This window comes from Olea europaea, chromosome 9 (genome assembly GCF_002742605.1).
Source record: "Olea europaea var. sylvestris chromosome 9, O_europaea_v1, whole genome shotgun sequence".
In the NCBI taxonomy this organism is placed as follows: domain Eukaryota; kingdom Viridiplantae; phylum Streptophyta; class Magnoliopsida; order Lamiales; family Oleaceae; genus Olea; species Olea europaea.
Genome location: NC_036245.1, coordinates 1,467,500 through 1,539,588, shown reverse-complemented (window position 1 = coordinate 1,539,588; position 72,089 = coordinate 1,467,500). Strand labels below are relative to the sequence as shown.

The 72,089-nt window shown below is 33.0% G+C and overlaps 2 protein-coding genes across 2 annotated transcripts; both read left to right on the top strand.

The window, feature by feature from the left end:
• Positions 1-34,824: 34,824 nt before the first annotated feature.
• Positions 34,825-43,464, top strand: LOC111399373 (probable sucrose-phosphate synthase 1). The gene is made up of 13 exons (XM_023026643.1): positions 34,825-35,197; positions 35,288-35,377; positions 35,959-36,200; positions 36,526-36,589; positions 36,782-37,480; positions 38,011-38,124; positions 38,267-38,398; positions 38,510-38,686; positions 41,106-41,159; positions 41,245-41,307; positions 41,413-42,345; positions 42,518-42,645; positions 42,983-43,464. Exons 1-13 carry the CDS (start codon positions 35,015-35,017, stop codon positions 43,260-43,262), a joined length of 3,159 nt encoding a protein of 1,052 aa, XP_022882411.1. The 5' UTR covers positions 34,825-35,014; the 3' UTR covers positions 43,263-43,464.
• Positions 43,465-59,295: 15,831 nt separating this feature from the next.
• On the top strand, positions 59,296-61,382 carry LOC111399372 (leucine-rich repeat receptor-like serine/threonine/tyrosine-protein kinase SOBIR1). The gene has a single exon (XM_023026642.1). It carries the CDS (start codon positions 59,398-59,400, stop codon positions 61,300-61,302), a length of 1,905 nt encoding a protein of 634 aa, XP_022882410.1. The 5' UTR covers positions 59,296-59,397; the 3' UTR covers positions 61,303-61,382.
• The last annotated feature ends 10,707 nt before the right edge of the window (positions 61,383-72,089 follow it).

Below are 72,089 nucleotides of genomic sequence, written 5' to 3'. Positions count from 1 at the left end.
TTTATTATATATATCAAGGTTACAATTTTACTGCTATTTGGTCACAAATTATCAAATTAACTAAACACAATTTATTTTTCAGTCTAGAATAAAAAATTTTATAGGCTACAAATTATTCTACGATTTCAAATCAAAAATTTTATAGGACACAGGTTATTCATCGGTCACAAATTAAAAAATTTATAAGTCATAATTTTTTTATCGATCAACAAATTATAAATTTTATAGGTCACGACTCAAAATTTTAAATCACATATTATTTAGGGAAAATTGTAGCAGTGATTCCTAACCTTTTCAATTTTTGCAAACATTACCATAACTTTCAATTTATGTCAACGAAGATCCCTAGCCTTTCAGAAATATACGACTGGGGTTCAAATGGACGAAAACCGTCTACTTGACTGCTAGTTCACCGAGAAAGTCAAAATTTGATCAATTTTAACCAAATTAAAAAGGACAAAATGGTACTTTGCATATTTTTATTAAAATAAGTTATTTAATTAAATTTAAAAACCAAAAACAAATATATAACTAAATAATATATAAACCCCCAATGCCAGCCCACTCCCGAATCAAAACCTTTTTCCTTCTTTTTCTCCGATGAGACACTACTACCCAGTCACCTTCGACCACAATGTCGCCATCGCCACCACAACTCACCTCACCACCAATGGCGGCACCTTGCACAGGAAAAACCAAGAAATGCCCTCAGCAAACCAAGTAAACCCCAAATTCTAATCAATCTGTATCCTCTCACATCTCAAAACCAGAACACAGAACGCCACCATCACCGCCACCATAACTGAAGTTTTCAATTGCAAGAACCAGAACACAGAAGTTCATTGTAACAAAAAAATTGTCGAAATCAACAAATCCCACAAATATATCCATTCAATTGCCTTTGATTCAAAACACAATCCCAATAATGTCACATAAATATCAAACCCAGCAATGTCGACACCACCGCCTGTCGGACAGCCACAACAACCCGTCTCACACAAACTGTACAGTAAATCGCCGCCACCACCATCAAACCAAAACTAATCGCCACCAGCACCGTAAAACCTACACCCAAAATCGAAAAACCCCTCTACCATTTCTGTAAACTGATTTGGGAACGAAAAAGTGTCGGATGGGCAAAAGATTTGTATTTCCAAGCGGACGCCATTACTATCTTCTAAGCTTGAAAATGGAGCTTTTCGCAGGGTAAAAGCACGAGAAGTCACTCGCTACTTGTCTGTACCGATTTCATCTTCTTCATCAAGTTTTAGCAATAATACGACATTGTCATCAAATGTGGAGAAGATGCTGGTGGCGTCGTTGGGAGGCTCCGCCGGCGATGGTGTAGGCAATGGTCAACGTGCTGTGGCTGATTTTATAGGGGTGGAGTGGAGGTGAGAGAAATAGATAACCCTTTTTTATTTCTTTTCTTGTTTTTCAGTTTTTAAAATTTTTTAATATGTTAATTATAAAGTTACTAATTTGTACTTTTTAATTTGGTCAAAATTGATAAAATTTTGACTTTCTTGATCAATTTTGACTTTCTTGGTCAATTAACAATCAAGTGGATGGTTTCCGTTCATTTGGACCCCGTCGCATATTTTTCAAAGATTAGGGATCTTCGCTGATACAAATAAAGGTTGAGATAAAATTTACAAAGATTGAAAATGTTAGGAATCGCTACTACAATTTACCATATTATTTATTGGTCACGAGTTATCAATTACATTGGTCACAATCTCAAATAATTGGATGAAGGTTTACACAAATTAGGCTTTCTGCTTTACCAAAGCCTCGGTAGATTTGCAGGCTACAATTCTGTCCATTTATTTTATATGCTATCCATGGTTTAACTTTTCGAAGCTTACAGTAGCAACAATCAATGTTCATTCATACATCACATTGCGTGGAAACATAAATAATCATAGTGATAAGAAAGATTTTAAACTTTACATTCGAGATTTTTCACCATTGAATTGCCATGCTTCCCATTTATATTTTGAAGAGAATATTCTAGTAATTTTATGGAGTATTACTAAATCTATTGTAATGTGATTTGGTACAATGTAGATGTTTTGTAAAGAACCAACATAGTAGCTATCACTATATGATAGTGATCAAATAGAACCAATTATTTTGATTATAAAGAAATATTTATAACATTTTCCAAAGACTAAGGGTCCAACACAACTTGAAACATGAGGATTCACAATCATCACCATTGGATACTTGGTATCCATCTATTACTTCCAGGTTTAATGAGGGAATAGTGCCAACTGACACACTTCTTATTGGGGACTACTGCAAGAACTTTAAGATATGATCTTACCCTTTTCCTTATGCTAGCAAATGACCCATGTATATGACTTATTGTGTTTTTCTTTTCAGCAAAAGTTTGCCTTGAGCCTCTTAAAGATCCAAGGTTATGTACACCTATAGATATCGAATTGTTTGAGTTCCACTACACATCATATCTCATTTCAACAAATCAATTCCAAAGTTGAATGTTGCATTGGTCGTCGTTGGAACTAGGGGAGATGCTAAGCCTTTTCTAGCCGTCGCAAAGAGACTTCAGTTCACTATATCATTTTAGTACCAACGTGTTCCACCTTTTTTCTTGTATGCTATTTTCATTCTAAACTTTTTCCTTACTATTATTTTGCAAATCTAATTATAAACTCTTCACAATGAAGTACATATAATATTTGCAAGCTCAATTTGATATAGATTTGGTTCGTCCAAAATATATATCAGCATGGAGGAAGAAATTAGCTATGAAGATATTTACATGAAATTTTGATCTATAGATTTAGTTTATTTATAGAAGCTACTTTTTTTCCTTAACTTTCCATGAGATTGATTTTTCAGTTGTACTTATTTGCTTTAAGTTAAATGTTGATGCTTATTTTAACAATGTTGATGCCTTAAAGTTATGTCAATCTTTATACCTTTTTTTAGTTGTATTATTGTTGTTGTCTCGGAGAAGGCACATGTGTTGTTAAGTACCGTTACAAGACTTATAGGGTCCATGATAACAGCAAAAGTGACGTTACTAGATTTATAAGCGTCTATGAAAATAACGCAAGTGCCGTTACTGGATTAAGTGTCCATGATAATGGCAAAAGTTTCTTTATTAACTTATACGGTCCCTGATAATGGCACAAGTATCGTTACTAAAATGAAAATGGCCCTTATTTCATTCTGTCTATAAACTTGAATATAAGTATTTACAACACATTCATACTTAGAGAATCAATAAGTTGAACTTATTTAAGTTGAAGGTAGACATGTCATTTACAAAATTTGAAAGATATGCTAATTAATTTATTTGTTAATAAATTGATATAATAACTTGTGATTTCATAAACTTGAACTAATCTTTGCCAATTCAATCGTTCTTTGTCATTGATCAACATTTTTGACTTTATTAAGTTGGGGGTCCAATGTTTGAGATTGTTATGCTGGAAAAAAGAGAGAGCAAAATGTAGGAGAAATCAATAGAGTGGCACAAGAGTTGTTACTGAAATGAGAACGATCCCATCTAACTTTTCTATATATAAATACGAGTTGAGAAATATGTTCATTAATTATGTTTTCTAACGAATCAATACAATGACATGTGATTTCGCCAACAGAATGACAAAAGTGTCGTTATGTTTGTAAATATAAGTGTCCATACGGCACGTGTTATTGACATATTAGTATCCATGAGAACAGCAAAAGTGTCCTTATTGAGAAGAAAATAGCATTTGTGTCGTTCTAACTATAAATATGATTATAAGTAGTCCCCCTGCCTCATCCGTGCTCGGAGAACCAATATTTTGAACTCATTTAAGTTGTAGGATGGATACTACATTTACAAAATGTGAGAGATATGCTCATTATTTGAGGGTCCAATACTGAGATCATTGCGTTGGAAATAAATCAAAATATAGGAGAAATCAATAAATGACACTTGTCGTTACTAAGAAGAAAAGGGCCTTGTGTCTTTCTATTTGTAAACTTGAAAATAAGTAGCCATCCCATTCGTGCCTCAAAATCAATAATTTGAACTCATTTAAGTTGTAAGATTAACATGGTATTTACAAAAGTTAAGATATGTGCTCATACTTATATTCTAATGAACCAATAGAATAACTTATGCTTTTATCAATTCGATATTATATAATCCATACTATTTCAATCGTTCTTTTTCACGTAATCAACTCTTATATCTTACCACATTAGAGGGTCTAATGCTTGAGGTCATTACATTGGAAATAAATTAAAATACAAGAGAAATCAACAAAATGGCAAAAGTTCCATTACTGGAAAAAAAACGATCCTTGTGTCATTTTGTTTCTAAACACGATTATAAATAGCCACCCCCATTCATATCTCGAGAACCAATAAAGTGAGCTTAATTAGGTTGTAAAATGGACATGATATTTATAAAAATTGAGAGATATGCTCATTAATTATATTCTAATTAACCAGTAGAATAACTTATTCTTTCATCAACTAAATATCATATGATTTATGTCATTTCAATCGTTCTTAATCATATGATCAACCCTTCTATCTTATGCACAATGGGGGTCCAAGGCTATAGATCATTATGTTGAAAATAAATCAAATCAAAAAAATGGTACAAATGCCATTACTGAGAAGAAAATAGCCCTTATGTCGTTTAGTTTATAAACATGATTATAAGCAGTCACGTCCCATTTGTGTTTCAAGAACCAATAAGTTGAATTCATATAGGCTGTAAGATGGACATGATATTTACAAAAGTTGAGAGATATGCCCATTACTTAAATTCGAATGAACCAGTTGAATGACTTATGCTTTCATCAACTCGATATAATATGATTTAAGTTATTTCAATTTTTTTTTGTCACATAATCAACATTTCTATCTTACACACATTAGTAGATCAAAATATAGGAACAATCAACAAAACGACACAAGTACTTGTTATTAAGAAGGAAACGATCATTATATCGTTCTGTTTATAAACATGATTATAACAGCCACATTCCATCCGTGCACTGAAAACTAATAAGTTGAATTCATTTACGTTGTAAAATGAACATAACATCTACAAAAGTTGAGAGATATGCAGATATGCTTATTACTTATATTCTATTGAATCAGTAACTTATGCTTTCATCAACTCGATATCGTATTATCTATATTATTTTAATCATTCTTTGTCATGTGATTAACCTTTCTATCTTACACAGGTTAGGGGGTCCAATGCTTAAGATCGTTGCGTTGGAAATAAATCAAAATATAGGAGAAATTAACAGGACAATATAAGTGCTGTTACTAAAAAGGAAAAAACCCTTGTGTCGTTCTGCTCATAAATACGATTATAAACCATCAAGCCTTATTCGTGACTTGATAACCAATAAATTGAACTCATTTAAGTTGCATGATGGACATAACATTTACAAAAGTTGAGAGATATGCTCATTATTTATATTCTAATGAACCAATAAAATAACTCATGCTTTCATTAACTCATATCATATAATCTACATCATTTCAATCGTTCTTTACTATGTGATCAACCTTTTTATTTTACGTACGTTACGATGTCCAATTCTTGAAAATAAATCAAGATATTGGAGAATTCAACAAAATGGCACAACTGCCTTTATTGAGAAGAAAACAATTCTCGTGTCAGTTCAGTTTGTAAACACGAATATAAGCAGTCAGCCTCATTCGTTTCTCGAGAAATAATAGGTAAAACTTGTTTACATTGTAATATGCACATGAAATGTACAAAGGTTAAGAGATATGTTCATTAAATTAATAAAACATATGAGTATGATGACTTATGCTTTCGTCATCTTGATAACATAAAAGCCATGTCATTCAACAATTCTTTATGATATGGTCAACTTTTCTATATTAAATACATTATGGTGTCCTTTATTAGAGATTGTTTTATTGAAAACCAAAATCAAATGTAGGTAAAAACCTCGGAAGGGCACAAGTGTTGTTACTAGACATAAAAATGACACAGTGCTCTTACATGTGTAAATACAACAATTATAAGCAGCCACGACTCATTCATACCCTGAAAAATATATTGAAATTATTTGCTTTGTAATACACACATGACATGTACAAAAGTTTAAAGATATGCTCATTAACTTAATCAACTTATGAGTAAGACGACTTGTAATTTCACCATCTCGATAATATAAAATCTATGTCATTTCAACATTTCTTTGTGACATGGTCAATTTTTTCATATTATTTACAAGGAGTCCATTATTAGAAATTTTTTGTTGAAAAAAATCAAATCATAGTAGATAACAACTGTAATGCCGTTTTATATGGTGGATAATGATCGAATTGGAGTTCTACATTTCCAATAATAGTTGGAGTGCCATTACCATACAATAGTAGCAGACAACACAAAAAAACACACTAAGTATGAAAATAACACTAACTTAAATAATATTCGATAATGTATTCAATAATAATAGTACAATTTACATAAGATGATAAATGTTCAAAAGATACCCAAATAGTTAAAGAATATTATGCAGAATGGGATTTTAGAGTAGCAAAAATAGTTGAAGAGAAGAAAGTTGGTTATTGTGATTTTGGGGGGTCAAAAATTGAATTGGGGAATTTAATTGGATTGATAAGGGTGTTATGATCTTTTTCAATTGTGAGAGTATTTATGACACTTGACATTTTTTTTTTGTTTATTGTGGTTGATAATTGAATGCTATTTGACCAATAAACAATGAAAGGAGGTTATTTAACCAATTGATTAATTTGATGGGGCTCCTTAACAAATTCTCCTATTTTATATTCATTATTAATATTAATAGTTGAATTATTATCTAATTTATGAATAAGTAAATTTTATATCTCATTTTTGAATTACAATCTTTAAAAATCTGTGTTGGTATAATTTCCACATAATTATTTTGGAACATTCTACATTTGAATTGCAACAACATGAAGTGATTTGTATTATTCATAGTGGTGATCGGTCCTGAATGTCAAATTACTCAAGAAATTATGATTTTAGGATCTGAAAATGTTGAGAGAAAATTGAAATCAAACAAATGACGACCTTAATTTCTTTCCATGCATGCATTTTGTTTACTCTAGTTGATTGGTTATTAAAAAAAAAAAAAATTGTTACTGAGTTTTTGTTTCTAGGAAGTGAACGGATCCTAACAAGTAATAAAATGGACCTAAGAGTCCGAATATCGTTCTCACAAGGATTACTATTTAACAATTGGTTCAATTATTCTTAACTTTAATTTGATCTAAAACAAACAAAGAATTAAATGTTGTGATTTTTAATATAACTATTTGAAAATATGTGAATGCACACAAAGATTGATTTAAAATTTAAATAATGTACGAATATTAGAGCAGAACAAATTCATTTATTGATCACATTTAAGTCGCAATTCAAGATTCAAAAGTCTAATGTAGTATTTGGTCGAATTTTTCTATTGTATTGAATTTACCCATCTCGAGTTCTCATTGAACCTATTTAACTAATTCAATCTCATATCTCTATGTGAATAAATTTTAGTTAAACGAAATATTAGTTCTAAGAATTCATACAACGACCGCAATAAATCAGTATTGGTATTTCTACACGTTATACTAATTTATCGAATTTTAATATGTGGTCTAAGTCTAAAACTCAGCTTTCGATTCGTAATATATTCACGAAGTCATTGAATAGCCAAAGAATTCAAAGCATTAAGTACATAATTAAAATCAACACATATGCATTTAAAGAACTTGAATATTGAATAAAAGAAATAGAGGGTCTCAAAAGATTACATTGTTTGTCATAATATGAATTTAACTAGAAAACTAAAGAATTGCATTGAGTACATCTCTGGGTTTTGAACTGAGATGTAGAAAAGATAATGAATCTCGCACCAAGTCTTCTCGTTCCAAATCTTGATATCAAACCCTTAAATTGTTGTTTTTATCCTTTTGAATGTGCTTTCTAATTCTCAAGTTGAGTTCTCTATCTCTCAATGTGTGGAATCCCCTTCAAAAGTGTTAAAAACTTGCATTTATAGTTGCTCCTATTTGTGTTGGAAGTAGGGCATTTATGGATTTCAAAATAGGCCAAAGACGTGCCTTAGATGTACCTAGGTAGCACTTCACGCTATAAGAGTGGTGTTGTGGTACCGTAGCTCTATTTCGATGGCGCTGCAAATGGCGCCAACGCACTACTTTACTGGTGAAAATTAGACTACACTTCGTTCAGTATTTTTATCATAACATTCTCTTCCGATATTCAATTGAGTCGCTTAAGTTGAGTTGTAAAGATAACTCAAAGGGCTATAACTAGAAATAGCTCTTTTTAAATTCGAATGTTTACTAGGCCAAAAATCGATCTCAATTTAGGGGTTATATTATTATGCTACAATTTTAATTTTTATAACATATTCTGATGATTTTTGCTATGTTATGTTTATGGTTATAATTTTTTCTTACAGGCATTTGATTAGTTTGCTTTTAAAGCATCGAAACAAGCTTAATAATTCATCTAATTGCCTCGTTCACTTTGTCGGCAACGAACTATATAAGCACTAAGCAGGTATTTCACTTGACCTTGAGTACCTTGAATTATATTTTATGCTAAAGTATGAATTTATTAGGATTCTTGGATTTGGTGTCGAATTTTTAACTAGTTATAATATTTTTGAAAGGTTAGATAAGTAGTATGAATGTTGCTAGTGGATTGTTTTTAGATTGTTAGGATACTGAAGTGTTTTGGTTTTTTATGCTTTTAAATTTTAATATGGAACAAAATCGATCTCATCCCAAGAAATGAAGAACTTTGTTATCTTTTGTTACAAAGAGTGACAAATCCGAGGGTTCTCCCAACTCCTACTGTACCCATTCCTTCAATTGCATCTCCTGAAATTGAGCGGTCTTCATCTTTCAATTTTGAGTTAGAACCATCTGATTCAATAGAACCAGACCCAGGAAAAAGAAAGCAAATATATGAATATCCGTTTAATGAACGTGATCAAATTAGGTGTGCCTATTTAAAAGCTAAACTTTATAAACCAAAACTTTTGTAGTATCAGAGCAAAGAATGTGGAAAACAGAAACATCGATTTCAGAAACATTGGTACAACTAGTATTCTTAGTTAGAGTATTCACCTTCAACACATAATGCATATTATTTTTTCTACTTCCTTTTTCTAAATGAAAGTGTTCCATCTAATATTTTATTATTGGTTACTGTTGGATTTGATAGTTGGAAGAAGGTTGGCCAGGGAAGTAAATGTGCATTTCTTGTTCATATTGGTACCACATCTTCATCGTATCATAATGGTTGTAAGAAAAGAGTTGAAGATCTAATGACACCAACTCAATATATTGAAAAGGTAATGCATGTTGTATCAAGTGGGAAAAAATAGAAAAAATCATTTGCATCTAATGACCACAATTATGAGTGTTCGATTGCTAGTACTTCAAGATTGTTCATTTAGAGACAATGATGAATCCCTATCTTCACTGAATCGTAGGAATTTTCTTAAAATGGTAGATGCATTTGGAAAAATGAATACAAAAATAAGAGAAGTTGTATTGGGTAATGCTCCAAAAAATGATACATACATATCTCCAGACATTTAAAAAGAGATTTTGAGCATCATGGCTAATAGAGTAAGACAGAGAATCCGTGAAAAGTTGGGGATGCAAAATTTAGTATTCTTGTTGATGAAGCACGATATGCATATTTACAAGAACAAAAGGCCATTATCTTGAGGTATGTGAGCAGTAATGGAATTTTGACAGTACGTTTTTTTGCAATCAAAAGTGTTATTGACGCTACATCGTTGAATCTTAAGAATCAAATTTCTAATATTCTTGTTCGTTTCAACATTCAAGTGCAAAATATGAGAGATCAAGGGTATGATGGCCCTAATAATATGTGTGGTGCTTCGCATGGATTATAAGCATTATTTCTTGAAGATTGTCCATATGCCTATTTTGCCCATCGTAGGGATGGCAAAATGGCTTGTGGGCTCAAGCCGTAAAAACCTCGAGCCAACTCAAAATTAAAAAAATAAATAAATAAAATTCTAAAAGTAGCAGCCAGCTGCCTCCACTACCTTTAAAAAGTAGCTGATTGCTGTCTTTGTAAAAAGCAACAGAGCTGCCATGAAAGAAGGAAAAATCAAAAAAAACAAAGAATCGAGCTGGCTCGGCTCAGTGAGGCCCAAGCCAAAAGCTCGGATTGAGCCTCAATTTTTTGGTCGAGTTATTGCTCGGCTCGGCTCAATCTAAAAAAGCTCGAGCCGAACCCGAGTCTCGATTTTCGACTCGTTGACACCCCTAACCCATCGTTTACAACTCAAGTTGGTTTCAACAGCTAGGGATGTCATAGATATTAATTCATTCTTTTCTGATTTAGACAATGTTATTAATATGATTACGTCATCTCCTAAGCACATTAATGAGTTGAAAAGTGCCAAAAAAAAAAGAAATTGAATATTTGTTGGAAATTGGAGAACGAGAGTCCGGAAGTGGGGCTAATCAAATTGGTAATTTGCAACAAGCTGGAGGTACTCATTGCTCTTCTCATTGCAACTCTGTAAAGAGTTTGATTGATATGTATGTTGCAACTTGTAAGGTGTTTGGGTATCTTAGTGATCATTCTCTAAATATAAGAACTCGGTCTAAAGTGAGTGGTGTATACAAAAAAAATTATAACATTTGAATTTGTATTTATTTTGCATTTAATGCGCAGAATGTTGGTAATTACAGATGTGCTTTGTCAGGCCCTTTAGAAAAAAACTCAAGACATCTTAACTACTATAAGATTTCTCCATACTACAAAAACCATCCTTCAAGAATTGAGAGAAGATGGTTTGGAAAAATTTCTTGAAAATGTGAAATCTTTTTGCTCAAAAGATGTTATACATATACTTCATACTTGACTTTCATGGTTCATACATGGTTGGCCGTACTCATGGTCACGAGTATCCAACTATCGAACATCATTACTGCTTTTATATTTTGAATGCAACCATAGATTTTCTAATGACGGAGTTAGATACAAGATTAGACATCATTAGAACTCCTTTCTCTCGGTGTGGCGCTGGATTTGAAAAGTTCTTTTGAATCATTTAACATGGATAATATTTGCAAGCTTGTAGATAAATTATATCCTTAATATTTTACACAACAGATATTTATAGTTTGATAGTTGAGTTGCAACATTATTAGCATGATGTGATTTCTAAACATCGATTTCAAGTATCTACATTTTTTTATTTATGTTAGGAATTGGTTGCAAGTAGAAGGTCGAAGAGTTATGTCATTTTGACTAGATTGATTCGTCTAGTATTGACACTGACTGTTTCAACAGCTACTGTGGAGCGAGCATTTTCAGCAATGAAACATGTGAAGACGATAATTCGTAACAAAATGGATGATGGATTTCTTGCTGATTGTTTGATACGTTACATTGAACAAGAATTTTCTTTGAATTTAGATTTAGATTCTATTATCGATGAATTTTATACTGTTAGGCATCGTCAGGTACAACTGTAATTGGTAATATTATATTATGACTTTTTTTTACATATTAATTTTATTCGTACATTGAATTTCTAAATTTTTGTCTTCCGTAACATTAATTCCTGGCTCCGTCCCTGTCTATATTTCACGCATTATGATATTGCCACTTTATGTACTATAAAAATTAATTTTAAAATATATTTGAATAATCCAACCTGAGCAAGAAGGGACAACATTACAATGTGATTTTAGTGCTCATATCTTATCAATCCATTGAAGAAAAAATAAATAAAAATAAGAACATTTAAGTCGCAAAAAGAAGCATGAAAAATTGGTAAGATTGTTCATATGATATGTAAAATGTCAAAGTTCTTTTTGTATCACTTTGTGTATATCGATTTCAATTTATTGAAAAGAAGCAAAAATTGTTAAAGTTTTGAAGATTCAAAAAATGAAAGACGAATTGGTTAGTTTTATCTCATGTCAATTAAAAAGTTCATGCTTTCCCCCTTTTCATAATCACTTTGCCAAAGCGTCAATTCAAAGCCAAATTGGAAGAAAATGAAATTCTCAAATAAATTAACTTTGCATCACCGAAATGAACAAAATAATGTGTTTTCAAGTGTCAACTTCAATCCACCATCAAAGTGAAAAACAAAAACAATAATCGTAAAATTTAAAATTTCAAAGCCCCATCAAATACCATACAAAAATATCATCACATCATGGTTCGAAAGATCGATATATCATTATTTCTTTCACATCAATTCATCTACTTTTTTATTATCCGAGGGATCAACAAAAAGCTTGTTGCATGCAATACATAAGGACGGATCGAACTATGTACTAAATATTTAGGCGTGAATTAAAGTTATCCAAATTTAAGATTGATCTCATACAATGATATTTTCAATTATGCTTTTACATTTAAGATATGTTTAATATGCTATAATGAAATAAATAGCACTAAAGTGAGAAAACTTGAATTACATTTTTTTATTTTTTTTATTGTTGTTGTTCCATGAGAATATTATTTTGAGCCGCAAAGACACCTCACAAATAGGGATGACAATGGGGTGGGTATAGGACGGATTAGCTATTCCCACCCCATCTCGTCGGATATTTTTGTTATCTTATCCCATACTCATACCCGATTAAAGCGGGATGGGGCAGGTCCTCTACCCCATTTATCGTCCCATTTATTTTTTCTTTATTTTATTTTTGCTTTTATTTTTTTATGTCCTTAGTTAGTAAATAGTATTACTTTTTACCAATTTGTTAAAAACAACTTATATTCTCTTTAAAAATAATTATAAATCTATTATTTCTGTTTGATAAAAACTTAAATTTGAAATTAACTTTATATGGGGAGAGTAGCGAGGCGTGGACTATGTTTCCTGTATCCGTTTCGAGGAATTGACCCTCAACTCGTACCCATCCCATTTACCCCGTTAGGCGGGTAATCCTCACCTATCCCCGCCTCATTCGGGACGGCCCCCACAAGTATTGGGTTAAATGGATTTTTTTTTGCCATCCCTACACACAAATTAACATTGGACATCAACTAGACAATAATTTGTAAACATAAATTGACGAGAATCTCAAAAGAACATAGAAAATTAAGTTAAATTAATAAAAAAAATTTGTGATGACCCTACTCATTAGTCATTATAGACATGACATGTGGTGTTTAACTTCTAGAGAAAATTGCGTAAACCTTTTCTAAAATTATTGGTTATTAAAAAGAGCCCTACATTTCATTAATTAATTTAGCTTAGAAATATAAACATCACTTTTTATTTTAAGGAAGTTATGTTTTTCTTCTTTTTCACGTAGTTATTTCATTTCAATAATATTTTAGTCAAAAGTGAATTAGAGTTTTTTCAGAATGAAAAAAATATTTTACCATTCGTCTTACTTAACAAGCTATTGGAACATGCATAAGTGAAAATGAATATTTTAAAGATATTATAATAGGAGCGATTTAGATTTGTTTTCTATGAATTGATTATAGACTAAAAATGAGGAAAAACAAATCTGTCTTTAATAAAACTAGGTCAAATTATTCGAATAAGGCGATTTCTCCATTATTTTCTCCGCTAGAATTTCCATCGACCTGATTGGAACTTTAGTTTATTCCATGGGAATATTACTTTTAGCTGCAAATACACCTAGCATATTAACGTTGGACGTGACCTTCAAGCAATAACCTTGGACTCATAAATTGACAAGAGAATCTCTCGAAGAATCAAGAATATTAACTTTAAACATAAATAGAAAAATTAATTAGTGATGACCCTATTCAATTATAAGACATGTCTTGTAACGTGTTAACGTTTAATGACCACTCGATTTTCAGGAAAGACTCTTTCTTATATTCTATAGAGTCACTTTCATACCATGGGGCTGGAAAATGGACTTGCATGAATTGAGGTGTATGGAGAGAATTGAAAGGAGGACATTGGCTAATATCACAATTTATTCAAAACGTCCTATTTCATTTGTTAGGCTCATGTTCACCAACAGTTGTTGACATGTAATACTGTCGAGCTTGACTAGATAGCCAGTAGATTACACGCATCCCATTTTAGTCAGTAGATACGACAATTGACCTTTGCTAGCCTAGCTAGGGGTCCATCTCCCCCCTTTTCTTATGGTTGGCATCCACTCTAATGAAATGGAAATCGTGCCTCAATCATGTTTTCCTCATATTTTTCTTACACATATTTCAATATCCTCACTAAGGCTGTGTTTGATCAACACTCTTTCAAAAAAAAAAATATTCTTAAACAATGAGTTGATATCATTTTAATTATACATTCTTCAATCAAATAATTTTACACGCAAATTCAAAATTTTTCTTTATTTTTTAACAATACATTTTTCATCAATACGCTATTTGAAAAAACATTTTTATGAAAATAATGTGAGTTAAACAAAGGCTAAATAGAAAACTTTCTTGTTTGTATTGGGAAAGTGAGGATAAGAAAGTCATTGAATACAATGCCATGATTACAAAAATATATTACTCTCAAGCAATTTCTTCTATCACAATTCAAACAAGTTAATTTTGAGCTTATTCGTGAATGACCAATGTTCTTGGCCCGACTTATGTTTAACATACAATTAAGCTTAAGGATCATTTTTTTGTTTTAACCTTTTTGTAAATTAAGTAACTCGAATCTTCAAAAAGATTTCATCTGAATCTTTATTAATTTTTTATGTAACACTTATCAAAATATATAAATCACTTTAGATGTCTATACGCCAATCCAAACTATGAAGTAACACCCAACATCATAATGTTGAACGTGCGAGAATAATGTGATGATTTAAAAAATTCGATGATTTATTAAGCAACTAAAAGATAAGATGTAATCACTGAATTGGGAAAGAATAATGTTGTTTCATAACATTATTTATAGAAGTAGAAAAATCTACATGTTGCCTTCTATATGAAAACTGCTAAAATAAGGTTCCCGTATTGTATGATGAGCCACGCTACGTGTACAAGCGGGTGGTTTAGAGGGTCGATACAGGTGAGACTCAAAGGTGGGGTGGCTGGTTCATTTTAGGAAAAAAAAAAGCCCCATGTGAAGGTCGGTACAGACCGTGTGAAGGAATTCCCTATGTAGTACAGCTCTTGTTTGATATGCCAAAATAAGTTAATAAATTAATTAGTTATTAATTTTTTGTGTTCTGGTTTTCATTCCTTCCAATTTCCAAATACCAGGCACAACCTCACCCATTCTATTCATTCTTGACCGTTCACCAATATAATGTAACATTATACATAAAAATAAATTGCTAAAAAAAAGGTTACCATATTGTTTGATATGCCAAAATAAGTTAATAAATTTAAATTGATTAGTTAGTAATTTGTTTTGGGTTGTATTAACCGTAAATTACATTATTTTAATTTTTATATATTTATGATTTGGTAATCTTTAATTTGCTGAAATATACTTCTGATTTTACATGAATTGAATTTTCTAATTTAGATTTCGACTTGTGTAATTCACTTCCCTTCACTAAAAATAAATAAATTATAATTTCACTTGTTGAATCCAAGGTGAAATAATTATGGATAAATATATTGAACGAAAATATGTATTGAATAAAAAAATGATGTAAAGAAATTAAGTTCAGATTCCTAAAGATCTTAGACTAACTAATTGATGATCTTGTGAATTGACCGGAATATTATGACAATAATGAAGTAAACAAGAACAAAATAAAGAACACAAAGATTTATGTGAAAACCCAAGACCAAAAAAATCATGGACAGAAGAGAAGAAATCCCCTATAATCAATAACAATTGTGTTTATAAGATATCAATACTCTCAACTAAGATTTAACACTTTGAAGATGTTGTATATTTTGTTATGTGTACAATACACACCGTTATATATATAACCCTAGAAATCAAGTTATAGATGAATATAAGTCCAAAACGCGTTTAAACGTGAAAATCTTGGAAGCACGGTCACTCGAGGGACAATGGGGCGAGAACGGTTGAAAATTCTCTGTTCCAAATTTAACAGTTTCGCTCGAGCGTGCAATTGGCGAAGAGCTAGTGAAAATGAGACAACAATTTTTTCAGTCCATAATTTTGATCTATCCAAGACCAATTCAAATACAATTCCAACACCAACTATAATTTGGGTCACACTACAACAAATCTTTACCTTGAACCAAATTCCAATACAAGGAACTCCACAGTAAACACTACTCCATCTCTTTCAAACAAAGGACAAGCACCAACTAAGTTCAAACAATGCTTAGACTTAGCAATAGGAAGTGATTTTGTCATCATATCAACAGAATTATTTTTGGTATCAACATTGCTCACTATAATATCACTATGAGCAATCACTTCACGTACAATATGGTACTTCACATCAATGTTCTTAGTTCTCTCATGAAATATTTGATCCTTAATAAAAAAAAAATAGCACTCTGACTATCATAGTATACTATAGAAATTTCCAGGTCATCACTGATTTTACTAATAAATCCCCTCAACCACATAACTCTCCCTACATGCCTTTGTAATGGCCATGTATTCCGCCTCCGTTCTAGACAATGCTACTGTATTTTGCAAAGTAGCTTTTCAGCTAATAACACATCCTCCAACGGTAAACACATACCCTATAAGTAATCTTCTTTTATTAAGATCCCATGCATAATCTGAATCCACATATCCAATGACTCTATTTGTATTTCTTCCAAAATGCAAGCAACCATTAATAGAGCCCTTCAAGTATCTGAATATACATTGTACTACTTTCTAATATTCATTGCCAGAATTTGCCATGTACCTACTAACTATACTAACTACATATGTCCAATCTGATCTTGTACAAACCATAATACACATAAGCAAACCAACTGCACTAGAATAAGGAACCCGAGACATGTAATCAATGTCTTCATCTAATTGAGGACATAATCTATATGATAATTTAAAGTGGGCAGTCAACGGAGTACTAGCAGCCTTAGCATTCAGCATATTGAACCTTTATAGCACGTTCTCAATGTACTCTTTTTGACTTAAATACAATCTGCCAGCCTTTTTATCCCTCAAAATTTTAATTCGAAAAATTTTCTTGACTACACCCATGTCTTTCATCTCAAACTCCTTACCAAATTGAGATTTCACATTTTTTGACCTCTGCTTTATCCTTGGTTGCAATGAGCATATCATTAATATATTACAACAAATATGTGATTGATCCGTCATCTCCATTTCTAAAGTACACGCAACTATCATAATTACTTTTGATTAAACCATAGTAGTCATAAATGAACTGAACTTTTTCTACCACTGTCTCGGTGAATACTTTAGTCCATACAATGACTTCTTTAACAAGTACACATAGTCTTCCTTTCCAGAGGCTATGAAATCCTCTGGTTGTTGCATGTAAATGTTCTTCTCAAGTTCTCCATGCAACAATGTTGTCTTGACATCCACCTATTCAAATTTCAAGTCATTCTTTGCCACAATTCCAAGTAAAGCCCAAATTGAACTATGCTTTACAACCGGCGAAGACACATTTGTAAATTCAACACCTGAAATCTAACTGTAACCTTTTACTACCAATCTGGCATTATACCTAGCATCTTCAGTCCCTGATATCCCTTATTTCCTTTGAACACCCATTTGCAACGAAGAACCTTTATAACCTTTCGTAATTTTAGTAAGTTCCATGTACAATTTTTATTTAATGACTCCATCTCAGTGGAATCACTTTCTTCAGCCACATTTAATGCATACGCAATCAAATCTGCTTTCCCATACTTCTATGGAGGTTTAATCTGTTTGGAGGTCTATCCTTAGCAATAAAATACTGTGGTGTTGGTAGTGGTGTGGGCGAAGTATTACTGTATGTCAATTCTAAGTTTGATTGTTCTGAAGTCTCTGATTGTTCCCCTAGACCAATTTCTAGCTCCACCTGAGTTGAATGATTCTATTTTTTTGTTTTATCAGAATCCCCACAGGGTTAACCATGAACCATAACAAGTTCGTCAAATACTATGTCTTTATTAATCACCATTTTTCTTATCTCAAGACACCACAATTTATATCCCTTCACTCTTGATTTGTACCCAAGAAAGATACACATTCTAGACTTGGGCTCCAACTTCCCATTATCCATACGAGCATAAGCAAGACACCCAAAAATCTTCAAATCAGTATAGCAATAAGGTTTACCAAACCATATCTTTTCTAGTGTCTTTTTCCTAATGGTAGTTGTGGGTGAACGGTTGATCAGAAAATAAGTTGTGGCAACAGCTTCGGCCTAAAATTAGGCAACCTAAAGTTTGAAAGCATATGTCGAACCCTTTCAATCAAAGTTATCTTCATCTATTCTGCCACACCATTTGTTGAGGAGTTCCGGGCACTATCAAGTGCCTTAAGATTCTTTCAGCTGTACAGAAGCTATTGGATTCATCTGAACAAAACTCTAACTCATTATCTTGCGTAGATGTTTGATTTGCTTTTCGGTCTGCATTTCTATCATTGTTTTCCATTCTTTAAAAGTCCCAAAGACGTCACACTTCTGTTTCAAGAAGAATACCCAAATTTCTCTGGAGAAATCATCAATCACTGTTAACAGATAATAGGCACCTCCTCTTGAAAGTACCCTAGCCTGTCTCCAAATATTTGAATGGATATATTCAAGTGTTTCCTTAGTGTTGTGTCTTCTTATAGTGAATCTAACTCTCTTTTGCTTCCCAAAAACACAATACTCGCAAATTTCATCTTATTGGTCTTCTGCCTATCAAGTCCTCCTTTACTCAATTCCGCCATGCCATGCTTACTCATATGGCAAAGTCGCATATACCAAAATTTAGTAACATCCTCATCAATCAAAGAAGAAGTAGAGAATGATGCATCACCTGTACATGTGGAACCCTAGAAAATGTACAACTGTATAGAGTTTTTCTATCCCTTCATGATAACAAGAGCTCTCTGACTTAATTTCAAAACTCCACTTTCACCAGTGTACTTCATCCCTTTGAGTTAAGTGAACTTAAAGATACAAGATTTCGCTTCAATTCTAGAACATGTATGACATCTGTGAGTGTAAGTGTAAGTGGAAGTGCAGTGATGTACGTAGCTAAGGCATCCTAACAGATCGGTAGACTTGAACCTTGTTCCTCTGATAACACCATCAAACATTATGATTCTAACCATACCAACTCCGACAATTTTACAAGGCGCGTTGTTTCCCATTATCACCGCACCTTTCGAAATTATCTTATATGTTGTAAACCAGTCCTTGTTGGGACACATATGGAAAGCACAAGTCGAGTCAAAAACTTGTTCCTTACAAGGTTTAGAATCCATGTCAGAAATCACAAAAAACTCTCTTTCACTTTGTCCATCTTCCACAACATCAGCCTCTGTTGAGTTAACAGCTTGCTTTCCTCTTTCAATAGCACCAACAGCTTTATTCTTGTTTTTCAAAAAATAGCAATCAACCTTGATATGCCCATCTTCTTATAGTAATGACACACCTTTTCTGCATGCCTAGATTTTGATCTATCCCTTATACTCCTACCAGAATTTTTATATTGATTTTTTCTACGAACAACTAGGCCTTCCACCTGACTCCCATGTCTTCCAACAAGATGCCTCATCTTCTCCTTAAATAACAAGACATCATAAACCTCTTCCAAAGTGAGAGTATCCCGACTATAGAGAATAGTATCTCTAAAAGTCATATATGGTGGTGGCAGAGAATACAACATCAACACCAATTCCTCATCATCATACTTAACATCCAATGTCTTCAAATTGACCACGATTTCTTCGAGCATAGTTAAGTGATTATCCAATAGCGCACCTTTGAACATCCGGTGAGAATACAAGCGTTGTCTCAAGTGTAGCTTGTTGGTCAAGCTTTTTGTCATACAAAGTTGCTCCAATTTCAACCACAATGCAACGACACTGTTCTCTTTGAGGACATTTTGAAGAATTTAATTTGATAGATGTAGATGAATTTGGGTTTGGGCTTTTCGATCCCTACGCTGCTTTTCTCCCTGCATTTAGGTTGAAGGTATCTTGTTAAAGCCAACCAAGGTTTTCTCCAAATCTATCTGCGAGAGAATTGCTCGCATCTTTACTTGCCATAAAGTGAATCTCATGTTTCGATCCAATAACGGAATATCAAACTTCATCATTGTCATGCGGAATAATCAACCCGACTCTGATACCATTTGTTGTGAAGAATACAAAGATTTACATGGAAACCCGAGACAAAAAAAAAAAAAAAAAAACACAGGAACCTTTTTGTAAATTAAGTAACTCGAATCTTCAAAAAGATTTCATCTGAATCTTTATTAATTTTTTATGTAACACTTATCAAAATATATAAATCACTTTAGATGTCTATACACAAAATATATAAATCACTTTAGATGTCTATACGCCAATCCAAACAATGAAGTAACACCTAACATCATAATGTTGAACGTGCAAGAATAATGTGATGATTTAAAAAATTCGATGATTTATTAAGCAACTAAAAGATAAGATGTAATCAATTAATTGGGAAAGAATAATGCTGTTTCATAACATTATTTATAGAAGTAGAAAAATCTATGTGTTGCCTTGTATATGAAAACTGCTAACATAAGGTCCCCGTATTGTTTGATGAACCGTGCTCTGTGCATGGGCGGAGTCATGCACAGTCCAGTGCAGGCAAATGCCCGCACTGAACTTTTGGCCCAAGCCCATGGTCAATTTTATTTATTTATTTATTATTTTTTTTATAGGTATGTTTTTCATTTATTTAAAGTCCAACCCATAAACTAATTTGCACCAACTCCAGGTGACATTTTCTGACTCTCTTTAAATCTGCTTTCGTTTTGAAATATTTTCAAAGTTCATTTCTTTCATAAAATCCACATGTTTTTGGGCCCTCAAATTTGCAGCAAAAATTTTCTTGATCATGTCATTTTTCTTTTTAATATTAAGGATTTTGATTATGTGAATGTTGAGTATTGATAATATTTGTGATCGATTCTTGAAATTTTGATTATTGTCAATTATTTAAACAATTAGTAATGACTTTATGGTGTTCTAGCAATTTGTAAAAATTAGTAGTTCTTTTCTTATCAATTAATACTTAATTGTCACTTGTCGTTTATTTTAGTGTGAAGTGTCAATGTAGAGTTCTTTAAAAGAAAATATTTCGTAGAAAATGTTGATGTGAGGATATCGAATAAAATGAATTTTGATTTTGCACAATTTGCTATAGATCCTAGAATAAGGAAGAAGATAATTATCTTATTAGTATTGTCGTTATGTTATTTTTAGCATTATCATAATATCATTAAATTCATAATCGAAAAGTTCGACTTTGATTAAATTTTGCCCGCACTGGACAAAATTCCTGGCTCCGCCCCTGGCTATGTGTATAGGTGGGTGACTCGTTTACAAGGTCGGTACATGTGAGACACGAGGTGGGGTGCATGGTTCATTTTTTGGAAAAAAGAAAAAAGAAAAAAATAATCGAAGGTCGGTACAGACCATGTTGAAGCAATTCCCCATACACAGGTAATCGCTCGTTTGATATGCCAAAATAAGTTAATAAATTAATTAGTTATTAATTTTTTGTGTTCTGGTTTTCATTCCTTCCAAATCCCAGGCACAACCTCACCCATTCCACTCATTCTTGTTCACCAATGTAACATTATACATAAAAATAAATTGCTAAAAACAAGGTTACCATACCGTTTGATATGCCAAAATAAGTTAATAAATTTAAATTGATTAGTTAGTAATTTGTTGTGTGTTGTATTAACCGTAAATTACATTATTTTTTTAAAATGTATTTATGATTTGAAAATCTTTAATTTACTGAAATATGTGTCTGATTTTACAATAATTGAATTTTCTAATTTAGATTTCGACTTGTGTTATTCACTTTCCTTAACTGAAAAAAAATTATAATTTCACTTGTTGAATCCAAGGTGAAATAATTATGGATAAATATTTTGAACAAAAATATGTATTGAATAAAAAAATAATGCAAAGAAATGAAATTCAGATTCCTAAAGATCTTGGACTAACTAATTGATGATGTTATCAATTAATCGGAAGATTATGACAATAACGAAGCAAATAAGAACAAAAAGATTTATGTGGAAACCCAAGATAGAAAAAACCACGGACAAAAGAGAAGAAATCCACTATAATCAATAGCAATTGTGTTTACAAAATCTCAATACTCTCAACTAAGATCTAAAACTTTCAAGATGTTGTATATTCTGTTATGTGTACAATACAAACCTTTATATATATATAACCCTAGAAATTAAGTTGTAGATGAATATAAATCCAAAACGCGTTAAAACGTGAAAATCCTAGAAGCACAATCGCTCGAGCAACAAGGGGGTGAGAACGGTTGAAAATTCTCTGATCCAAATTTAATGGTTTCGCTTGAGCGTGCAACTGGCGAAGAGCTAGCGAAAATGCGACAACTTTTCCGGTCCATAATTTTGATCTATCCAAGACCAATTCAAATACAATTCCAACACCCACTATAATTTAGGTCACACTACAACAAATCTCCACCATGAGCCAAATTCCAATACAAGGAACTTCACAATAAACATTACTCCACCTCTTCCAAACAAATGACAAATACCAACTAAGTTCAAGCAATGCTCAAACTTAGTAATAAGAAGTGATTTTGTCATTATATTATCAGGATTATTTTTGGTATCAACCTTGCTCACTACAATATTACTATAAGTAATTACTTCACGTACAATATGGTACCTCACATCAATGTTTTTAGTTATTTCATGGAACATTTGATCCTTAATAAAAAAAATAGCACTAGACTATCATAGTTTGCAAGTCATCACTGATTTTACTAATTAATCCCGTCAACCATATAATCTCCTTACATGTCTCTGTAATGGCCATGTATTTTGCCTCTGTTTTAGACAATGCTACTGTATTTTGCTTTTCAGCTGATAGTACATCCTCCAAAGGTAAACACATATCTTGTAAGTGATCTCCTTTTATCAAGATCTCATACATAATCTGAATCTGCATACCCAATTATTCCATTTGTATTTCTTCTAAAATGCAAGAAGCCATTAGTAGAGCCCTTCAGGTATTTGAATATCCACTGTACTATTTTCTAATATTCCTTGCCAAGATTTGCCATGTACCTACTAATTGCACTAACTAAATGTGCTAAATCTGATCTTGTACAAACCATAGTATACATAAGCGAATCAACTGCACTAGAATAAGAAACCCAAGACATGTAATCAATGTCTTTATCTAATTGAGGATATAATCTAGATGATAATTTAGAGTGGGCAGTCCATGGAGTACTGACAGCCTTAGCATTCAGTATATTGTACCTTTGAAGCACCTTCTCAATATACCTATTTTGATTCAAATACAATCTGCCAACCTTTCTATCTCTCAAACTTTTCATTTTAAAAATTTTCTTTACTACACCTAAGTCTTTCATCTCAAACTCCTTACTAAGTTGAGATTTCACATTTTCTGACCTCCGCTTTATCCTTGGCTGCAATGAGCATATCATCAACATATTACAAATATGTGATCGATCCATCATCTCCTCTTTCTAAAGTACACATAACTATCATAATTACTTCTGATGAAACCATGAGTAGTCATGAATGAATTAAACTTTTTGTACCAGTGTCTCGGTGAATACTTTAGTCCATACGAGGACTTTTTTTAACAAGCACACATAATCTTCCTTTTCAGAGGCTATGAAATCCTCTTATTGTAGCATGTAAATGTTCTTCTCAAGTTTTCCTATGCAACAATGTTGTTTTGACATCCATCTGTTCAAGGTCCAAGTCATTCTTTCCCATAATTCCAAATAAAGCCCGAATTAAACTATACTTTACAACCGTCGAGAACACATCTGTAAAGTCAACACTTGGAATCTGACTGTAACCTTTTGCTACCAATTTGGCCTTATACCAAGCATTTTCAGTCCATGATGTTCCTTCTTTCCTTTGAACACCCCTTTGCAGCGAACGACCCTTATAACCTTTTGTAATTTTAGTAAGTTTCGAGTATAATTTTTAATTAATGACTCTATCTTGGTGGAATCCATTTCTTCAGCCACATTTAATGCACACGCAATCAACAAATCTGCTTCCTCATACTTCTGTGAAGGTTCAAATTATCTGTGAACCATGAACCGCGGCAAGTTTGTCAAATACTATGTCTTTATTAATCACTACTTTTCTTATCTCAAGACACGACAATTTATATCCTTCCACATCTGATTTGTACCTAAGAAAGACACTTTCTAGACCTGGGCTCCAACTTTCCATTATCCACATGAGCATAAGCAGGACACCTAAAATCTTCAAATCAGTATAGAAAAAAGGTTTACCAGACCATATCTCTTTCGGTGTCTTTTTCCTAATGGCAGTTGAGGGTGAGCAGTTGATTAGAAAACAAGTTGTGGTAGCATCTTTAGCCTAAAATTAGGCAACCAAGAGTTTGAAAGCATACGTCGAATCTTTTCCATCAAAGTTATGTTCATCCATTCTGCTACACCATTTGTTGAGGAGTTCCGGGCAATATTAAGTATCTTAAGATTCCTTCAGCTCTGCAGAAGCTATTGAATTCATCTAAACAAAACTCTAACCTATTATCTTACATAGATGTTTGATTTGCTTTCTAGTATGCATTTTTATCATTGTTTGCCATTCCTTGAAAGTCCCAAACACATCATTCTTCTGTTTTAAGAAGAATACCAAAATTTTCTTTGAGAAATCATCAATTGCTGTTAACAGATAATAGGCACCTCCTCTTGAAGGTACCCTAGCCTGTCTTCAAAGATCTGAATGAATATATTCAAGTGTTTCCTTAGTGTTGTGTCTTCTTATAGTGAATCTAACTCTCTTTTGCTTTCCAAAAACACAATGCTCGCAGAATTTCATCTTATTGATCTTCTACCCATCAAGAAGTCTTCTTTTACCCAATTCTGCCATGCCATCATCATTCATATGCCCACTTGGGCAAATGCCAAAATTTAGTAACTTTCTCATTAGTCAAAAAAGAAGTAGAGGATGCTGTATCACCTGTACTTGTGGAAAACTATATAGAGTTTTTTCTATCCCTTCATGACAACAAGAGCGCCCTGACTTATCTTCAAAACTCCATTTTCACAAGTATACTTATGACCCTTTGAATCAAGTAAACTTAAAGATATGAGATTTCGCTTCAATTCTAGAACATGTCTAACATCTGTGAGTATAAGTCGAAGCGCAGTGATGTATGCAGCTGAGGCATCCTGACAGATCGGTAGACTTGAACCTTGTTCCTCTGGTAACACCATCGAACATTCTGATTCTGTCCATACCAACTCCGACAATTTTACAAGGAGCATTGTTTCCCATTATCACCGCACCTCTCGAAATTCTCTCATATATTGTAAACTAGTCCCTGTTGGGATATATATAAAAGTACAAGCCGAGTCAAGAACTCGTTCCTCACAAGGTTTGGAATCCATGTTAGAAATCACAAGAAACTCTTCTTCACTTTGCCCATCTTCCAAAACATCAGCTTCTGCCGAGTTAACAACTTGCTTTCTTCTTTCAGTAGCACCAGTAGCTTTATTCCTATTTTTCAAAGAATAGCAATAAGCTCTGACATGTCCCTTCTTCTTATTGTAATGACAAACATTTTCTGCATGTCTAGATTTTGATCTATCCCTTATACTCTTACCAGAGTTTTTATCTTGATTTCTCCCACAAACAATGAGGTCTTCCGCCTAACTTCTATGTCCTCCAGTAAGATGCCTCATTTTCTCCTTAGATAAGAAGGCATCATAAACATCTTCCAAAGTGAGAGTATCCCGACTATAGAAAATAGTATCTCTAAAACTCACATATGGTGGCGACAGAGAATACAACATCAACGCCAAGTCATTCACATCATACTTAACCTCCAATGTCTCCAAATCAATCACGATTTCTTCGAGCATAGTTAAGTGATTATCCAATGACGCGCCTTTGGACATTCGGTGAGAATACAAGTGCTGTTTCAAGTGTAGCTTGATGGTCAAGCTCTTTGTCATACAAAGTTGCTCCAACTTCAACCACAATGCAACGACACTATTCTCTTTGAGGACATCCTAAAAATTTTGATTTGATAGATGTAGATGAATTTAGGTTTAGGCTTTTCGATCCCTAAGCTGGTTTTTGCCTGCGTGCAGGTTGAAGGTATCTTATTAAGCCTACCAAGGCTTTCTCCAAATCCTTCTGTGAGAGAACTACTCACATCTTTATTTGCCATAAAGTAAATCTCGTGTTTCGATCCGGTAACGGAATATCAAACTTCATCATTGTCATGATGAATAATCAACCTAACTCTGATACTTCTTGTTGTGAATTGACTGGAAGATTATGACAATAATGAAGTAAATAAGAAAAATAAAGAACACAAAGATTTACTTGGAAACTTGAGACGAAAAAACCACGGGTAGAGAAGAAGAAATCAATTATAATTAATAGTAATTATGTTTACAAGATTTCAATACTCTCAACTAAGATCTAAAGCACTCAAAATGTTGTGTGTGTGTGTGTGTGTGTGTGTGTGTGTGTGTATATTCTAGAAATCGAGTTGTAGATGAATATGAGCCTAAAATACGTTAAAACGTGAAAAGTCGGGAAGCATCATTGCTCAAGTGGCGTCGAGCGATAGCCCTGTAGCTCGAGCGACAAGGGAGCAAAAAGCGAACGAAAATTCTTGTTCCGAATTTGATGGTTTCACTCTAGTGTGGAGCTGGGGAAGAATTAGCCAAAATGCAGCAACAATTTCCCCAGTCCATAATTTTGATCTATCTAATACTACTTCAAATATCACTCCAATACCCACTAGAATTTGGGTCACACCATAATAGATGTATCTTGTGATTTAACACTAATAAATATGCATCAAATATGAGAAATCTGAATTTAACAAAAAAATTATGTTGAAAGTCTCTTGATATCCTTTAAAAAAAAAAATTTTGTCATTAAAATTGAATATCTTGTAGTGATAGCTTTGAGTCATGCGAACAATAGGCATGTAGGTGAATATTTTGAAAGTATTGAATACATCAAATCATGTGCGCTAATGTTCTAGAAAATACCATATGAATATTGTCTTGTCCAGCGACAGATCTGAACTTTTTGTATTGTGGGGTCAAAAGTTAGTGTAATATAATTAGAAATAATATAATATTAATGAAAATAAGTTAATACACATTTTGATACTTTAAAAATGTCTTATAATTGAATTATAATCAATATTGTGAAATGAATTTTGCTACTTGTATAGTTTTGTTTACCATTTCATTAACAGACATTGAGTAAATTAAATTGTATATATGAAATAAATTAATTGAAATAAAATTCACATTTGATATAGGAAGTAAATGAAATATAAATTTAATGTAAAAGTAATTCGAAAGTAATTCAAATTACATCTAATTTGTAACGATCCTAGAATTTTGATGTCATATTTCATATAAAATTTCCCAATAAAATGATGTAAATTATATTAAAAAATTTATTATGCAAAAATAATAATCATTAATGAAATAATTTAAATTTTTCAAAAAAAGAAAAAAAGAGTTAGACGTCTTTATTAAGGTGTATGTTTGACATGTATTTAACTATTTTCAATATCAATTTGGACAATTTAATATGACTATGATGTAGTTCTCGAAACTAGCTTCTATAACATAGAAGATTTATGGATTCGGATAGTACACGATCATCGACGAATTTTAAAAGTTAGTAATATCATCGAAAATTTCGAAATACTAGTTTGGAAAGACTTATTTTGATACCTCGTACCTTTTGCTACAATTGGTTGTTTTACATGTCATTAACGAGTGAAAAAACTAGATTATGAGCACTTCGAAATGGTTTAAGAATGTAATGTTTTGGTGTGTCAAAGTAAGTCGTAAAAGGGTTAAAACAACTATTTTATGAAAAAATCCAAAAATTTCGAAGGGTCATTTGATTTCACATGACCCATGTGGGTCTGCTCGTGATCTTGTCTAATGTCTCCCTTTTCTTTTAAGGAAAACATCATCTATTAACGTAACAAAATATTGTTAAATTCATGTTATAGCGCTCTCAGAGTGGATGATTCATAGTACATGAAGATCTGATAAGAGGTGGTAATAAATGTTTGGAAGACATAATTTTAATGGTGTGTTTTGGTGCGAGAATATACTAAAAAATATTTTAAAATCTAAGATATAAGGTGTTGATAAAAATGTAAGAAAATCTAAATACGTTAATGAACTCCAAGGTACGAAAAAACGTTATCTTTGAAGAGATGTTTCTCCCCTATTCAACAAAATAATAACTGGGGTATGATAGAAAATCTCTCTCAGGATACAATGGAGGCGTTTGATTCAAATTGTGATTATTTGATCAAACCAAGAAGATACTCGAAAATAACTAATTGATGCCAAGAGAAAGAAGGAAAAATAAATTGTTTAATGTGTTTGCAAATGAGAATTCGTCCAAAATTTATAGAAATTGAGGCAACTGTTTGAATAGGTGTATCCCTTGAAATTCTTGCATACATCTATTAGAAGTGATTGTTAAAAATGAACAGATGCACCTATTCAAAAACTTTAGAAAATAAAATTATCTTTCGGGGCGTTGCCCCCGAGCCCCCGCGAGGGGTGTTGTCCCCTCGACCCACACGACCTGACCAGGTAGGTCGAACCCCGTTGCGCAGCGGCAAACACTAATCTGGGGGGCAAATCATTCGCAAAACAAAAAATTAAATACATGCAAAATGATGAAAAATATCTAACATAAGGCATGATTAATATATTTGTCTTTCTTGGATTAAAAGCGTGTTTGAAAGTGATAATAATGATTTAAATTATAAATAGAAAATTTGAGTGATGAATAAGTGAATAATATTTATGAATTTCTTAAAATGTATGGATAAAAAGAAATATGAATGTGTATAAACAGCTTATATATAGACATTAACAAATACAGAAGTAATCTTCTCCAAATTCTTGTGTTTTCTTTGACACCATTTTCATTTCAACCGATCTCTTTTTCTCAAATTTTCCAAATTAATTTGGTGAGGGAAATGTATTGAGTGGTTGGAAGGATCTCATTACTCTCAACTAAGATTCTCATTTCCAAATTTGATGGTTCGTTCGAGTGTGGAGCTGGCGAAGAGTTAGCGAAAATGCGGCAACAACTTTCCCAATCCATAATTTTGATCTATCCAAGACTACTTCAAATACAACTCCAACACCCATCAGAAATTGGGTCATGCTACATTGAATGTATATCGTGATTTATCACTTATAAATAAGCATCACATATGAGAAATCTAAATTTAACGAAAAAATTATCGGCCATCGACAAATTTTAAAAGTTAGTATATTATCAAAAATTTCGAAATACTAGTTTGGAACGGTTTACTTTGATACCTCATAACTTTTGCTACGATTGGTTGTTTTACACGTCATTAACGAGCGAAAAAAATAGATTATCAGCACTTCGAAATGGTTTAAGAATGTAACATTTCAGTGTGTCAAAGTAGGTCAAAAAAAGGTCAAAACAACTATTTTCTAAAAAAAATCCAAAAATTTCTCAGGGTCATTTGATTTCACATGACCCCACGTGGGTTTGCCCGTGATCTTGTCTGATGTCTCCCTTTTCTTTGAAGGAAAACATCGTTTATTAACGTAACAAAATATTGTTAAATCCATGTTATAGCGCTCTCAGAGTGGATGTTTCATAGTACATGAAGATCTGATGATACGTGGTAATAAATGTTTGGGCGACATAACTTTAATGGTGTGTCTTGGTGCGAGAATATACTAAAAAATATTTTAAAATCTAAGATATAAGGCATGATTAATATATTCATCTTTCTTGGATTAAAAGCGTGTTTGAAAGTGATAATAATGATTTAAATTATAAGTAGATAAATTTGAGTGATGAATAAGTGAATAATATTTATGGATTTCTTAAAATGTATGGATAAAAAGTAATATGAATGTTTATAAACAGCTTATGTATAGACATTAATAAATACAGAAATAATCTTCTACAAATTCTTGCATTTTCTTTTACACCATTTTCATTTCAACCGATCTCTTTTTCTCAAATTTTCCAAATTAATTTGGTGAGGGAAATGTATTGAGTGGTTGGAAGGAATCCATTTCGAAATCATTTTGACCGATTAATTTAAATGAAGGGACATGATTATTTGTAGCTCAGTTGTTCAATTTTTTGGTAGGAGAACGATCTCCAATAAATAACACGGTCTAAATCATTAATTTAATTGAATCTGTTAATTTAATATGGGATGGATAAGAGAGGATTAATAGCGGGATAAAAAAAAAAAAAAAACACGTGTATTATCAACACCAAACACTGTCTTAAAATAATTTTTATCTTATACGATATAATATGGGGTATCAATTGTACACAAAAAGTAGAAATTTTGCATCAATTGTTATATCACTACAAAAGAGATTTAAAAAATTACCTGTCACGCCTTTTAAACATAAGCACAGGTATAATTTGCAGTACTCCTCGGTCTCATACACAAGAAATATAAAAAAGTAGCATGCACAGAAATTATATAAAGTAATTGCATATTTTCTATAAATATTAATTAGAGTAAGGTTCTCGAATTCATATTCTGTTTTTCATCTCCACCTTATTAGTAAAAAAAACATTGATATATTAAGAAGTCAAGCTTCATTAAAGCATTAACGAAATGGAATAATCCCCTCATCCAGGACCACATTGGTCCTAGTTTTCCAGGGCGTCTGGCCCTAGATTTCTAGCACCTCTCTAACGAAATAGTTTATAATTAGCAATATTGACGTGACACATCTCAACAAATCTAATTTAATTCGTGGTTCCTTGATACTAATGTGCCAGCCCAAAATTAGTTTTTGAGGTTGTTCCATGAATTAAATTAAAGGTTGAACTCCAACCTTAAGAATTCCCCACCGTCTCGTCCCTAAAGCATCGGGAGAGAGGTTAATTGTGGGATGTGCCCCAACAGGTCAGAGAACAAGAACTGTCTGTACATTGGTGCCCTTAAAGAGTCTCAATCCATGATTTTTTCAAAAATCAGATTTTTGATAAGGAAAATAATAATAATAATAATAATAATAATAATAATAATAATAATAATAATAATAATAATAATAATAATAATAATAATAAATTATGAAACATGTTGTTGTAAAGTTGATAAAATTTGTGAATTAAGCCCCTGATTGATGCTCATTACCTGAAAATGAAAATGGGAGAATATTATTTTTTAGAAAAATGAATGATTGAAAAAGAAGGAAAAGTTTTCGATTTACGTGTAATATTATTTTATGGAAGATTGTGTGGTTGAAAATAGGAGAGAGAAAAATGAAATGAAATGTAATTTAATTTAATGAGTATCAAACAAGGGCTAAATTAGATTTCTTAGGATGTTGATCCTATTTTTTTAAAATTCATTTTTGTTTCAATCTCATTTTTAATAACACATTTCATGATACTTACAATTTTTATCAACTTTATAACATGTTTCATAATTTATTATTATTATTATTATTATTTTTTTAATCAAAAATCTGATTTTAAAAAAAATTAGATAGAGTCAAATCTATAATGTCATCTTTGCTTAGTACAACTAAATGAAGCCACATTACGTTCTCATTAAGAGTGTGTTTGATTGACATGGAAAATATCACCTAGAAAAGAAAATATTTTCCATCTTTTGTGGAAAATAAAAACCACCTCTACTCAAGGAAAATGTTTTCCTTAAAAACAAGAAAAATTAGGCATATTTTCAAAAGTTGGAAAATGTTTTCCATGAAAAAAATAGAAATCAAATACTTCAAGTGAAAATTTGGATGAAAAACTGATATTTTTCATGAAAAATAAATGTAATCAAACACACCCTAATTGTTTATTGACGCGCGCAAACATACGCACATGGTCCAACCCAAAAATCTAAAATTGAAATACAAAAAGAAATTAAAACTGAAAAATTCATATCCCCCGAAACCGAATTTCTAATAAATTGTAACTGTGTTCTAAGAAAAAAAATAAAGAAAAGAAAGAAGGGCCCAAGTGGGAGGCAGGAAGAAAAAAATTTCTCGTATAGAGAACGTATGAAAGCCTAACGTGGACTCGCTAGAACCCGGCCTAGGTAGCAAAAGACACGGGCCTTTTATTTTATTTTATTTTTTTAAAATTTATTTGTCCTTTTTATTTCTAAAGGTTAAATAAACTCATTAAATTAAAATAATAACTAACAATGGTTTTATTAAAGTAAAAAAAAGGTTGTATATATTAAAATGATTTTTAATGTTTTTTTATATAATATTAAAAACGAAAAATTTCTTCTTACATTTAGACTAATAAGACTCCGTACATGAATTGTCATCTCAAAACCTTAAATATGAATAAGTATCAATCATGTACGTAAGAAGATCTTGTTTAGGTAAAATTTTGAAATTGATACTTTCATTTACGTTCTCTTACTTTTCATGCATGACGATATTTGCAAATTCTACGTTTCTCATTTACCGTAAAAGGTCCAAATGTGATCAAACTTTAAATTTGAGATATGAAAAATTTGTATTTTCTACTCAACCATTAGTAATTTATAAGAATTAAGGAGATCATGCCACGTTATATTTTGAATTGCACTTTACTCATACTTATATACTACTCTTGAACTTGATCTATATTTTAAAACCCTAATTTTAATCAAACAATAATTATTATTACTTTTGCTCTGATTGATTGATAGTGATACATACAAAAGATCCAAGCTTCAATAATTATAAATGTTTAACATTTAAATAGGAAAGTGATCAAAGCTTAGTAAATTGTAAAATTCAAAACGTAAAAATTCTCCTAATTTTAACACAAATAGTCTCTTACTCTTATGTACAAATATAATTTTCTTGTGTCTATAAATCTCTCCACAGTATGTTCTCGATTCGTCATTTCTTTGCACACACATTACCTATTAGTCTATATTTTTTCCAAAACTAATTTTACCACGATTATTATCCTGGCTTTCTTGGTTCAGAAACGTTGTCTTTAAACCCTATATTTCGAATTTAAAACTTAAAATTTAGATAAGCCGACACACAAAATGAAATTATATAAAAATCTTATAAGTTGTCTATATAATATACAACTTATTAATACATCGTTTACAATTGTTGCTAGTTAACAGTTAATAGCAATTCATCAAAAATCAAAATTGCACTTTTCAAGTTCGTAAAGAAGAAGTATAAAAAGAAAAAAACTGAAAAGTACACAACCCCAAAACTGAATTTCAAGTGAATTGATAGTAATATATAACCACAAATAATCCATTGATATGAACTGCATTCTAAGGAGGAGGAGGAGGAGGAGGAGGAGGAGAAATGACCTAAGTGGGAGGCATGAAGAAAAAGTTTCTCATATATGTATGAAAAAGATGATCGATTCTATTTCTAGTTGTCTAATGCGATCTTAGGCCAAAAGGAAACCTAGGTGGCAAAAGGTGCGGGCCTTTTATTTTTATTTTTTGGTGCTTTGTCCTTTTTATTTCAAAAGTTCAATAAACTCATTAAATAAAATTAATAACTAATAATGGCTTTATTAAAATCAATAAAATAATGGTCTTATTAAAACAATTATTAATATTTTTATGGTAATTAAAAATGAAAAACGTTTCATTATGCTTGTCATCTTAAACCTTAAAATTTTGAAAACAATACCTCTATTTGTATATATGTTCGCTTACTTTTCTTGCACGACAATATTTGCAAATCAAACATTTTTCCTTTACTACAAAAGGTCGTAACAATAATAAATGCGATCAAATCTTAAAATTGAGATATGCAAAATTTGAAATTTTCACTCAAATCATTAGTAATTTACAATAATTAAAGATATCATGCCACATTATCTCTTGGATTGCGCTTTTTATACACTTTATAATTAATATACTACTCTCAGACCTGGTCTATATTTTTCAAATTCAAATTATAATATATTAATGATAATTATCATTTGTGATTTAATTGATTGAGAGTAATACATAAGAAAAATAATCCATGCTTCAATAATTATTAGATATTAATAAGAATCAATTTTTCACATACGACAATCCTATCTAGGTAACGTTTTAAAATTGATACATTTATTAATTTTCGTGTTCTCCTAATTTTCATGCACAATATTATTTACAAATGACACATTTTGCCGTAAATGTCATAACAATAATAAATGTGATCAAATCTTAATTTTGAAATATGCTAAATTTGTGTTTTTTGCTCAATCATTGGTAATCTATAAGAACAGCAGAGATCACACCACATAACCTTTTTGAATTGTTCTTTATTCACACGTGTATACTACTCTCGAACTTATTATATATATATATATATATATATATATATATATTAACACGAGATTTCCCTTGATTTTTATCAATGATTTATGGATGCAAACATATTGTCTTTAAACTATGTCGTTATGAAATTCTAAATTTAAAAGTTAATAAACTTACACACAAAATAAAATGATACAAATTGTTATATGTTGCCCATTATTACAACTTCATAACACAAAATTCCTATATTTGGCTATTAACATTTACCTAAAATTCATCAAATATCAAAATTACATATTTCAATGTCATAAAAATGGAAAAATAAAAAATAAAGTCACAACCCCTAAATATTGGCAGCAATATTAGCACCGTATTCTCATTCCCAGAATCTCTATAAATATCCATTTCCGATTACAGTCCCTATACCACTTCCCAGAAACATCTCCCATCATCTTCTCGCTCTACAGATTTTCAATCTCAACACATACATACAAAAATAATTCAACTTATATACATATATTGTATCTATCAGTGTATCTGTCTCTGTGTATATAGATAGGATCGGCGGAATGGCGGGAAATGATTGGATAAATAGTTACCTGGAGGCGATACTGGATGTTGGGCCTGGGATTGATGATGCTAAATCTTCACTGTTGCTCCGGGAGCGGGGCCGGTTTAGCCCAACCCGGTACTTCGTCGAGGAAGTCGTCAGTGGATTTGATGAGACCGATCTCTATCGCTCCTGGGTTAAAGTAAGTATTTGCAGATGTGTATCTCTGTATCTATCTGTATGTGAGTGGAATTTATGTGTTGAATTGAGTGTCGTTGTATGCGACTTATAGGCTCAAGCAACTCGGAGTCCGCAAGAGAGGAACACAAGGCTGGAGAACATGTGCTGGCGGATTTGGAATTTGGCTCGCCAGAAAAAACAGGTCCTTTTTTTTGTTGGATTTTTTTGTAAGTGTTAAGGGTAGAACCCCATGTCCAATAAAGGTGGAAAAGTTAACTGACATATTAAAACTCGGGTCATTAAGATGGAACCTCAAACGCTTATATGTTAGTTAAAATTTCCATCTTTGTTTGACGTGGGGTTCTATCCGCAATAGTAAGTGTATATTTTTATGTGAAATTAAGGGAGAGTGATGAATTGTTTGATGATCCAGTGATTGATTTTACCGTTTAGTAGTAATGGAAGAGAATGGCATAATGGAAATTCAGTGCAGTTGAATGAAATTTTCAATGTCAAAGTTCTCTTGTCTTTTGAGAGAAACTGAAGGAAAAATTTCCTTCTTTGGCAATCTTTTTCAACTGTGATATTTATAATGCATATCAACTTCATTTCTTTATTTTCTCCATTCTCCACAATGCAATTGATAATCCTTACACACCTTTTTGATTTATGGAATCTTGAAATGCTTGTACAAGTTTTATGCTATTTTGTTTGTTCTCTAACCATTTATACTCTGCTGCATTGTCATTGTTGCTTTTGCTGACAAATAATCAATGCATGCAGCTTGAGGGAGAGGAAGCACAGAGGACAGCCAAACGCCGTCTTGAACGTGAAAGAGGTCGCAGAGATGCTGTTATGGATATGTCCGAAGACTTATCTGAGGGAGAGAAAGGAGATACAGTTGGTGATATATCTGCTCATGGTGAAAGCAATCGGGGTCGGTTGCCTAGAATTAGTTCTGTCGATACTATTGAGGCCTGGGCTAGTCAACAAAAGGGGAAGAAGATTTACATTGTATTGATCAGGTATGAAGAAAAACTCTTACTATGATGAAACGGAGTTGGAATTATATAAACTTGGTTTATGGCGCTATTTTTATGCACCAATAAGGTGATACTGTCCAGAGTTTCATACTTCTCTTGTGAAATGATTGTTAATTAATATCGCACTTCTATAATCTTGTGCATATGACTTCTCCCGCAACTGAAGAGATCATAGAAGTTTGTGTACATGTTGATGTAGAATTTTCTTAGTTAATGCCACTATGTGAAGATGATGATCCAGAGAGAGATAAATTAGAAAACATAGTTAGATATACATTACTTATTCTTAATGCTAGCTTTTGTGCAGTCTTCATGGACTGATACGTGGTGAAGACATGGAGCTTGGCCGTGACTCTGATACTGGCGGTCAGGTAGGATTTATCAAGGATTTTGAATCTCATTCACATCTCTAAATTCATTGTTCTTGTCAATACATTAATGTTGCCTTATGTCATCGTAAGTTATGTATTGATAGATCCTAATTAATTCTCACTTGAGTCCGTATATGAGGTTATTTTTGCGAACAAAATGAATTTTTCTTTTTTCGGTATGTTTTCATTCAGGTGAAGTATGTTGTTGAATTGGCAAGGGCTCTAGGTTCAATGCCTGGCGTATACCGTGTTGATTTGCTTACCAGACAAGTCTCAGCACCAGGTGTAGACTGCAGTTATGGTGAACCCACAGAGATGCTGCCTCCTAGAAATTCAGAAGGTTTAATGGATGAGATGGGGGAGAGTAGCGGTGCTTATATCATTCGAATTCCTTTTGGACCAAAAGATAAATATATTCCAAAAGAACTACTGTGGCCATATGTTCCTGAATTCGTTGATGGTGCTCTTAGCCACATAATACAGATGTCCAAGGTTCTAGGTGACCAAATTGGTAATGGACATCCAGTCTGGCCTGTTGCTATACATGGGCATTATGCAGATGCAGGTGACTCCGCTGCTCTTCTATCCGGTGCTCTGAATGTGCCTATGCTTTTCACTGGTCATTCTCTGGGCCGAGATAAGCTAGAACAGCTTTTGAGACAAGGCCGACTGTCGAGGGATGAGATAAATTCAACGTACAAAATAATGCGTAGAATAGAGGCGGAAGAATTATCCCTTGATGCCTCTGAAATAGTCATAACTAGCACAAGACAGGAGATAGAGGAGCAGTGGCGTTTGTATGATGGTTTTGATCCTATACTAGAGCGTAAACTACGTGCTAGAATCAAGCGCAATGTTAGCTGCTATGGAAGGTCCATGCCTCGCATGGTTGTAAGTACCAAATCACTAGTTTCATGACATATGTTTTATATCATGTTCAATGTTTTGCAAAACCCTCAATTCCAGTTTGTTAGAAATACCATTTTCTTTATTATTTGTTTTCAGCCTTTGATAATCATTTTTCTTTTGAAAAAAAATTTATATTATGCTGGGTGAAAAAAGATAAGCTGGCTGATCTTGAAGTTAGGTTTCCTGGTCACGATTTTACTGAACGATGATGTTCTTACAATTTATTTGATCAAATGGTTTCTATTTCCTATCTCTTTAAAGTATTACGACTTGGCCTAACCATTCAATTTTTGGAAAATGAAGCTATATTTTTTCTTTTTTCAATTCAATTGTTTGTTAACCTTGTCATCTACTTCTATTCTGTGTTTCAGATAATTCTGGTTGTCTAGCATGAAGTTGTTATCTTTCATTTCATAGAATTGTAGGACTTTCGGTTTTGTGTTTTATCCCCGAGGCAGTTATGCATTTGAATTCCTTGCAATTTAACTGAGAGCAGGGGTACCTGCTTGCAGGTAATTCCACCTGGGATGGAATTTAATCACATTGTTCCCCACGAAGGTGACATGGATGCTGAAACAGAAGTGAATGAAGATGGAAAGTCACCAGACCCTCCTATTTGGTCAGAGGTTTGATCAATATACAAAACACTCATTTAGCAACAACTCACGATTTCAACTTCTGTGCATTATATTGTCCCACAAAATCTGATCTCTCTTTTCTACCATTGCTAAATTTCGATGCGGTATCTGACATTGATATTACAAGCAGATAATGCGGTTCTTTTCAAACCCAAGGAAGCCTATGATACTTGCACTTGCCAGGCCCGATCCAAAGAAAAACCTAACAACCTTGGTTAAATCATTTGGTGAATGTCGACCATTAAGAGAGCTTTCTAACCTTGTATGTATGAAAGCACAACAGTATATGCATACTCGATACTTTCTCTTCATTGAGTGGAGTAGGTATACCAGTCTTGCCATTTAACATACTTCTTGCTTTAATAACTTGCAGATGTTAATAATGGGTAACCGAGACAATATTGATGAGATGTCAAGTACGAATTCTTCTGTTCTTTTGTCAATCCTTAAGTTGATTGATAAGTATGATCTCTATGGGCAAGTGGCATATCCTAAACATCACAGGCAATCTGATGTTCCTGACATCTACCGTCTGGCAGCAAAGACGAAGGTATTCATTCTCATATTTCTTTTGTAGATCGGGTATTTGAGTTTGTCTGTGTATTCATATGACCATTGATGTCAAATTTGACTGATTCAAAAGGTCTGAACTGGAATTGAGTCAGCAAGAATAGGTTCCTTTCTAATATTTGCTTGGTCATCTCAATAATGTATAAGCACTCAAACTCCGCTAAATGAAGCTTTGTCATTTTTGGTGTTCCAAAGTGGGCTTGAACTATGCCAAGAACAGTTACCAGACCCGACTGGTCATTAACCCAGATCACTTATTAAACTGTTGGGACATTGGTTTAACCAGTGGTTATTGCTAAACCTTATATCAAAAGAAAATATATTTTAATATAAAACGCTATATATATACTAGTTTATATTACATTTTGAACTCTTTAAATGATCTGAAATATTTTTCTTGAAACTTTTCATTTTGAAACACATAAATTTATAAAGCTAAATGTCCACGTTGGCATAGTGGTAAAAGCACCATATGCAGATTCAGTGGTAACATGGTTCAAGCATGTTTCAATATTCTCTTATGTGCTTGCTGTTCAAAATCATTGTCGTCTGAGCTCTAATCTAAATTGCTTGTTAGGAATGATTATCAGTTCATTTGTGTCCCAGTTCGTGCCTAGTATTTTATAGAATACAATGGTATTGCTTGAGGAGCAGTTTTAGTCTCGTCATTGGATGTGTACCTAGAAGATAAAATCTACGGAGTGTATAACTTTACAAAATTGTTAACGGGTGGTCAGTTTGTTTTTATCTCGTTTCATTGTGAAGTGGGAGTCTTATATTGAAGCTTCATTAGTCTGCACATAGCAAGATAAAATCTACGGTGTGTAATTTTACAAAATTGTTAACACGTGGTCAGTTTGTTTTTATCACGTTTCATTGTTGAGTGGGAGTCTTAAATTGAAGCTTCATTTGTCTGCTGTATGTGCCCTTTCATCCCCCTGCCCCCCGGCCCTTCACACAATCCCTCTTTCCAAATGAATTTAGAAATTTCCAAATATGCCTATTCCCTTGTTAAAATCATTTATTTTTTATTAATCCATGAGGAAAATAAGGTGGGATGTGATTTGCCAATCCACTTGCTTCTTTTCTCATTGATATTCAATAATTATGATTGATCTCACCACTCTTGTTAAGTGACCTATTAAGTGTCCTGAATCGTCTAATTTCTAATATTTACTATCCTTTTCTGGGATGCTTTGACAGCAGGCATCCACTTATCACAAAAAAATAACTGAGATAGAAATAATAAAGAAACTATCTTTATTCCAGCTGATTAAACCATATTCATAGTCTAACCTTTTTAGAAAAACTTGTACGCACCATGATGACAAAATTGAAGGACCTTCCTTCTCTCATTTAAGGGCTGTTGTTATTTCTTGCATAATGAAGTAAGATACTGCTATTTTATGTGTTGTGTAGACTATTATAAGCATACTGAAGTGGCATCGGTCCTTTGATTAAAACCAATGTTGTCAAAACCAGGCTGGACATTGATATGGAATGGTAAAAGGTCAAGGGTGTCAGAAGGTTCAACCAGGGAAGTCAGTGTGTACATGTGTATATGTATAAATATATTCATTTTTATCAATATGAAAAAGTTGTATGGTTCACTGGGTTTCATTCGGGTCTTTTAGCATTGAAAAAAATTTATGATGTTTGCTTGTGTACTATAATCCTTTTATGCACAAAATAAAGAAATAGTTGATCAGTGAATCATAGCTGAAAATTGGAGTTTGGCGGATATTGTGAGTTTACGTTTTGTAAGGGGTTAAACTGTTGGGCTGTTTGTCTAATTTTGTTAGGCTGGAAGATCTTAGCCATTTTATGAATTTTGTGAATGACATAGCTTAATCTCATTATGAGACATACTTGAATGTACCATTATCTTTAATGCTAGTGAGAAAGGTATTTTCCCAACATTTCATCCAAATGCCATCTGCCAATATATTCCCAAGAAGTTGCAGAAATGAACAGCAGCGTAAAAACGCTCAGTAACAAGCCCTTGCCGTTCCTTGAAATTCATGTTAGAATGTAACTTACATCTTCTACAGTAGCAGATGCACATCACTGGGTCTCAGCTCCAGAGCACCAAGATGAAGGCCCATTAAGTTGAGTTCGTACTCAAATTGATGCAATAATACTCTGGCTTTAAAATCCCAAGGCAAACTGGCATAATAGTTCATGTGAACTGCAACTAGCATAATAGTTCATGGCTTCATGCTAAAAGAAACTGCCATTGTATTGCATATTGATATTCCTGCTCATATATGTGAGTTAATTATTGCACTCGTGTATGAACAGTAGCACCATCTTTGACATACCCATGCTTGGTGGAATTTGTTATGTAATACTACTACTAGTGAAACTTCGCTGGGCATAATTTAATCTTGTTTTGACAGGGTGTTTTCATCAATCCAGCTTTTATTGAGCCTTTTGGACTTACTCTAATTGAGGTACGCATTTTGTTTATATGCATGTCAAGCTTTGGCCGTATTATTTTGTTCGGCTAACCAGTCTAACTTCGTCTCCATTAAACAGGCTGCTGCACATGGTCTACCCATTGTTGCCACGAAAAATGGTGGTCCTGTGGACATACACCGGGTATTTCTACTCTTTTTTCTAATAATAAAGTAATACGGAGTTTATTGGTTACCATTGTCTCCTGAAGATCAAATGTCCGACACTGATTTTTTATTTTTGTCGCAGGTTCTTGACAATGGTCTCCTTGTTGATCCCCATGATCAGCAGTCCATTGCTGATGCTCTTTTGAAGCTGGTTGCGGACAAGCATCTCTGGGCAAAGTGCAGAGCAAATGGACTAAAAAATATTCACCTTTTCTCTTGGCCAGAACACTGTAAAACATACCTATCTAAGATAGCAGGTTGCAAACCTAGGCAACCACGTTGGTTGAGAAATGATGATGATGAAAATTCGGAATCGGATTCACCAAGTGATTCCTTGAGAGATATACAGGACATCTCCTTGAACTTAAAGTTCTCTCTCGATGGAGATAAAAATGAGAGCCAAGAAAATGTTGATGAGTCTTTAAACCCTGAAGATTGTAAAAGTAAGCTAGAAAATGCTGTTTTGTCGTGGTCTAAGGGTGTTCTGAAGAGTGCACAGAAATCTGGAACCACTGATAGAGGAGAACAGAACTCTGCTGCCAGTAAGTTCCCAGCATTGAGGAGGAGGAAACATATTTTCGTGATTGCGGTGGATTCTGAGACAAGTACAGATCTTTCTGAAAGTGTTCGGAAGATATTTGAGGCTGTAGAGAAGGAAAGGACTGAAGGATCAATTGGATTTATATTAGCTACATCCTTCAATGTCAGAGAATTACGTTCTTTTCTGAGTACAGAGAGCTTAAACCCTACCGATTTTGATGCATTTATTTGCAATAGTGGTGGCGATCTTTATTATTCGTCTCTTCATTCAGATGATAACTCCTTTGTAGTGGACTTGTATTATCATTCACAAATTGAGTATCGCTGGGGTGGTGAAGGTTTGAGGAAGACTTTGGTGAGATGGGCATCTTCTATAACAGATAAGAAGGGAGAAAAAGAAGATCACCTCGTCGTTGAAGATGAAAAGACTTCAACTGACTACTGCTATTCTTTCAAAGTTCGGAAGCCTGGAGTGGTAAATCTATTTATTACATACCATTCTTTTTCTGATCTCTTTTGTGTTTAGAGCGTTTCTTGGTGCCAACTTGAGACTGTAATGCAGTTTTAGTGTCTCATTTCGTTGTACTATGGTCTACTAGGAGTACAAGAGCTAATTCTAATCACTTGATAATGTTATTCTCTTGCAGGTTCCCCCTGTGAGGGAAATAAGGAAGATAATGAGAATTCAGGCTCTACGCTGTCATGTTATATATTGTCAAAATGGAAGTAAGATTAATGTAATTCCAGTACTGGCCTCTCGTTCCCAAGCACTCAGGTAAAATTTCTATTGGTAATTTGGGCAAGCATTTGTTTTATTAAATCTATAGTAGTAGTTTGAACTACTGTCTTTTGTTGATCTGCATGTCACACAGTCTAAGAAGCTTTTGTCTGATATTGGAGTCTCTTTAGAATTCCCTAATATATCACGTGTCTGTGTGAAACATTTCACTGTTTGCTGAATGGTATCAAGAATAGTTTAGTATCAGAGGTAGCATACCTTGTAAACTACTAAAAAAGTTCTTATTGCATTTGATACTAATGGACTCTTGGTGCTTTAAGCCGAATCATGCGCATCTATATTATCAGGAATTAACATGTACGTTGGTCTGTAGGTATTTATATCTTCGTTGGGGCATGGACTTATCTAAGGTTGTGGTTTTTGTTGGGGAAAGTGGGGACACGGACTATGAAGGATTGCTTGGTGGTATACACAAGTCTGTAGTACTAAAAGGAGTTTGCAGCAGTGCGAATAACCAACTCCATGCTAACAGAAGCTACCCTCTTACAGACGTCATAGCTCTCGACAGTCCCAACATTGTTCGGACAACTGAAGTATGTAGCAGTGCTGATCTACGGGGCTCCTTGGACGAGCTCGGGGTCCTTAAGGGCTGAAAATATCAACTTAACTGTACTATGTGAGTTCAGCCTAAAATAAAATCTTTGAATTATCTCAAGTATGTTCCTAGTGTTGCATTGTGAAAACTTTATATAATTTCAAGATTGATTTGAAATCCTTGTGAATGACACTATTCTTGCTCTTTTTGGAGGAAAAGAAACACTGATTAGTGCTATAAACAGTTGAAACTTTTCTTTTGCTATAAACAGTTGAAACTTTTCTTTTGCTATAAACAGTTGAAACTTTTCTTTTGCTATAAACAGTTGAAACTTTTCTTTTGCTATAAACAGTTGAAACTTTTCTTTTGCTATAAACAGTTGAAACTTTTCTTTTGCTATAAACAGTTGAAACTTTTCTTTTGATGCAACGCAAAGGAAATTGCTATAAAGAAGATACGATTCAGTTGAAGAGCTTTCCCAAGAAGAAAAGGTGACAAATTAGTTAAAATTCATAGGGTATAATTCACAGAGACCTCAGCCAGCAGATTACATATTTCGGACTTGCAAAATCAATCCTTTTAAGCTAATACACATGTTTCAGCTACCAGTGTGGTAAAATCAATCAAATTAATCTATCAACGAAAGTTGAAGTTCACTATACTATGTAACATTAAAAGATTTAACATATTGCTGTTAAGTTGTGGATCCTAATTATTGCCCCTGTGAGGAGCCAATGATTTGAACTCTTGGAGTTTGCCCTAATTTGTCTTGTAAATATTAGGGTCTTATATTATCATCAAAAGAGAGAGATTTTAGAGAAGATAGGATACGCGATTTTATCTTGTAAATTACTTTTTATCATAGCGAGTTACTGCAGTTGGGGAAGAGGACGTAGTCCTATGTTTGAGATAATCTTTTATAAATCTTGCGCGTTTCTTGTGTGTCTATTTTTCTTTCTTCAATTTAATTGCTTTCGATGGTATAGAATTAGAGTTTTTAATTCTCAAACGTTGCTAGAAATTTTGTTGATAGGTTAGATGAGTACTTCTTCCAACTCACACATGAGATGAATATTGGTGAGTGGATGAGAATTGTCATGACTGCTTCAAGATTGCTTGCTAATGCACCTTCGATTATCCAAACGAGAGCCAAGACACTGAAAATGTTAGCTACATGTTATCTCAGACTGAGCATTGCTTCCGCAAGAAAATATTATGTGACGAGTTATGTGATTGAGTGCCAGAGGAATGACATAAAATGGGAGAACATGTCAGCATTAATTTCGAGTAAAATTTATATGTAATTGTGTTAATCAGCTTTAATTTGTTTCAATTAAATGGACCGAATTCACTTTAGTTTTACATCGAGTCATTAAACTTCAATTTGATTTGAAATTATCTCATTGAACTCTAATTTAGTTACAAATTTGAAAACTCTTTCACCTTCCATCTCCCAAATTGATGAAACTTGATTAATTGATAGCCATGCCATATTGGATCGTCCATGAAATATTTGCGTGGTATGCCAATTTACCACTATGTGATATCACAAAAGTACTTTTGTTTTCTGGAAAAAAAAAATGTCAAGAAACTATTATTTTCATAAAGCATGCATATTAACATTTTAATTGAAAGGCATTGCCATAACCTTGTTTTACAATTTTTGTTTCTACGTCAGATAGTTTACACGTGAAAATCAATTATGTTAAGACTCACAACTAAGCAATTTCTGTCAATTTGGGGAACGTTAGGTAACAAAATGTTACAAAGTGGTGAAATTTGAAAATACAGTGACCCATTCGAGACAAAAGTTTGATGATCCAATTAAATATTTGCTAAATATTCATAACCACGAATGAAATGTACATGTTACTTGTCCGGTAGGGATAAAGTTTCTCTATACATTAGGTATGTCTACACGAAATCTCATGTAATTAAGTTGTAATATCTTTACACTACTGATAAGCCCAAATATTATACTCCTTTCTTGTACTCATGTTAGTTGGGCGAGTAAGATTTCTATTAATTTTTTCTCCTTTTTTGTGTAGAACTCCAAGTTTTAATGACTTCATTGTTGAAATTGGTGAACACGGATATAGAAGCATCCTTAGAGTATATCGGAACGAAAAAGGGCAAAGAAAGAAGCAAGGAAACCAACGTGTTCGTTGGAGGGATATTGAATATATGTATTAGAATAAGTTTGACGGGTACCTTTCAAAAAGGCCATGTCAGCAGGCCTCTTTTCCACTTTGACCAAAAACCGTTGGCAATTTACCCAAAAGGCATCTTAATGAGCAAAAGATAAAAATATCCTTATATTGTTACACAATTACAAAAATATGGTATTGCTTAGAAGATAATAATACCTTTTAAGTTAAAAAGAAGAGGAAATTTCTTGAAAATTTTCACTTTTACATGTCCATTTGCAAAAATATCCACTTTTACAAATCCTTGCAAAAATGTCTATTTTAAAATATTTTGGACTAAAATACCCCTGTGAATAATTTATGACTCCACACAAAGACAAGATATGGACATTTTTGCAAAAAAATTATTAGCCAATAAATTTTTGACACATAACCTACCATATTTATTTCAAAAGTGCACATGTCAAATCACAATTAATGCTATTTTTCTCATTGACACAGAAACGTCGAGAATTACATTTCAAGTGGAAAAAATTGTCATGTTCGGATGAAATGTTATTCTAGAGATTTAAAATGTCGAGAACAACGTTTGAAATGTCGAGAACATTTAATATTATGATTTGACATGTGTACTTTTAAAATATAAACGAGATTCAAATATCGAGAATGACATTTAAAATGTTGAGAACATCATTTTAATGTAACTTCTCATGGAAGTTACTTCTCGAAATTCGCAACAAATTGAAAAAATAAATGAATTGCTTCTTTCTTCATAAAGGGCATAATAGACAATTTAGTGCTAAATTTAAAAAGTGGACATTTTTCAATTGACACCCATAAAATTAGACATTTTTGAAAATACCTCTAAAAAGAATTCCAAACGCTTCCTTCTTTAAATTTCAAAACGAAATTAGCTTCTTTATCTGTTTACTTCAACACGGATAAAAATTATTGCATTTTTCATCTGCTTAACCTTGAAATTTCATAAATTTATCAAAGGCTCAATAAGAAGATATTATTTGTAGTTGTCAGAAGGAATCGGTAAGTATATTTACGTATTTTTAATTTCTTTTTCGTTAAACTAGTGTATTGTTTGAATCTTTAAATCTTATTTCGATATAGACAAATAAATTTTTACAATCTTAAATATATCCGTAACTTTTTAAGCAAAAATGAGGAAAAAATTCATTTGCATATATATTATTTCAGACAAAATTCGAAGAACAATGGTTTGAAAATGTTGCCTAGTTGAAGGGGGTCCTCTAGATTGGTCGAAAACAATCGGCTGGTCCTGTCGGTCGGCCTGGCAGGCCCAAAATGTTTTTCTTCCACAATTTTTTCCATAATTATACTTTTTAACAAATTATGTTTTCCTTATGCAAATATGCAATTTGCCGTAGTTTCGATTTGCTACTTTAGTAAAATTGAAATGAATGAAAATGAACGTTGAGTATAGAATTGGACGAGCGAAAGACGTGGTGCTACTGCAATTGTGATAAGATCAAGTACATTATATGCAGAAATGTACCATGAATTATAGAACATGCTCGACATCGGTCTCTCTCAGTACGACATGGAATTGGGATTTCTATTCAACGAGCATGCGTTCATTTCAATTCCATATATAATGGTTACTTCTGAAGTTAAAATGAAGGTTTTAATTGAATTGAACTAGAATCGCACGATTCCTATTTGCGTAACTTCAGTGGAGAAGAATAACCTAAAGAGTAAATATGAAGATTTCGATGGAGAGGATTGTAATGTTAATGATTTTGAGAACACGATGGAGATAGTTTGTAAAGATGATGTGACTATTCCTGAGACATTTGTTCCTCACCATGACCTCACTATTACGCATAGAATTTTCTCTACATTTCGAGATAGCGAAAATGAAAACGAATTTACAAATGAGGATTTGATTGCGTTATCCTGTCGGAGACATGAGTTGGGGAGGATCATAGGTTGGAACGGTCATCTAATTGTTCGCTTGTAGTTCCCGATAATGAAGATTTGCATATTGAGCAACTATTTGAAACAAAGAAAGATTTGCATGAATCTATTCATCGGATTGATTTGAAACAAAATTTTGAATTTAAAGTGAAAAAATCAAACAAGTCGACATACACAATTACCTGCATTGATGACAGTTGACATTGGAGCTTGCGAGCGACGAAGATGGATACGAATGAGTTCTTTGTAATTTGTAAGCATGTATGGAAACATACCTACGAAGTTGGTATTCGTCGAAATGATTACAGACAGGCCAAATCATGATTTATTGGTCGACGAATAATGCACAAGTTTCAAAATCCACGAGCGATCTACAGACATCCAGACATCATTAACAACGTTCATCGAGAGTATAGAGTGGTTATGAGCTATCATAAGATTTGGAAGGTTAAAGAATGCGTATTGAAGGACTTAATAGGTTTGATCGAGGACAGTTATGCTAAATTGGTCAGGTATTGCTACAATATGGGGAGAACTAATCTTGGATTGACATTTTTTATTGAGACGGATAGCGAGAATCACTTCAAGTATTTCTTCATGGCCCTTGAACAATGCATTCGAGGATTCCAAAACGCGATGCGACCCCGAATTCTAGTCGATGGTACAACCCTTAAGACTAGATACGAAGGCAAGTTGATTATTGCAACATGTCAAGATACTAACATCTAAATTTACCCTCTTGCATTTGGCATAGTCGATGGAGAGAATGATCTAGCGACGCGTTGGTTCTTCAAAAAGTTAAGGAAAGTTATTGAGGATGTCGAGAACTTTGCATTCGTAACTGACCGCTAGTAGTCAATAATAAATGATATCACTTAAGTCTTTTTCGAGGCACATCACGGTTATTGTATTTACCATATATAGGGCAACCTGAAAACTAAGTATCGGGGGCAGTGATGTCGTTGCATAATTTAGGAGAGCTGTAGAGATTTACAGTTTTGAAGAGTTTGATAAGTTCATGGTTAAGAGTAGCAATTCTCACAATGATTGAGTACATTTGTAACAAGTTACAACAGTGGTTTCATGATCGAAGTGAGGAATTACAGAGTTGCACAAGTGTGCCAAACCCAGCTTAGAAAAATAAACTTTTCAAGACTCTGGAGGTGGCAAGAAAGCTATGTGTGGAACTACTAGACCAATTTCGCTTATTCGAGATGTGGACGTAATGTCAGATATATTATGGACTTGAATGATAACACGTGTACGTGTAGACAGTTTCAGTTGGAAGTTTTTCATGCACGCAGGCAATGGCAGTGACTATGCATAGAGGATTTCCAGCACACACCTTATGCAATTATTACATGGTTGATTATTGGAGAGCATTGTATGCTGAAATGATATTTCCTGTACCAAATAAATTCGAGTGGGAAGTTCTTGACCACATTCTCCCACTTAATAATGTGTTGCCACCAGAGTCAGATCATGTACTCCTGGACGTACACACATATCTAGAATATCATCTACTGAAAAATTTTCTCAACCTCGTAAGTACAGTACGATAGGGCATACTCGTCGATTTTGTACAAGTCAGATTTCATTACATAATAATTCAACGGATGTGTAATAAAATTTAAAATTTATTTGCTATTTTCACATTTTGTTTGTTATGTAATATTTACTATTTTGTAAAAGTCATTGCATTGGACGTTCTATTTTAAATTTAAATTAATGATTTGAATCGTAGTGCTTTGAATTATATATACGATTATTACATTACAACACGGGTTGTGATGAAGAAAACAACATTTACACTTATAATAAAATAATATACAATAGACTAAGGATCACATTTATATTCATACAAGTCGCAAGCTAACTTAAACCTCCATATATCTGTCCAAGATTAGTTTATTGTATCAACATTGTGACTAATACTCAAAAGCTCTTTTATTACGAAGATGCAACATTCGCCCCTACAAACAAAGAATAATATGTTAGTTCGATAACATATAGTTGAAAACTAAGTTTTGAAATTAAAAAGTTGTGAATCTTTACAATAATCCTTGTTTCAACGTTGTCATTTTCTATACATTCGCTAATAAGTCATTTACTCGAATAATCGCATGTCTAGCCATTATGGGAATGAACACAGCAATTGGCTCCAATTGATTTTGTGTTAGATAGCTAGGATTGGAGTCGTACACAGAGATAGTGGAATCAGCAAATACGATCTCTAGTGAAAAGCAGTGTCCGTTCGCGATAATTGGAATGTACATATGTTTATAAATCCATCCATGACTTTTTGCATGTGGGCTCCAGCCTAGTCACCCACTCCAACATGTACTTGGGCACTACATATCCATTTTCCTGGAGTAGGAGCATGCTATGCTCAATATCAACGACACGTGTAAACCCAGAGCTCAAGATAACTCGACTAGGAATGTTAAAAGATCTCGGGTGTCTCCGAGCCCTATTGCGTAACAATTTCATGACCAAGTCGATATATTGAAACAAAAACACCATCAAAAAAGAGAAATTATCAATATATCATAATAAATAAACCAACAACTCTTGTAAACATAATAAATAAAAATGACAATACACTTACATCATCAGAAATCCAAGCTGAGGTCGTTGATATATCTTCAAACCATTCCTTAGCGTTTAAAATTGTCTTCTCTCCAATCATATAGCTATTTCTGAAAAAATGAAAAAGTGAAATGTTACAAAAAGTACAAATAGTACTCATATATAGTTTAGCAAAATCATATAATAATTACTCAGACTTAAGGAATTTGAACCATTCATCGAACGTCTTGTGTATAATTGGGTTGATCTCGCAGAAGAGATTGGGAAACGTCCCATTCAAGAACGTTCTTTTCTTCGCCTTGGTCGTGTAAGGAAAGGCGATGTACTGTGACGGAATCTCGGCCTCTTACCAACCATCAGCTCTGATACGTCAGCAGCATGCTTTTTACCCTTCCTAACCTCCGTCGACCTCTCCGACATGAAGATTAGGGCCTCCGTCATCTCTGGCGTCCTCTCATTTTTCGTCACTCCCTCTATCTCATTCTCCTCCTATAACACCTCTGCTATCCCCTTGGATACCTCCTCCTGTTCTCCCTCTACCTCCGCCTCATTCCCCTCCGCTACCTCCTCTCGTACCCCCTTCTCACACCTCCATGTTGTATGCAAAAAATGAATCAATCGCAACATCTAATGGCCACGACGAATCATCATACCCAATTTGATCCTCTCCTCCGTTACCTCCTCACCCCTTAGAATCTCTGGTCCCTTCGCCCCCTCTTCCATCCGGAGGACTACCAGTCCCTTTATCGCCCACTACATCCCAATAGCCGTCAGTCCCTCGCACGCCTGCTATGTCATCTCGTATCGCTACAACCTTGGTATGAATGTCTTCTCAACCAGCTCATAGCATGGTCATATCACATCGTAACTCCGCTACTTCGCCTTTAATCTACCTTATAAATGTACTCAGAAGTTCGAACAAATCATCATTGGAAGCACTACAACTACGAGCAGGAGGTGATCTTCTTGACGGATGTGATCTCCTCAGTGGAGGTGATACTGGATGACGCTCCTAAAAAAATGAACATTACAAAGGAATAACTTAATTAAAAGATCAAAGCGATAATCAACAAATTATATTCAATTAACATACCCTATCTCAATCTACAACAGACGTAGGCAGTTGATCATCCGATGCAGCTGGAGGAGACAATTCACGAATATAACTCTGACTCTCTTCCTTAATCGATAGTGCCAACTCAGTGATGACTTCAAGCTGGCATATTTACATTTCACCTGGTTAACGACCATGTATTGAGATTTTAAAAGGATATTCAACATAAATCGCAAATGTATAATATGTACATATGATCGTCGAGGAGAGCTGATAACTGTCTGGCAAGCGAACCGGTTTGTCTTGTGCTCACCATTGATGCATCCGAGGGTTGCATGTCTCCCCTCTCATTGCATACCGATTAGTCAAGATGGTGACGGTCTCGTACACTCATTTATGCAGTGATTATAATTATTATACATAAAATTTAATAAAAAATAGATAATATATTATGTTATACATATACCTGCAAAGCTAACGACAATCCATATGCATCGTACTTACGCTCGGACCTATCCCGCTTAGGCATGGAATACCCCCTCCTGAAGACTCGTAACGTATTTGTAAAACATCTCCTTCCCAATGGATAATTGTTGAAGGTATCAATGTCATCAACAACCTCTAAATGAAAAATGTCAATCGATGTCTTCTTGTGATGACATCTAAGTACGCTCTCGAGGATAAACATCAAACCCAGCTTCAACTTATCAGACATCTAATCGCATCCCATGAATGCTTCTCCCAACTGCGCCAAAGTAACTATCCTCTGTCCATGAAAATACACATTCAACAGCCTCTTGTTCCTTAAAATACAAGCCCTCATTACTTCTTCGTCTGTACATCGCAATCCAGTGATGAGTGCAAAGTCGAATATGGAGAATGTCGTTACCTTGCCCCCAAGATCAAAATGAAGGATATCTCCGTTAATTGGCTTTAAACAGCTGACATAACAATGTATCGAGCAACTGCCTAGAAAACGGTACGTCATGCAAGGAATACAAGTGCCATAAGCATGATCGATGTAATATGTTTGTGTGCTCATCATCTAGCAAATCTATTATCAAAGTGAAGTTAGCAAATTTATAGTTAAGAATTGTAACTTTACCGGGGATATGTTTGACGGCATGATCCAAATGATATTTCATCATGCAAAATTTCAAATGTCAGAACCTTATGCAAGAAATAATGGATAAAACATAATATTAGAAAATTAAATTCACAAACTGCTACTATAAGCAATAATCAACGGATAATGAAATAAAAGAAATGAACGTAAATAAATATTAATTGTTTTTTTAATATTTAATTTAATTGTTTATTTTAATAATTATGTTAACTGTTTATGTATATTATTTTTTTAGTATTAAATTCTTTATTTAAACATTGTATTAATTATTTTAATTATTCATGTATATTACTTGTTTCGTATATAATTTATTAATCTTAATTATTTTATTTTTTATTTAAACATTTCAATAATAATTTTAAGTGTTTATATATATTATTTGTTTAGTATCTAATTCCTTATTTAGTTTGTTTATTTTATTTATTTTATTATTTATTTAAACATTATATTAATTACGTTAATTATTTATGTATATGATTTGTTTAATATTTAATTTATTTATCTAATTTTTTATTTTAACATTTCATTCATTATTTTAATATTTTTATGTATATTGTATATTTAATATTTAATTATTTTATTTCGATTACTTATTTTAATTGCTTAATTAAATTTTTTTGTGAATATTTAATTTATTTGCTTATTTCAATATGTAAATAATTATTTTATTTTTTATGTATATTATTTGCTTAGTATTTAATTCTTTATTTAAGAATTTCATTAATTACTTTATTATTTATATATATTATTAGTTACCATTTAATTATTTATTTAATTTACTTATTTTAGTTATTTAATTTTTTATGAAATTGCTTAAAATTAAATAAGTAATTAAATTAATTAACTAATTATTAAATAATTAAAATAAAAAATAAAAAATTAAATTAACCATTTAAAATAAATAATTTAAATATATAATTGAGATAAATAAATAATTTGAATAAGAAAATGAAATAACTATTAAATAAGTAAATAAAATAAATGACTACAATAAATAATTAAATATTAAATATATAAAAATTTAAATGTTTAATATCAAATTTTTAAATAATCAATAATCAAAATAGATAAATAAAATAAAATTATTAACAATTTAAATAAGCAATTACAAAAGCGACAAATATTAAACAAACAACCAAAACAAATATTGAATAAACAATTCAAATAAGTAAATAAAATGAATAATTAAATATTAGATAAAAAATATACATAAGTAATTGAAATAATTAATTAAACATTTAAATAAAAAATTAAATTCAATATTTAAAGTAAATAAATAAAATACTAAATAAACAATATAAACAAGTAATTAAAAATAAATAATTAAATTAAATTAAATAATAAAAATAAAAATAAAATAAATACAAAAAGGCAAAAAGGCCAAGTTGACTCGATCGTCTGGATTTCCAGACAGATCCTGGGTCGTTTGGAAATCCTGACGGTTCATTTCCAGACGATATTTTTGGGACGTTTGGATTCCAGACGGCAGATGGCAATTCAAGCTGTCTTCTTCGGCAAAGATGGTGGAGATCGCCATTTCCGATGATCTTCGTTGTCGAAAATGCCAAATATTAGTATTAACATGCGTCATTTATGTTCTACATCCATTATTACAAAGATTTATCCATTATTACAAAGATTTCTCACGCAAATGAACATAAACATGCTTTATTTCGAAAATTAATGGTAGCTAAAGGTTTCAGAACTCACCTTCTTCAAAGTCAATGAACGTCGTGTCTGGATCGTTGATTTCTTGGCCTGAATGTCCGTGTCTAGGTGGTCCTCCCTTGCTACAATACTTTTTACTCTCTTCTCCTATGAAAATGTGAGGGTATAAATGGCTTTTCATTGATTTTTAAGGTTTTAAATATTTTTGGTTTTTATTGACCCAGCAATCTCCCACTATTTACTCAATGTTTGACTCTATTTCAAAATGATTTTTGAATAATTTAAGGACATCAATGATCAAAGATAAGAGTATTTTAAACATTTATGTAGGTCCTTGTTCTAAGACTTTTTGCTTATGATATTCCGAGTGTTTAGAGTTGATTTCTATTTAATTTTTGATTTCTTTGGGTTTTTAAAGGCAACAACTACTTGGAGTACATTTTGGTGGAAAAGAGTGAAAGTAGTGATGATAATTACGAAGTATATGATAAAGTTAAGCATTATAAAATATTTTTCAAGATTTTTTTGAGAAAAAAATATTATTTTTCATTAATATTCTTTTCTACATTTTTGTCTTTATCTCTTCCAAATTTAAATTTCTAGAACATAAAAATGAAATTTATTTTATAATATAAAACAATTGTGAACTGCAGAGTATATGTACTCAACATGTTGCCCATTTTTTTTTATAATAATCCCCATCATTTTAATAATTTTTTCATATTTTTCACAATTTTCTTGTCAACGAAATGATTTTTTTGATTTTTTTTAAAGATTGATATGTATTTTAAATAATTTTTAGAACATTACCGACAAAATATATTTCATCTATAAATTTAAATTGATGCTTATATATTTTATTAAAATTACCAACAAATTTTTCGGTAGGAAAATGTTGAATAAATGTTAATTTTTTTGTTTAAAAAATTTTTAGGCATTTTTTTTCCTTTAGTAGATATTTAATAATTTTTTATTTTTAGTTAAAAAGTTTACCAACAAATTTTTTCATTGATAATTATATTATTCTTTTATATAGTTTCCAACGGAATCATCAGTAGGAAAATCCTTCAGTAAATTATTTAATTTATTTTTTATTATTCACCAATGAATTCGCAATGGAATTGTATTAATGGAAGATTTCTGTTGGTAACTCGAACGGTACTTTAATATGTAATTTTTAAAAATGATAAAGTAATAATTCGTCGCTAATTTATCATTAATCCATTGGCATTAACAATGGAAGACATCCATCACTAAAATTTCGTCTATATTGCCATCCTCTTTAGTGGTGGATACACTCTTAGCATTTTATTGCTTATACTCCATAACATGCACTTGCGAGTGTTTTCGTAACAATTAACACGAATAAATATTGTCAACTACGCAATTATATAAATTAAAGCAAATAATATAGGCAATGTTGAAGTTCTAGTGCCATCACCAATCGATCTCTCCTAAGCTTTTTAAAAATTTCGTTTTGTTAATGTTTGTTAATAACCAAGCAGAACTGCAAATTTGACATCAATAATTTTTGTGGATTCGACACACTACTCTCTCTCTCTCTCTCTCTCTCACACACACACACATATACACACACTTTTATTACTTGTATTGATATCATGCCCCTGGAAGTTTTCTAGTGAACAAATACACTTACTTTTAACCACAATGTTAGAAATTATATAGTGAAAGTAATTGACGAAGAAATATAGAGAGCAATGGAGAATTTGTATTACTATTATGCTATTTGTTAGTATAGAATATGTTTGATGTGCTAAAACTAAACTAATGGTGTAATACTGAGAAAACCGTTTGTTTTGACGTTTAAGAATAAATAATCGACCTTCTAAAATCAAGCATGGTCTCATTCAAAATTTTACTTTCTATTTAGTTTTGTTAGGAAAGAGAAGAAAATAGAGAGAAGTTAATAGATTTGTGTATTTTATTAAAAATCAAAACCCTATATTATAGAACAGAATCAGGGATACAATGATAATAATTTCTAAGGCTGCATGGATACAATTGTCATTCACTTGTAAGCCCTAATAAACTTATCATTTACAACATCTCATTGAATGACGCGTTACAAAATATCCACCTCGTTTAAATCTTGTTTGATAAAAACTCTATGGAACAAAAAATCAAACGAAGGAAAAAGAGAACAGTTATTTTTGGAATATTAAAAATAAATATTGTCTCATTAAAACCTTGCTAGAAAATCCCAATTTGTCTCCATTTTTTCCTTTCCCTTGATTGATTTTCGATAAAGAACTGTAAAATGTTTTTCCGTACGACAGGTACATGTTTAATGCCATTTCATTTCATATTTAAAGCAACTTTCTTCGTGTTCTTTTTTTTGAATGTGCTACTTTCATTTGTTTTGTGCCTTTTGAAATTGATGTCTTTTTGTTGATAGCGATGTTTATTATTTCATACTTAGATTATTCCACGTGTACGTTTGCGTCCACATCCTTATTTTGATATTGCATTTGTTTCAGACAACACAATATCATTTGCTTCAAGCAATGGTATAGAATCGATAGTACTTTTTGAAATCATGCTTACAATATTATTGTTGTAGGAGCAAATTCGAGGCGTGAAAGGTGGAAAAAGTTTTCTCCAACATTTCTTCGTCAGTAATTTTTTCTCCACACAAAGTTAATTTTGAACATGTTTTGAACATTTTAGAATTCTACTCACTAACAATTTTGGAATCTTTTAAACAAAAGTGTACCCATTCAAAAATCCTATAGATCTTTCTCGGTGAGATATTCAATTTTCATTCTATCGTAAAGATAATGACGAAGGAAGATGAGCACTTTTGCACGATCCTATCGTGATTCTTTGTTTCAATTTTTTTTTATTTTATTTTTTCTCACAACCTTTTGAGACAAGATGTATATCAGCATCAAGTACCCTCAATAGATAGTTTTTGCCATATATGTCAAATGCAGCAAACTCAAGTTTTGTAATATTTTTCATTTGATTAACTACATGATACAGCAAAAAAAATACAATTAGTTTCGAAAAATATGATTATACATCACATAATAATTAATCAAGTAGTAATATCAATATGACATAAGTTACATGTTGTCCTTCAAGGATAAACACTAAAATGATGTATTCTTCGAACATGTGCTACTCGAAAGTACGTTGTATTTTACTATTGTTTCTTCAGGAACAATATGTCAATATTCTTCTAAAATATTGAAAATCATAATTCTTGCTATTTATAAGTAAATAATATTCTTCTAGAATATTAATATAACGTTGTGTGATATAAGAGAAATTAAATATTTATTGTAGATAGATTTATGAGTAATATTGAGGAGCAATAATATATTATTATTTCAAATAATAAATTGCATAAAAATTTACTCTTTAAAAGTAAAAAAATAATTTATGTTAGATTTTATTTAATTATATTCTTTGAGAGCAAATAAAATCTAACTAAAACGTTAATGTAGTGTGCTACTTCAGGAATAATAATATTTTTATAGTAGACATTTATAAAAGTGATAGATTCATAAACTATACCAATATTAAAAGGATAAGAGCAAGATAATTAATCGAACGATAAACAATAAGCAAAAAAATTTAAGATACATATGCATAACTATTGACTACTATAAAAATAACACTTTTAATGACCAACTTTAAATTAATGATTTACACATAATTATAGTGAATACACTAATTGCATTACAGCGATTAAGTGCATGTGATTTGAGGGTGGCAACAACCAATAAATGAATATAAATCACAAAGAAGTGGAGGTTATATATAATCCTATTGAAGACAAAACGGGAAACCTTGGCGGCGGATATTTGGTGCAGCTTTACTGGGTTATGAGTAAAATTTAATCAAAATTCCATTAATCATTCACATTAAAACAAACTTAACAGAATGATAAAAGGCATGTAGCTTGTTGACAAATTATCAAATTGTGTGTTGTGCAATGATTTCACGTAATTTTAAACATCAATTAAAAGTGCATCATAAAATTTGAAGGCCATAACGAATCGTGAACTATGGCAAAGAAATTATTGCATCTTTTTACAATTAAATATACTACCGTTTTGGAGAGAAATCGTACCGATAACATGTTATGAAAAGAGAGAAAAGAGGATAAAATAGAGAGAAGTTAATAGATTTTATATTTTATTAAGAACCGAAATCATATTTATAAGTCAAAATAAGAGATACGATAGTAATAATTTCTAGAGCTGCAAGGTTACAATTGTCATTCACTTGTAAACCCTAATAAATTTACCATTTACAACAACTTTATGTTTTTCCTTCTCATTATCATTTTTCCAATGTATGATTTTTTTATTTTTTGCTAACACGGAGATAGGAGGATTTATATGCTATTTAAATAATTCTGAACACTAATTTTAGTACATTTTTACTATAGAAATATCATACCATAAAAAAAAAATTATTTTATTTCTCTTTGTTACATTTTTACTATAGGAATATCATATCATATTTTTTTTTTTAATTCTATTTCTCTTTGTTAACTTTTTCACTAACTCTTATTAGTTATTCAATTTCATGATTGATGGCAAAAAAATCCGACTCGCCCTGAATGAGAACAAAAAAATCCTCCCCGATGGGTTGGCGGGGCATCAAGGGAAAAAAAAAATTTTAAATAATTTTATTTTTGGACAATTCACCTATTAAAAATCCATTTTGAATTTGTATTTTATACTTTAATAATAACATAATTCGTAATTTTGAAAATGTTAAAAAAAAAAAAAAAATGGGACAAGCTACAGCCCCACCCTGCCCCAAACCGCTGCCATCCCTATTCACGAAGAAACGACCTTTCCATAATAGGTCATTATTCACATCAAATGAGGCTAGCTAAAATAAAACAAAACATCCCCATGTTAAGCATTGGTTTGGGAAGAATTTATAAACAATTTAATTTTCCGATAGATAGAAATAAGTTATGGATGAATTCATCGAATGTTATATTTAACTCATGAAACTAGTGATTTTCTCTTATTACTCTTTTAATGCTTTTTATCTATCACCTGTAATTCGATTAGCTTTTAATTGCTCTGAATAAATCCAAACTGATCCTTCACTTTCATGTTCAAGTTTTACATACAGTTATCATATTTACATAAATTAAGTAGAAATCCACTCAATTAACCATAATTTATTGATAGTGATTGTGGATACATGGAAATGGATATTTGAAAATTGAACTTCATCATTTAAAAAAATATGGATGACCACGGAATTGACATGATATAACACACACATGGGAATCAAGATTATTTTATTCATGGAGGACTCTCGCCGGACATGTGAGGACTCGGTCATCCTCATGGGTCGTTTGACTTGTCTCGAAAATATGACTGCAAATGCATGATAAGCACGAGGGAACCCCTTATTTAGACAAAAACTCCCCGATTTTTTCCACACGCTAATCAATTATCTAACCTTTTAGCCCTATAGAAACGCATGCTTTATAGTCAAATACATAATACATATTTAATTTCCAGCGAGTAGAAATGGACTCAATAAGTATTGACCTTGGTCGGTGCATTGAAGCATGTAGAATTGCAAACAACCATTTCAAACTCCGGCCCGCCACCAAACACCACTCCCAAGCATCCTTGAAGTTTCACCACCAACGTAAATGGCTTTCGTTTCGTCCAATTCCCACCTTTTCCTCCTCTCTCTCTTCAAGCTGATCCTTCTTGTTCAATCAAAACTAGAAATTGACCCTTTTGATCATGATGCCCTCTTACTTATTAAGAAAGACTTGGGCATCGGAGGTCAACGACATCCTCCAGGAAGTCCATGCAACTCAGGTGGAGTGTTCTGCGAACGAAGATTCAAAAACAATTTATATGTGCTTAGAGTTACGCGTCTGGTCTTTGAATCCCAAAATCTCGAAGGAAGACTTTCTCATTCAGTTGGGAAGCTCTCCGAGCTGAAAGAGCTTTCGCTTCCAAACAACCAACTGGCCGGCCAAATCCCGACTCAAATTTTTGATTGCAAGAAACTCGAGATTCTAAACATCAGAAACAACAAATTTTCCAGCAATTTTCCTTCTCGATTATCATCACTAACCCGCCTTCGTGTTCTTGATCTCTCATTCAATAAGTTTTCGGGGAATTTGAAATTCTTGAAGTACTTCAGCAACCTGGAGAGACTCTCCCTAGCAAATAATATGTTCACTGGAAACGTACCTTTATCTTTGAGATCTTTACGGAATCTCAGATTCGTTGACATATCTGGCAACAGTTTACTCGAAGGTGCAGTGCAAGTTATGAATCAAGCAGCCTATTTATCCTCACAATCGACCTCGGACAATGTTTCAAAAAGGTACGTGCTTGCTGAAAAATCGATTGGCAAAAATCTAACCTCCACAACGACACATTCTTCGAGTGAGGTCTCTAGTGGTACTAACTTTGAAGCTACTATGTCCATTGAAACAGAGCATAATCATAAGAAACCAAAATGGGAAGCAGCTAAATGGATTCTCAGCATTCTAGCTGGTATTTTAGGGGGCTGTGTTGTTGGGTTCGTTATTTCCCGACTCTTTAAGTTTATCAAGTTCTTGATCAAAGGAGGGAAGAACGAAAGTTTGAAAATTTTCAGTCTATTAATCAAGAATCCAAAGGACCTAGCTTTCTTAGAGAGAGAGGGTGGACTAGCATCGCTCAAAATCATAGGAAGAGGTGGTTGTGGAGTAGTTTATAAAGCAACTTTACCCAGAAGTAATGGAATGGAAATTGCTATAAAGAAGATATCTCTGCCCCTTAACGTTGAAGAGCCATCCCAAGAAGAAAGCAAGCTTATGAACAAGAGGATGAGACAGATAGGATCGGAAATTCGGACAGTGGGTCTAATCAGACACCGAAATCTACTTCCTTTGTTAGCCCACGTGCCACGGCCCGACTGTCATTACCTGGTCTATGAATACATGAAGAATGGTAGTCTACAAGATGTGCTCCAAAAGGTCTTACAAGGGAGAAGAGAATTAGACTGGCTTGCACGATACAAAATCGCATTAGGAGTAGCTGTCGGCCTCGAGTATCTGCATATGCATAATAGCCCGCGTATAATTCACAGAGACATCAAGCCAGCAAATGTCCTCCTTGACGATGAAATGGAAGCTCGAATTGCTGATTTTGGGCTTTCAAAAGCAATCTCCGAAAACCACACTCATGTTTCAACTTCAAATGTGGTAGGGACACTGGGATACCTCGACCCCACATATTACCAAACATTTACATTCACTGAGAAGTGCGACATATATAGCTTTGGGGTGTTGCTAGGAGTTCTAACAATGGGTAAGTTTCCGACAGATGAGTTTTTCCAACACACAGATGAGATGAATTTAGTGGGGTGGATGAGAAATGTGACGAGATCTGAGGATCCAAAAAGAGCAATAGATCGAAGGCTCATAGGAAATGGATATGAAGAACAGATTCTTTTAGTTCTCAAAATTGCTTGTTATTGTACATTGGATAATCCTAGAGAGAGGCCTGACAGTAAGGAAACTAGATGCATGTTATCTGGTATCAAGCATTGATTGTACAAGAAAATACTATGTAACAAATTACGTTTTTGAGTGCTAATAGTCAGCTAAAGAAATTTTAATAAATATAAAAATGTTGCACTATTATAATCTCAAGAGCCAAATTCGTTACATTCTGACCCATGCTCTTCATGTCATTGCGAATTTACCTACCTCATATACGTAGTCACAAAAAATAAGCAACGAATACAAGTAGTGTTGCTCCTCCACCCAGGCAAATCTAACAAAGCAAACTGGATTGGCCCAAGAGATACATGAGTTGGACTAGAACTAGCAACTCTGAGCATTGAGTGGGATGGAACCTTGGCTTGAGCATTCTACAAGTTTTTAAGTCTCCTTTGGGCCAGGGCCACAATTATTATACAAGGGAAGGCGGCAAGTACGGACACCTATTGTCGAGAGCTAGGCTTGATTAGTAGTGCTGACCCATTTTGTCATGCCCATAAAAATCAAATTCTCTCTCTTTTTTAACAATGATTTCTAATCAGTAAAGGAAGGTCAACTCGAATAAAGTGATGTCACTATATGTCCAACCAAGAATGCCATAATTAATTTTAGTTTCAACTCTTGGGAATGTAGGAGTAATAATGAATTATTATCTTCGATCAGGAACTTAATAGACGTGTACATGTGGTACCTCTAGATACTTGATTACAGAAACTTACACTCCAATAATTTTGAGATTCACCCTTATTGGTAGCCTTTTGAATGCCTACCAACTCTCATGCCATGTTTGTATAGGGAATTAAATTTATCTGATCTTTCAAATGAATCATAATTTATCTTTGATTGTGAGATTCCAATTAATTGATTGGGAATTAAATGTTATTTCTCTAGTTTATTTTCTTTTTGGAGCTAAAATTCATAGTTCAAGAGTAACATTAAATTCTTTTTGGCACGAAATGGTAGAACGTTGACTATTCAGTATTAAATGAGCAAAAATGTGGTTCATTGTGGTATCCAATCTTATCAAATATACTACATGCCAAACTTCATGTTATTGCATAAGATTTGGCAATTTCCTACAATAGATCACATAAAGGGCTTGATGTCAATGTAAATCGATCATTCTCGGTAAAGTTATGCATTAAACACGGGTATTTTCTCTAAGAGAGAATATTTTTCTCAATAAGATTCTATCTATTCCGCAAGATGTCAACATCGCTCTAAGTATCATTTTCTTCATTATTGTGCTACTTCACAAATCCACGTGATACATTACGACACCACAAGGGTGGGGTTAGGAATATTAGAATCCTTAGTAAAATTCTTGCTCTTCTTCACCTAGAACTTTGCTTGACTGCAGCCACCACCAAAATACTCATCTATTGGAACTTCGCTGGTCGGAAAAAGGATTTAGAGAGATGGCTAAGCATTTTTGAGGTCAAAAAATGGGAACTGTCCATGGGAATCATTAGGGTTACAACAAATCAAAGGCTCTAGAATTGAAGGGTGTTTTCTTTATTATAAATCTATTAAAAAAAAAAAACCACCGCATATATGAGTGAAGTTAAGGAAAAAATTATTGAAAACGAGGTAGATGTACAAAGTGATCGGCAATTTGATAGTGATGCCAATCCTTGAAGGTAGCATCAGGGTCTTATATATGGACCTCAAGGGAGAAGGCAACAAAATTCCTAAAAAAAGCATAGTCACGCAACACAAAATAGTCTCCACAACGAAAACTATGTTAAACTTGGTTGAGAAAGTAGATTCTGTTGTGCAATTGCCTCAAAAATCAAAAGTTGAAGGACTTCTATTGCAAATAATAAAAAGTTAGCTATTGTATGGAAGACTTCTAATTAAAGTTGAGAGCAGAATCCTTGTAGAATTTGGTCTCCAATTTACAGCCGATTTTGGAATCTTGCACATAAAGAAATGCTTTTTGAGTTAAAGGAGTCTTATTTGAGTTTAAATTAAACTCTTCTACTTGGTTATTGATCCTATAAATAGTGGATGTATTTTATTATTTTGGATGTGGCCAGAGAGTTGATTTGAGAGAAAAATATTGTGAGCCTAGTATCTTGAGATTTCTCGTACATTGGATAGAAAAGTAGGTGCGGTAAAGTTCAGGTTTATTTTTTTCTTTGTAATACTTTGGGATTGGGTTGGTGAGTGAAATTCTATGTGATTGTAACAATTTTTCATTTAATGAAAAACTTTGACGGTACGTTGCGTTATATTTTTTATTTTTTGTTTGCTAATATTATTGTGAACAATAAAAGATCCTGTGAGTAAATAGAAATAAAGGGAATTGGCATAAAATTTCCCAACAAGTGGTATCAGAGCGTCGGGTAGTTGGGAGTATTGGAGCAACAAAAAAATATGTCGCCATTAAAATATGATGTAGATAAATTTGACGGGAGAATCAATTTTGGCTTGTAGCAAGTACAAGTTAGGGATTTATTGATTCAAGCTAGATTGCACATGGCTTTAAAAGGAAAACCTTCCAAGAGTTTTGGCAAGGAAGTTGAATCCAGTATGAGAGATGAAGATTGTGAAGAATTGGATTTGAAGACTGGAAGCATGATATGTCTCTGGCTAAAAATGTTCTTGCAAATATTCATGGAATAACTGCTGCAAAGAAACTATGGGAGAAGTTAAAAGAACTATATCAAACAAAGAGCCTCTCAAATCAGTTGTACATGAAGGAGCAATTTCATTCATTGTGCATGGAGGTAGGTACGAAAATCTCAGACCATCTGAGTGTTCTCAATAGGATTGTTTCAGAATTGGAGGCTATTGGAGTGAAGATAGATGATGAGGACAAGGCACTACGTCTCATCTGGTCTCTTCCGTCTACCTATGAACATATCAAGCCAATCTTAATGTATGGGAAGGAAACTGTGAGTTTCACAGAAATGACAAGCAACTTGATCTCAGAGGAAATAAGATTAGGGGAACAAAATACTCCATCTGACAATCCGGTGCTTATGATTGAAAAAGGGAAGAACGGCAACTCCATGAGAAAGAAAGTAACTTGTTTGAACTCCGGTCAAACTAGTCACATGAATAGAAATTGTCCAACAGGTGTAGCAGGGTTGGCTAATTGCTTGGGTCGGACAATGTATCTTTCCTAGTGGAGGAGGACGCTGATGTGGTGCTGTAAAGTAAAATGAGAACATCTTCATGGCATGTTGCCATGATAAAGGATGTGTTCTTACTAGCACGGGTCAGCATATCTGCACATAGCATTGACTAACATTTGATACAAGGTGTATAGGTATGTGGTGATATTGCGATGTCGATGGCTGATGAGCTCTCTGGAAAAGTCAGTGGGAGAGTTACACCATAACTATCAGCAGAGTTGTTTTGACATATAACTAATGAAATGCTTTGAGTTTGCGGATAATTCTGAGTGGTTATACTCATATGGTGGAGTATGAGATCGTTAAAGTGTGTCAAAGACTTACCTGTTTTTTTCAAGTATTATGATTAAAAGTTGTAGAAGAGATGACAAGATTTTGACTCTTTTTTGGGCAAGGTGGAGATCGTTGGGTAATTACCTCAAAAGTCAAAAGCTGGAGGGCTTCTATTGCAAATAATAAAAAATTGGTTATTGTATGAAAGACTTCTAATTAAAGTTGGTGTTTTCTTTATTATAAATCTATTAAAAAAAAAAAACCACCGCATATATGAGTGAAGTTAAGGAAAAAATTATTGAAAACGAGGTAGATGTACAAAGTGATCGGCAATTTGATAGTGATGCCAATCCTTGAAGGTAGCATCAGGGTCTTATATATGGACCTCAAGGGAGAAGGCAACAAAATTCCTAAAAAAAGCATAGTCACGCAACACAAAATAGTCTCCACAACGAAAACTATGTTAAACTTGGTTGAGAAAGTAGATTCTGTTGTGCAATTGCCTCAAAAATCAAAAGTTGAAGGACTTCTATTGCAAATAATAAAAAGTTAGCTATTGTATGGAAGACTTCTAATTAAAGTTGAGAGCAGAATCCTTGTAGAATTTGGTCTCCAATTTACAGCCGATTTTGGAATCTTGCACATAAAGAAATGCTTTTTGAGTTAAAGGAGTCTTATTTGAGTTTAAATTAAACTCTTCTACTTGGTTATTGATCCTATAAATAGTGGATGTATTTTATTATTTTGGATGTGGCCAGAGAGTTGATTTGAGAGAAAAATATTGTGAGCCTAGTATCTTGAGATTTCTCGTACATTGGATAGAAAAGTAGGTGCGGTAAAGTTCAGGTTTATTTTTTTCTTTGTAATACTTTGGGATTGGGTTGGTGAGTGAAATTCTATGTGATTGTAACAATTTTTCATTTAATGAAAAACTTTGACGGTACGTTACGTTATATTTTTTATTTTTTGTTTGCTAATATTATTGTGAACAATAAAAGATCCTGTGAGTAAATAGAAATAAAGGGAATTGGCATAAAATTTTCCAACAAGTGGTATCAGAGCGTCGGGTAGTTGGGAGTATTGGAGCAGCAAAAAAATATGTCGCCATTAAAATATGATGCAGATAAATTTGACGGGAGAATCAATTTTGGCTTGTAGCAAGTACAAGTTAGGGATTTATTGATTCAAGCTAGATTGCACATGGCTTTAAAAGGAAAACCTTCCAAGAGTTTTGGCAAGGAAGTTGAATCCAGTATGAGAGATGAAGATTGTGAAGAATTGGATTTGAAGACTGGAAGCATGATATGTCTCTGGCTAAAAATGTTCTTGCAAATATTCATGGAATAACTGCTGCAAAGAAACTATGGGAGAAGTTAAAAGAACTATATCAAACAAAGAGCCTCTCAAATCAGTTGTACATGAAGGAGCAATTTCATTCATTGTGCATGGAGGTAGGTACGAAAATCTCAGACCATCTGAGTGTTCTCAATAGGATTGTTTCAGAATTGGAGGCTATTGGAGTGAAGATAGATGATGAGGACAAGGCACTACGTCTCATCTGGTCTCTTCCGTCTACCTATGAACATATCAAGCCAATCTTAATGTATGGGAAGGAAACTGTGAGTTTCACAGAAATGACAAGCAACTTGATCTCAGAGGAAATAAGATTAGGGGAACAAAATACTCCATCTGACAATCCGGTGCTTATGATTGAAAAAGGGAAGAACGGCAACTCCATGAGAAAGAAAGTAACTTGTTTGAACTCCGGTCAAACTAGTCACATGAATAGAAATTGTCCAACAGGTGTAGCAGGGTTGGCTAATTGCTTGGGTCGGACAATGCATCTTTCCTAGTGGAGGAGGACGCTGATGTGGTGCTGTAAAGTAAAATGAGAACATCTTCATGGCATGTTGCCATGATAAAGGATGTGTTCTTACTAGCACGGGTCAGCATATCTGCACATAGCATTGACTAACATTTGATACAAGGTGTATAGGTATGTGGTGATATTGCGATGTCGATGGCTGATGAGCTCTCTGGAAAAGTCAGTGGGAGAGTTACACCATAACTATCAGCAGAGTTGTTTTGACATATAACTAATGAAATGCTTTGAGTTTGCGGATAATTCTGAGTGGTTATACTCATATGGTGGAGTATGAGATCGTTAAAGTGTGTCAAAGACTTACCTGTTTTTTTCAAGTATTATGATTAAAAGTTGTAGAAGAGATGACAAGATTTTGACTCTTTTTTGGGCAAGGTGGAGATTGTTGGGTAATTACCTCAAAAGTCAAAAGCTGGAGGGCTTCTATTGCAAATAATAAAAAATTGGTTATTGTATGAAAGACTTCTAATTAAAGTTGAGAGCAAAATTCTTACAGAATTTGGTCTCCAATTTACAGTCGATTTTGGAATCTTGCACATAAAGGAATCCTTGTTGAGTTAAATGAGTCTTGTTTGAATTTAAATTAAACTTTTCTACTTGGTTATTGATCCTATAAATGGTTGATGTATTTCATTATTTTGGGTGTGACCGGAAAGTTGATCTAAGAAAAAAATATTGAGAGTCTACCATCTTGAAACTTTTTGTATATTGGATAGAACAGTAGGTGTGGTAAAGCTCCGGTTTATTTTTTTCTTTGTAATACTTTAGGATTGGGTTGGTGAGTGAAATTCTATATGATTGTAACAATTTTGTATATAATGAAAAACTTTGACGGTCCGTTTAACTGGTGCATTATATTCTTTATTTTTTGTTTGTTTGCTAATATTCTTATGAAGAATAAAATATCCTACGAGTAAATAGAAATAAAGGGAATTGGCGTAAACTTTTCAAACAGATTTTGGTGGCTTCGACCAATTCCAATAAGGCGAGGACAAAAAACCCTTGGAAAATCCATTGAGAAAGAAATTGTTGAACAGTTAGATTATTCAAATTTGATTAATGTTTTTGTCTCTAAAATTGAAAGGCGAGGAATTTTTAATCGATTGTTTGAAACACTGTCAACTTGTTATTTAATTACAATATAAATTTTTGTATAATACATTTTTTTACTTGTTTTAGTGTTAAGTTTTAAGTTAACAATTGGTTCCATAATCATAGACTTATAGATTTTGCATACTAATTTATGAAGTTCGCCTAAGGCTCCTGAAATCACAGGACTGGCATTGGATATGACATTATTGCAAAGGAATTTGTAAATGTTTCCAATGAAACTATTTGCCATCATATATGACAACTGACTAAGATAAAGGGTCACGAGACAAAGAAGCATAATCTCCCTTGCTTTGGAGGTGTTGGCCTTAAAACTTCATCAGTTTGAGTGGGGGGAGGGATGAGGTGCGAGATTTAGTTTAGGCTAGGAGATTTCCAAGTTAGTGGTGGCAATTTATAGCTTTGGTGGCGACGATTTACTGGGTATTAAACGGTGATGGAAATAGTGTTGTCTTTCAATTTTGGGGGAGGAGATATCTTGTTCAGTTTCGAGAGTTTTCAAAATTTATCTATTTAGTTATTTATTTTTAAAGTTAAGAAAGTGTTCATTAAAAGACAACTATTCCACGTTAATAGCAACTATATTACTTGGCATCAACTTATGACACAAACATGCCACATGGCTACATCAGCAATCCTAGTGTATGGCATGAGAGGTCCTCTTCAAGGTTGGCTAATCTTTTGTATTTATAGAGGCTAAAATTAGGTTGAAATCCAGATCTAAAGTGTTTTTCATGTGGTAGTTGAATCAGGTGAGGAAAATGGCGGCCAGTGAACGGCAAGCCTGATGCTTAAGCTCCAGGGTCGCGCCAAGCAAATGGTCTCTTCCTGTTTTCAATGCTCAAGTGCCAAACGCACATTCAGGGAGCGAAAGATCTCGTTTCTTGATCTTCTTGAATTATCTTTGACACCTTTTAGGACTTTAACAACCTCTGACGACTTTGATTCTTATTTACAACTCAATTACCTTAGTTTTGTACATGGAATACGCCAAATAAATTGAGACCAAACGTGCCCCAAGTTTTGAAACATAGATTTAGAAGTATTATCGCTATTTTATATTATTTTTTCCTTGAACCATACCTTCCATGAGGAAATGTACAACTATATTAAGAGAAGCAGTTAAATGGATTCTCAGCATTCTAGCTAGAGTTTTAGGGGGCTGTGTTGTTGGGTTCGTTATTTCCTGAGTCTTTAAGTTTATCAAGTTCTTGATCAAAGGAGGGAAGAATGAAAGTTTGAAATTTTTTCAGTCTATTAATCAAGAATCCCAAGGACCTAGCTTTCCTAGAGAAAGAGGGTGGACTGGCATCGCTCAAAATCATAGGAAGAGGTGGTTGTGGAGTAGTTTATAAAGTAACTTTACCCAGAAGTAACAGAATGGAAATTGCTATAAAGAAGATAACTTTGTCCCTTAACATTGAAGAGCCTTCCTAAGAAGATAGCAGGCTTATGAGCAAGAGGATGAGACAGATAGGATCGAAAATTCGGACAGTGAGTCTAATCAGACATCGAAACTACTTCCTTTGTTAGCCCACGTGCCACGGCCTGACTGCCATTACCTGGTGTATGAATATATGAAGAATGGTAGTCCACAAGATGTGTTCCAATAGGTCTTACAAGGGAGAAGAGAATTAGACTGGCTTGCACGATACAAAATCGCATTAGGAGTAGATGTCGGCTCGAGTATCTGCATATGCATAATATCCTGTGTATAATTCACAGAGACATCAAGCCAGCAAATGTCCTACTTGACGATGAAATGGAAGCTTAAATTGCTAATTTTGGTCTTTCATGTAATGCCCGACCCCTTGTGGACCAGAACGCTATTTACTTTACTTAACTAACTGGTGGTTTAGTCATAGGAGAATATGTTTTAGCGGAAGCTTAATTCTTACAGTGATAATTTTAACAACAACCTTTCGAATACTTTAAATAAAACATTGAATAAAAAAATAACAGAACGTAATTTATTTGAAAAAAACAAAACTTGTTCTCACATTCAGCGTTATTCAAATACTTTAAAAAAATAACATTGAAAACGTTCACAAAAATAAATCTAAATAACTGGTTCATCGAGTTTTTCCATGGGCTCGTTGCGCCACTCTCCATCTTTTCCATCAACCAGGTCCAAGGTAGAATCATATCAATCTGTAGAGAAGTGATTAAATCCGTGAGTTAAAAAAACCTCAGTAGATATCATTGGTGCATTCGTGATCAAGCTATACATTTCAAAGCTGTAACTTTAGAAACCTTTTCATAGTAAGATTTTCGGTAGAATCTCAAACACATAAAGTCATGACTTAACACGGCTCCTCGACCGGAAGTACATGTTGTACCCGGAGTTACCTTAGACATGGAGGTGTATGCCATACCGGAGGTATCAATAGACATACAAACATTAACATAAATCTTCATTTGCTAGAAACTTATAACTTAACACGAATTAACACTTTGCACCTCTACCTACCTTGATTGATGCTTTGAACCTTGTTGACAAATGCACTCCTTTGATGTTTAAAAAAAAAACTCCGTTGAGAATTGATGCTTGGAAAATACTTCTTGATAGCACCAAAACTTCTAGGAAAAACTAATTTTCCTTCCTCTCCTTTCTCTTTTTTCTAGACTTGAAAACTCTCTCTTTTATGCTTAGAAGCTTTTATCTTGATGTGAAAAATGTGTATGCATTGGGGCCTATTTATAGGTGAAAATCTCACAACTTAAGGGCAAGTGAAGGGCCTAATACTTATTAATACGGGTGCCATTTATGTAGGAGTTATATGTTTAAGAAGGTGGTAGAAAATCATGTAAGAATTTGACTTTTCATATTCCGCGTACTTCGGTTGATACTGTACAACCTTTAGTATTTTTGTCATAACTTCTTCTCCCGATATCCGATTGAGGTAATTCATAGTGCGTTGGAAAGCCAACTCAAAGAGCTACAACTTTTTTTTAGATATCATTTTCCAAATTGAATGTTTTCTATGTCGTAAATGGATCTCAAATGAGACTAAAAACCTGAAGTATACTTTAGTCATCCAATATTCATGTCTTTGTGCCACTAAAGTGTTTAAAATTATTTGGGGTTCTACATTTCAAAAGCAATCTTCAAAGACCACACTCATGTTTCAACTTCGAATGTGGTAGGGACACTGGGATACTTCGACCCCATGTATTACCAAACATTTAAGTTCACTGAGAAATGCGACATATATAGCTTCGCCGTGTTGCTAGTGTTGAATTTATTTGTAATCATGCTAAGAATCGAGAATCACAATACAATAAATTAATAAAACGAATTCATACATGCGGAAGCCATTATTGATATGAATAATAGTTATAATAGCAGCCAACATCTTTCCCTCCTTGCTCCTTACAAAGTATTAGCTATCAATGAGGCAAGCTAATAAAACATATGGACAGGAGGGGAGACATAGCCTTTATATAGGAAATAATTGAGTCGTCCCATTACGACTAGAATTATAATTATGGTTTATTTTTGGCCCACATGTTAAAAATTACCACATCAAATTAATCATAATCCGTAAAGTATAAAAGACCCAATTGATCACTTAATAAATTTGGCCCAATCACAAATATCATTATAACCCATACACCTAACCCGTAAAATTTGCAATCGAATGTGAAACCCACATATGAAATTATTCTAACATTTTCCCACTTGGGTAAACATTTGATTGCTATAACAAAGTTTTAATACTCGAGTTAGACTACATAGGTGGCCACAAAAGTATAGCTCCAATGATGACACCTTACGTAACATGATCCGATCCAACAAGAATATTAACATCGAACATGGAAGTCATTACACCAATTAAATGATGTAAGATCATTCCACAACTACAAATGCCAACATTCTTATCGACATAGATCCCCTCCTCCAACCAATGTGACAGTATGTGGTATAAATTTAGCACCAAATGTGATAAAAAAAATTGTGTTAATTCATGTCGGTCCTCATAATGCTTCGGATCAAAATGAAGTCACATGTCTCCAAAAGAGACTTATCTTATGTCTTTATATGTCATATCTCAAGATCCCAGTAATATTATGAAAAGACATAAGTCAAATGCATGCTCAAAATAGTTCATGGTTAGGAGAAAAATATTTTATTATCAGAAGGGGCTGTACCCGAAAACATATCGGTTGCCTACGTACCTCACAAAGGGATCAAGCCCAAAACGTATTTCTTTACATAAATATATAACTCCCACTAACCAAAAATATCAAATGTTTCCACAATACCCATACTAGCAACATGTGTCTTAAAGACTTTTGGAGCGAGTCTCTTAGTCAAAGGGTCTGCAATCATTGCCTTTGCATTGATATGTTTCTTCTGCCCTTCTTTTACTCTGTCTCTAACAACCAAATATTTGATGTCAATATGTTTTGACCCACTGGAACTT

Excerpts from the sequence above, each read along its gene's own strand:
- LOC111399373 (XM_023026643.1), top strand. The coding sequence starts at position 35,015 with ATGGCGGGAAATGATTGGATAAATAGTTACCTGGAGGCGATACTGGAT. Across the intron at positions 36,590-36,781 it reads ACTCTGATACTGGCGGTCAG|GTGAAGTATGTTGTTGAATT; the intron begins GTAGGATTTATC and ends GTTTTCATTCAG. Across the intron at positions 41,160-41,244 it reads TTGGACTTACTCTAATTGAG|GCTGCTGCACATGGTCTACC; the intron begins GTACGCATTTTG and ends TCCATTAAACAG.
- LOC111399372 (XM_023026642.1), top strand. The coding sequence starts at position 59,398 with ATGGCTTTCGTTTCGTCCAATTCCCACCTTTTCCTCCTCTCTCTCTTC.